The 69,260-nt window shown below is 45.0% G+C and overlaps 7 protein-coding genes across 8 annotated transcripts; 3 read left to right on the top strand and 4 right to left on the bottom strand.

Moving 5' to 3' along the window:
- Positions 1-743: 743 nt before the first annotated feature.
- Positions 744-2,582, bottom strand: LOC120648786 (patatin-like protein 1). The gene is made up of 4 exons (XM_039925446.1): positions 1,953-2,582; positions 1,690-1,868; positions 1,441-1,602; positions 744-1,365 (listed from the first exon to the last, which is right to left on the bottom strand). The coding sequence occupies exons 1-4, from the start codon at positions 2,578-2,580 to the stop codon at positions 781-783; spliced, it is 1,554 nt and encodes a 517-aa protein (XP_039781380.1). The 5' UTR covers positions 2,581-2,582; the 3' UTR covers positions 744-780.
- Positions 2,583-5,961: 3,379 nt separating this feature from the next.
- Positions 5,962-14,828, top strand: LOC120652144 (serine carboxypeptidase-like 51). The gene is made up of 13 exons (XM_039929878.1): positions 5,962-6,287; positions 6,386-6,480; positions 6,577-6,684; positions 6,831-7,071; positions 7,149-7,192; positions 7,270-7,337; positions 7,423-7,528; positions 7,959-8,155; positions 8,228-8,297; positions 10,150-10,200; positions 14,187-14,239; positions 14,338-14,470; positions 14,564-14,828. Exons 1-13 carry the CDS (start codon positions 6,143-6,145, stop codon positions 14,630-14,632), a joined length of 1,380 nt encoding a protein of 459 aa, XP_039785812.1. The 5' UTR covers positions 5,962-6,142; the 3' UTR covers positions 14,633-14,828.
- A 5,550-nt stretch (positions 14,829-20,378) lies between these two features.
- On the top strand, positions 20,379-24,370 carry LOC120652145 (serine carboxypeptidase-like 51). Of its 2 annotated transcripts, XM_039929879.1 has the most exons (13): positions 20,392-20,588; positions 20,691-20,785; positions 20,916-21,023; positions 21,119-21,359; positions 21,444-21,487; positions 21,576-21,643; positions 21,741-21,846; positions 22,362-22,564; positions 22,660-22,729; positions 22,824-22,874; positions 23,640-23,692; positions 23,806-23,938; positions 24,056-24,370. In XM_039929879.1, the coding sequence occupies exons 1-13, from the start codon at positions 20,432-20,434 to the stop codon at positions 24,122-24,124; spliced, it is 1,398 nt and encodes a 465-aa protein (XP_039785813.1). In that variant the 5' UTR covers positions 20,392-20,431; the 3' UTR covers positions 24,125-24,370. The 2 variants fall into 2 exon arrangements, with proteins under 2 accessions (XP_039785814.1, XP_039785813.1); XM_039929880.1 differs by lacking the exons at positions 23,640-23,692; positions 23,806-23,938 and having other exon boundaries at positions 20,379-20,588.
- Positions 24,371-27,074: 2,704 nt separating this feature from the next.
- On the top strand, positions 27,075-30,099 carry LOC120648787 (serine carboxypeptidase-like 51). The gene is made up of 12 exons (XM_039925447.1): positions 27,075-27,408; positions 27,520-27,614; positions 27,739-27,846; positions 27,951-28,235; positions 28,309-28,376; positions 28,470-28,575; positions 28,756-28,958; positions 29,051-29,120; positions 29,267-29,317; positions 29,619-29,671; positions 29,784-29,916; positions 29,993-30,099. The coding sequence occupies exons 1-12, from the start codon at positions 27,252-27,254 to the stop codon at positions 30,059-30,061; spliced, it is 1,398 nt and encodes a 465-aa protein (XP_039781381.1). The 5' UTR covers positions 27,075-27,251; the 3' UTR covers positions 30,062-30,099.
- A 6,387-nt stretch (positions 30,100-36,486) lies between these two features.
- LOC120648110 (organic cation/carnitine transporter 3-like) lies at positions 36,487-38,082 on the bottom strand. The gene has a single exon (XM_039924868.1). The coding sequence runs from the start codon at positions 38,080-38,082 to the stop codon at positions 36,487-36,489; it is 1,596 nt and encodes a 531-aa protein (XP_039780802.1).
- Positions 38,083-41,815: 3,733 nt separating this feature from the next.
- LOC120648788 (organic cation/carnitine transporter 2-like) lies at positions 41,816-43,662 on the bottom strand. The gene has a single exon (XM_039925448.1). The coding sequence runs from the start codon at positions 43,613-43,615 to the stop codon at positions 41,984-41,986; it is 1,632 nt and encodes a 543-aa protein (XP_039781382.1). The 5' UTR covers positions 43,616-43,662; the 3' UTR covers positions 41,816-41,983.
- Positions 43,663-61,537: 17,875 nt separating this feature from the next.
- On the bottom strand, positions 61,538-66,412 carry LOC120652146 (RRP15-like protein). Its single transcript, XM_039929881.1, has 8 exons — positions 65,816-66,412; positions 65,574-65,675; positions 65,394-65,475; positions 65,252-65,271; positions 64,717-64,777; positions 63,517-63,611; positions 61,882-61,974; positions 61,538-61,740 (listed from the first exon to the last, which is right to left on the bottom strand). The coding sequence occupies exons 1-8, from the start codon at positions 66,398-66,400 to the stop codon at positions 61,681-61,683; spliced, it is 1,098 nt and encodes a 365-aa protein (XP_039785815.1). The 5' UTR covers positions 66,401-66,412; the 3' UTR covers positions 61,538-61,680.
- Positions 66,413-69,260: the final 2,848 nt, after the last annotated feature.

The following is a 69,260-nucleotide window of genomic DNA, read 5'->3' on the forward strand; positions in this document are numbered from 1 at the left end:
TGAGGGCAGCATGACGACACAATATACTTAGTAAAATTCGCAAGTCACCCACCTGTCAGTGTCTCGAGCACGGTGTGTATATGTCCACACGTACGTGGTCCACGGTCCAAACACCATGCTCCCCTTTCGAGCGTATGCGTATCATGGCACGATCGACGTGCTGTGCGTTTTTCCCAAATGAAACGCCACTACAAATCGCAAATGTGAGTTCTCAACCGATTCCTTTTTCTTTCTTTTTTGAAAGGCTCAACCGGCCGTTCGACGTAACCAACACATCTAAGATTGTTAACTAACCGTCAGGCTGCTAATTTATACTAAATAAAATAATAAATAGGGTTCTCATGATTACATACATACATGAAATACATCCAGGACGTCGGAGATACAAGATCCATGCCCTTGGCAGGCCCATGAGTTTGGTTTTATTTTTTAGGGGGCCCATGAGTTTGGTGGTGGTGTTTGTTCGTTGGCGGTCCATGAGTGACAGGGCCCATGTGGAAGAGCCCAACTTGGGGAGATACAAGATCGCTGACCTGCGGCCCAAGGGGGTCTCATGCTACTAAGCTTCTGTAAATGAAAGCGTTTAGGCAAAATGCAGAGCAATTCGATGACCATCATCAATAGGAAAACGGTGCACAAAATTCAGTAGAGTTGGAGAACAAAACTGCAATTCGCGGATTATATATAATCCAAAAGAGAGAAATCGAGAAATTAGATACTACTCGTAACAAACTACCCAAAAAGAAAAAAAAAACTGCAGCCAGTATTACAGTGCTAGTACTATGTTTTAACAGGGGAGCAGCATGTGGAGCCGCCGGCGCAGCCGGCGGCGGCACGGCGCGCGAGCCGCGTCCGCCTCTCCTCGGAGAGCTGCCTGGCCAGCCCGGCGAGCGCGTCGGCGTTGCTCCCTTCCCCGGGCACCGGCTCGTTCCTCCCGGTCTCCACGTTGACCCTCGACACCCGCTGCGCCAGCATCCGCTCCCCGATCCCCACGAGCGCCCGCATGTTCTCCGGCGTGGCGGCGTCCACGGTCGCCGCGGCGCCGCGCAGCGAGCTGTCCTGGATGCGGAGGTAGTCGCGGTCGCTGTGGAGCGACTGGAACAGCGCGGCGGCGTGGATGTCCACGAGGTCGGCGCTGGCCGCCATGAAGATGTCGATGATGGGCGCCATGCCCTTGTTGCGGAGCCACCGGACGACGCCCCACCGGGAGCACTGCCGCGCCGTGAAGAGGCCCTCGTCGGACGCCGACCCCGTCCCGATCGACAGCACCAGGAACTTGCGGCAGTCCGCCGGCCTCACCGGGAACAGCTCCTCCCTGTCCTTGCCCAGCATCTTCTTGATGATCTGCGTCATCGCGACCATCGTCTGCGCTCGCATGATTTTAGTTTCGGCGGGACTTTTGTTGGGTTCTAGCTGCATTCGACTATATATATATATTACCGGGTTGTTGGCGGCGACACCGCCGTCGATGAGGTTGTACTCGCGGGCCTTGCCGCCGGCGTCTTGGGTCTGGAAGTAGTGCGCCGGGAGGTAGGTCGGCGCGGCGGACGTGCTGATGCACACGTCGGAGAGCAGCGCGTTCTTCAGCGGCGTGCTCCTGGCCTGCAGATCGATCGACCACGGCGGCTAATGAATCGTGCATATGGACTACATGGAATCGATCGGGGATATATTCGCGATGAATCGTACGTCGTAGGTGGAGAAGATGATGGGCTGGAGCAGCTTGATGTCGAAGGTGGGGATGACGACGTTGGTCAGCGTGTCCGACACCCTCGTCTCCCCGAGCATGCTCCGGATCGTGGTGCGCAGGTACTTGCCTCTGTACCTTGGCTTCCTCAGCGCCGACATCGCCGCCGCGAGGCTGCTCCTACTGCCAACCACCGATCGCCGGTGTCAGCGCCGCCGCATCGATGCTTTGCTCCGTCAAGAATCGAATGGCCGGCCGGCGGCTCACCTCTGAGGGAAGATGCGCGGGCAGTTGTCAAAGTAGAAGCGGTTGATGTCCCTGGCAGCGAAGAGCGGCCGCTTGTCCTCGCCGGGGGTGGTGATCATCGAGGTGATGAGCCCGCCGGTGCTCGTGCCGGCGACGCAGTCGAAGTAGTCCGCTAGCCTGGCCTCCGGCCCGTCCAGCTCCTGCAGCCTGGCCTCCAGGAAGGCGAGGATGGTGCCGGGGATTAGCCCCCGGATGCCGCCGCCGTCGATGGTCAGCACCGTCACCCTCTGCCCCGGCACCACCGGCTCGCCGACCACGCTCCTGGCCATCGCCTTCGTTCTGCAGACGCTGCATGGGCGCCGGGACGAGTAGCTCGCCATTGCTCCACTCTCTGCACTCGGTGGATCGATCAGCTGCTTGCCTACTTGTGGAAGGCCAAGAACTGAAGGGGTCAAGATCCAAGAAGATCGAGCAGTGCTTGCGCGGCGCGGTTCCAGTCGATTTGCTAGCACTGTGATCGGTGAGGAGCTGCTCTTCTCTATATTTAGAGTGACAGACAGCGGCAGGTGCGTACAGTTGCATGGTGCTGACACGTATGGTTCCTGAAGAAACTGAGTCTGCTTCAGCACGGAAACTGGAGTCTGCATGCTACCAATAGATCAAGCACAAACAAGACTGCTATGTTTCCAAAGGCTGAACCTTTTCTAGGACCATGTCGATCACAATTCACAAACCGCATGTCAACCTGGTACCTCAGAAAATAATAATAAATATTCTATGAAAATATACTTCATAGCAAATAATCAGACACGTGGTGATACGTTCTTCCTACTTAAACTGAGTAATATGCTGAAAGTCGATAGCTTTGGCGATTCCAGGCCTCCAGCAGCCCAAAATAAGTGGTAGCCCATTTAGAAAAGGGAACATACCAAGTGCAAACTAAACTATCCGTGAAAACTATACAAACTTCAATCAGGGCCACTGGTTCAACATCCAAGGGGAGGGTACAAGGGGGTGGGAGGGGGGATTTGCAAAAGTGTGATTACATAATCCAAGGGCGAGTGATTAATTATAAAATTTTTCTCTCTCCATGCTCCTTGGATGTTGATCCGGTAGTCCAAATTGAAGTTTGCATAGTTTTCACGAATAGGTTGTTTTACACCTGATATGTTTCCTTTAGAAAAACGAATGTACATTTATATAATACATAGCAAATGTATGTCTTTACATAAAACTAAATTCCGAGGCGAGTCTATTGGTAGTACCTTTATGTTCTACATCCGTTTCAAAATATAATAACTTTTAGATTTAGTCAAAAGTCAAACATCTTCATATTCGACCAGTAATATCTTCAACAATAATTAATTTTAATAGAAAAGATTACATGTTATGATAGTTGGTTTTATTATGAATCAACTAAAATCATTTTTATATTATCAATTTTATGACTTTTTACTGTACATAATCAAATTTTAAAATGTTTGAATTAAAGAGAAGCATAAACATAGCTATATTCTGGAACAGAGGGAGTATATATGTATCCAAACTTAACACATACTCTCTCTATTTCAAATTGTAGATCATTTGACTTTTTAAATCTCAAGTTTGACTACTCATCTTATTCAAAAAATTTGTGTAAACATAGTCAAATTTAAGTCATTCTTGATGAACTTGTATTGATAAAGCTAGCAACAAAAGAAGTGATATTTTGCACAATTTTTTAAATAAGACGAGTGGTCAAATTTAGGATCAAAAAAGTAAAATGACCTATAATTTAGAAGGGATGGAGTACAAAATGTTTTATTTGTAACCAAGGTTTATAAAACTTGAGGGAATAATAATCTAGTTTGAACCCTTAACATTCCGAGTAGCAGCTGGCATAATTAAAAACCAATGCACACAAACTATCAAAGCAATAGCCCTGAAACTGGATGATATATTTTCGTCCAAGGGAACATGTTAGGGCACACAGTTTCCTTTTTCTCAACAAAGCTAGCAGCAGATCCATGCCCAAAAATCATCTGAGGACGAAAAGAAAGCAGATCTATAGGATAGAACTAATGTATGCTGCAACTTAGGGTCTGTTTAGCATGGCTCCAGCTCTGCTTGAAGCAAATTTTCTCAACGAAAGGAGCAAGCAAGCAGCACTGCAGCAGTGCTAGAAAGAAACCGGACGAAAAACCACGCGAAAAATGCCTGGCTTTCTCCGTAGAAAGCTCAGACGATGCAGGTTTCTGGATTGTTTGCGTCTGTATATATTACGTTTTGTAGAAAAAAAATTGTAATGCACATGTGGTCACATGCATGATCCATCGCGCACAAGCGCAAACGAGGCAGGGGCAGGAATAGTCGGTCGCAGAGAGCCAGAGAGAATGGCCGGCGAAAGGAGCAATGCCGCCGTGCCACTGTGCTGTGTTAGTTCAACTATTGATCGCCTCTAATGCAATGTCCCACTCGTTTGGATTAGGACGGACGCACAAATGCGTACGCACGACCACACACGCGCACATCCGAAAGTTCCATCTGCTGTGCAACCACTTTTACACACGCTTACTACTGTTTGTTATGGTGAGTCCACGCGACACTCATTCTAGAAAAAAGTTAAAGAAAATGGAAATGGCATTATATTCTGTGTTTCATCTAGTCAAGCCATTGAAACCATCATTATTTGTTTTGTGTACTTTCAAATTAAATATAAAAAAATGGCACTTGTGTTTATATCTTTAAAAGGTACTTTAACAATAGAGTTCTATTATAATGATTGTAAAGTACCAAAGAAAACTTTCAGGTACTTTTTTCTTGAATTTTTCTTGACCATTGATCTATGAAAAAATAAATTAAATTAGTATTCGATCCCACTCCTTTTGGTACCTGGTCCCATATTTTTGTACCACCAGATACTTTAGTGTAGGTACTTTCAAGTACTTTCTACCTTGACCACTGTATGATTATATCAGATGGACGGCTCTCATTTTTTTCAGTCATTGTAAAAAATCTCTTAACGATACTGTTTTTAGAGCAAGCACATTAATCATCACAAACACATGCTAGAAAATATAGAAATATGTATATTAGTACTCCACAAAGTCTATTAGTGTTTAGAGGCAACCTTGTTAAACTTTTAAAGATGGCATGAAGTAGATAAATAGGTCTATACTGCTGCATTTTTGTTGCCTCTTTAATATTTTTGGAATAAAGCATAATTCGCCAAATTAGGACTGATGAGGTAAATGGCCCTTCATAAAAATAGATGAGGAGTCTGAGCGTCATATGGTTGCTTTTATTATTTCATAGAAAACTTGATAGAATTCTGCTGGACCACATCATTGGGGCCAGGAGACTTATCCATTTGGAAAACTGCCTCCCTGCCTTGTTTCTCTGCGAATTCACGAGGTGAGAAATCTGTTGTCATCCTCTGTCATGTTTGAGATGTCTTGTGCTTGACCAAACTATGTAAAACTGTTACTCTATAGTCTCTAGTGGATCAAATGGTCGCTTGTAATACTTTTGTAATACAACCTTCAATCGACACCCCCCCCCCCCCCCCCCCAACACTCTATCTTCTTGCTGTAATGAATATATGTTGCTCTCTATGCCTGTCGATGGCAACCAAGTGGAAACATTGGGAATGACATCACCACCTCCAGGAGATCTTTAACCTTAGCTCTTGTTTATTTCCTCTTCCATCAATAGATGAACTGATTGTCATGGTCCGAGAGAGCATTGATCTAAACTTTTATTTTTTTATCCAAAAAAAGCATCAGTCAAAAGAGATCAATTTCTTCTTCTCTCTTTTTTTTATTGTGCCCCCATCCTCTCAAAAATTACAGGTGGATCTTACTTTATCCTGCCATTTTTCCATGGCCGTGGCCCGTGCTACATCTAGTATAATTTCCGATTGCCAAACATTAGCAATCAAATCATAGAAACTGTCCCTTCTTATTAACCGGCCCTGGCACGTTCAAATTTTAAAAAGTGGCCGATGGTTACTGTGAGAACTGAGAAGAAGCACCAGTAACAGAGGTGTGTGTGATCTCCGTGGGAATTGCAGGCATCTACCAGGCTAGGACAACGTTTCAGCCTCGGCGAATCCGTGGCCATGGCCAGGGTAAGCAAGGCGCCACGCCACCTGTTTAAACCGCTCTCGGCCTTGCTCTCGGTCACTCACCCACAAACCGGAGGTGCCTCGTCCCCGGCTTGGACTTGGACATGGCGGCCGCGCCATACTACCGGCCGCTTGCTCTGCTCCTCCCGCTCCTGTGCCTCGGCTTGCTCCATGCCGATTCCGCCGCCTCCATCACCGCTGGCACCCCCGACGGCTCGGAGCTCTGGGGCTATGTCGAAGTCCGGCCAAGTGATACCCCTCGCCACGAATTAATCTTTTTCCATTTCTCCTTTAAAGCAGTAATAATATGGGCTTAATGGCATGTCGCCATTGATGAGACGTTGCAGAGGCGCACCTGTTCTGGTGGTACTACAAGAGCCCGCAGAGGACGTCGGCGCCGGGGAAGCCAGGGCCGACCGTCCTCTGGCTGCAGGGCGGCCCGGTACGAACCTGTCTCTCCTCCTCCTCCTCTGTTTCAAGAGAACTTGGCCTGTCACCTCACCTGTGTAAGCTTTGTGATCAACCGTCGTCTTCGCAGAGCGCGTCTGGCATCGGGCTCGGAAACTTCCAGGAGATCGGGCCGCTGGACGTCGACCTGAAGCCGCGCAACTCGACGTGGCTGCAGAAGGCGGACCTCATCTTCCTGGTCAGTCACGGAGAGCGACAGCAGCGACAGCTCTGCTCCTGCTCCTGCTCCTGCTCCCTCCCTCTTCTTCCACGCCGCCATTGCTGTCTCGCGATCGCGATGCTCACGCTCACGCTTTGCCCTCTCCGCCCCCGTGGCCGGCGCAGGACAACCCGGTCGGCACCGGGTACAGCTACGTGGAGAACGACACCCTGTTCGTGACCACCGACTGGCAGCAGGCGGCGGACGCCACCACGCTGCTCAAGGCGATCATCAGGGAGGTGCCCACGCTGCAGGGCAGCCCGCTGTTCCTGGTGGCCGAGTCCTACGGCGGCAAGTACGCCGCCACGCTCGGCGTCGCCGTCGCCAGGGCCGTCCGTGCCGGCGAGCTCAACGTCACGCTCGCAGGTGAGAATCGATGGACGTCGGCGCGCGAGCGGTCGATGTGTGCGCACTGAAATTCTCGTTTGTTTTTTTCCCGGCAGGTGTCGCGCTCGGGGATAACTGGATCTCGCCGGAGGATTTCACGGTGAGAGATCATTCTTTTTCTTGAATCTTTCAGCGCATGAATTGGATGGGAGTCAAAATGAGCTTCGGATGGTGCAGCTCTCCTACACGCAACAGCTCCTGAGCGTGTCGAGGCTGGACGACAATGCCGGCGACGAAGCAAGCAAGTAAGCCGGCTGCTGGGGAACAGTAGGCAAACCACCATTATATTTGCCATTGTTCATCTTCAGCTTACCGATGATTTGATCTCAGGAGGGCGGAGATGGTGAAGAAGCAGATCGCGGCGGGGCAGTGGGTCGCCTCGCAGGAGTCCTGGAACGATCTGCTGGGTTTCATAGCCACCAAGAGCGGCAACGTAGTAAGTGCTCAATGTTGGCTTCCACACTCTTACTCAATGGTTTCTGAGCCTTATTACTCGGGTCTCCTTTGGAACAAAGGAAAAATAATGGAGTTTGAAAATAATGGAGTTTGAATTATCGGAACAAGGATTCAAAATGTTGTTCATGACTTCTTGCAGTTTGTTTCTTCTTATTATATCTGTTATTTTCTCCCTTGCTTGCTCATTCCAAATGATGTTATTGTCACTGTTTCTCTGTGCTTCTAGTTCCATAAGATTCTAGATATTACGGCAATGATCATGCGCTTTTAGTATTTTGCCTCCTAAAAGTCTTCTTTTACTATTCCTATGTTCCGATAATCATGTGTTTTAAAGATGCACTCAGTATTGGCACAGCTTTATGGGTCTCTTTGATCACAGCATAATTTTCTTTTATGTTTTCCTTTGGTAGGACGTGTACAATTTTCTTCTTGACAGTGGCATGGACCCCATGTCGGTGGACTCATCAACGGGCTCATCACTGAGCAACTTACAAGCAAAAAAGTACTCTGCATACCTCAGCAGTCAGGACTCTAGCTCTAACACCATCGATGGAAACATGAATGGGGTCATCAAGCAGAAGCTTAAGATCATCCTCAAGGACTTCAAGTGAGCATCATATCGCTTTCGCATCAGAGTCGCTTTCGTGTGGATGTTATGATGCTAGAATTCTAATTGTAGGTGGGGAGAGCAGTCTGACTCGGTCTACTTTGCGCTGGTCAACGATTTTATGAAGCCAAGAATCGATGACGCAAGCTAGCAAGACACTTTGCATGAATCAAAATGCATCTTCCAAATTGAGAGAGAGTTACTTTTTAGATAAAGGATAAACCGGCCTCTATATACATCTGGTGGTTATATATGAGGAATGTTGAGTACTCTATCCTGTTTGTGATGAGTGAATTGTCAACCGTGCGGTGTGATCGTGCGCTTGGTCTTTGGATTGCAGGTACACGGGCGTTGAGTGTCGATGGGGAGCTGCCGTGGAGGTGCTGTGGCCGATGGACCGTGCGGTGGACGGCGGTGAAGGGCAGCCGGGACCGGAGCTCGGACCGGTCGGCAGCTGTGGCGTCCACTCCTGGATCGAGGGCGCAAGCGGCGACGGAAGGCGGGTTTCTTAGTTTGCGCCACAAAACCAAGGAGGCGGACGGCGGTTGAAGACGCCAAGTCGTGGAGGCACGGGCGTCGGTCTCGGGACTGACGGAGGCGACGGGCGTCGACGGCGTCTAGGGCCTCGCTGCGGGCGAGGAGGTGACGGGCGTCGGGCGGCGTCTATGGCCGTCAGAAGGCCGAGGCGGGAACAGCGTCTAGGGCCACGGCGTGGAGGCGGGAATCTTCCCGCGCGTGAGGTTTTTGCGGTTTTCTCAAAACCGGCCACCTACCCGGGTTTCGCGGACCCTCCAAAACCGCGGACTGGATCTTCATTAAGACGGTGGCATCGCGGAGAAGACTTCGTTTCGAAAAAAAAACCTCGGCCGTCGGATGAGATCGTGTATAGGGGTGCTGCAGGCCAACCGGTCTGACCGGTCTAGCGTACCGGTCTGACCGGTCCCGCGGGTATAAATATCCCTTCACTTGTGTTAGGTTCATAGCGGCTTTTAGAACTTGTCCGTGAATTCTATGTTTCCCCAGGCCGCTGCCCCTGCGTCTCCCTCCCTCTGTTCCTCTCGTTTGAGTTGATTTTGTCCATGGATTGTTGAAACCTTGTAAGGGATTTGATTGGGAAAGGAGACCCTAACCTCCTCGTGCCCTCTGGGCGGTTTGAATCAATCCATCTCCTCGTTTTGTGCTTTGTTTGATGAAATTTCGATTTTATTTTTGGTGCACTTGATTGCGAGGAGTCCATGAGTTCTTTGCTGTGATTCCCATGCCTCTACTTGGTTCTTGAACCCTCTGGAATCACTAGTTCGTTCAAATTCGATTTCTTGGAAACTAGAGAAAACCCCACCCTTTTTTATCTCATCCCGAAATTCTCGTGCTACGGATATCTTTAGGGTGAGATCTCTTGGGGATACACTCTTGGGGTAGGAACGAAGCTATCCTCCAAGTTTCATCCAATTTGGACGTGATTTGCTCTCGATTTATGGTTTGGAACTAAATTTTCGGGGTTTTCTGGACACCACCGGTCAGACCGGTTGGCGAGACCGGTCAGACCGGTCCGTCTGTTTTTGAACTTCGTAACCGGTCAGACCGGTCCTCTATACCGGTCAGACCGGTCTGTGACTGAGCAGATTCGATTTGAGAAGTTCTCTCGCTTTTGCTTCCGCTTTGCAACTCGGGTCTTTTGCTTCGAGATAGCTTGTTCATAGCTATTCTCGCTGACCTAGGTTCGAGGGATTGCGGTGGTTTTGGGACATAGGCCGACGGTTCGAATTTCGAAGAGATTTTGATCGGCTCCCATTCACCCCCCCTCTGGTCGCCGGCTTCGGTCCCACAATATACATCCAAAGCTTACAAGAGTTCTTAGACTCTAAATCTCAAATGAGGATCTCAAACACCAGAAAGAAGAAAACTTAAAATAAGGAAAGAAAATTAGAAGATTAAGCTTCAAATTTCTTCTTATATAGTGTTTGTTTGATAAACTGTGTATTTTTCTACTTCAGATCGATGAGCTGCTGTCTTATGGCATAAATGTGACGGTGTATAATGGCCAGGTCAGCATTACTCTGCCATTTCTACTATCCCCAGCTAATAAGAACTACTTGAGCGCATCATCGATATCTAATTTTCTACCTTCTGTTAGTGCTATTACTACATTGGCATCTATTATATACATATTTGAGTGTTAAAAAAAGTCACCACGTTCGTCGAGAAGATCTAGAAATTCTCACGTTAATCTAAAAAAGAGAAGGATTTACACCGTTAGATTTTATAAAGATCTAATGGTCTAGATTAACCTAGAGAGTCCACGTCCAACAAAAGAAGTAAGAAATTGCTAGGTTAATTAGAAAAGGATCTACCGGTAAAGGGTAGCCTGGAGAGTCCATGGTCTAGAGTAGACTAAAGAGTCCGCGTTTGACAAAAAAGAAGTAAAAATTGCCATATTATTAATATGAAAACAAAACAAATTAATAGATGCCAACAACATAGATCGTTGCATCGACGACCTCCTAATAAATCCATAGGGCTCGGTCACAACAGAGATCAGAAGCCAACAACTTGCGTGCGGCTGCAAAGCAAGCTAACTAGCACCAACAGGCTACATGCACACTTACCTACCTACCACCTCACGAACAATGACTGATTGATTTGTCAAAAGGTACTGTATGATAATACTCCACATCATCAGTAGTAATCACAAGATGGTAATTGCGGCCGGGGCAATTGATAACAACAACCAAGCTCCTTCATTAGCTAATTTGAGTAGGCAGTAATTACTCTACACAAGCACATTCATCATCGTACACACACTCGCAAATCAACACTCTCTTTTGTATACTGTACCCAGTTACTATAGTTTCTTTTTTTCTAATCACGTAAATCTATAATCCAAACTCCAAATATGTCATGTGAATGGTCAAAAGGAATGCATTAATCGAGCTCTACAATCCTGAGGGTACCAATAATCTATTTAATCAATGGATAAAAATTCAACTTTGTCTCTCTTATAAAGTGCCCGCTCAACCTTCTAACAATTTTTTGCATTTAATACCATGATGTTAAAACAAGCAGCCATGTTAGTCAAGAGTGACAAGAGATTAAAACATTAATCTTGAAAAGAAAATAATACACATCGGTGGATTTTAATATAACAATAGTCCGCAGTAACTAAAAGAGTTCATGAATAAATTTAGAAATTAAATTAATAAACTTAGTAGTTTTTTTTTGAGATTACACAGTACAACTTAGACACTCACAACGCATGCACACTCACACCCTATGAACACATGTACGCAAACCCTACCCCTATGAGCGTCTTCGAAGACTGAGCCGGCACCCCTAAGAGCTCATATAAATAATATTAATAAACAAAAAATTAAAGGTTTTTTAGAAGAATAAGGAAATATGAAGTTGTGCTAAGAGCTCATGATGAATGAGGATAATAAATAGATAAATTAAGAATTAAGAAAATAAAAAAAATAGTAGTTTATTTGTATACAATTTGGAAAGAAACATAGCTGAATGTAGAGTCTATGAAAAATACAATTAATAAATAACTAAATTTTTGATTAAAATATTATAAATTGGTATTTGATTTCCAACAATATTGGATAGGGAATTACTTATCTATAACTCTTATTCAATAAAATTTGTCAATAGGTAAATTTGATATTTGAAATATGACTTGAAGCTACCATGCTAATTGAGAAAGAAATAACGTACATAATTGATTTTGTATGATGCTCTAATTATCTAGATTAATCCTAAGAATTCATCTTGAGTATGACCAGTCAATAGCTAAATTCAAAATTACAATAAAAGGAAAGATAGTAGTATTCTAAATAAATTTAGAAGCAAATAGTAAAAAATAAAAAATCCATATCAAATACATGTATTAAATAACAATATTGGAAAGAAACATAGTGAAAAGTTGTATTTCCAAGCAAATTACTTAGATAAAAAATGTGTGTAGAATATAATTAGTCAATAGATAAATAAATAAAAAAAATCTCGATATTCAGATCTATCAACTTAATGCATAAAGTTTAACATAAAAACATCAAGCGACCATGTTAATGTTGAGGGACAAGAAAATATTACATTAATGGTAAACCTAAGCATTTTAGGCCCTGCTCAAGTCCATTGGGTCTTGCTCCACCCATACCTTTGTATGGTCAGGATTAGTCAGAGAAAACCAGACTTGAGAAGTTTAGCATCACGAGAGCATGGCCAACATCATAAGTTAATTATTATTCATATTTAACCAAGAAATAGTGGAAAGCTCAAGCTCAGTCCGAAAGTTACCCATAGGACAGGACTAGGTGCGAAGTTTAGACCCCAAATTAGTCTGGTATTTTATCGGCTTGACTCACAAAATACTCAAGTCTAATCAGTTTAATGAGGAAAAAATATATATTGTTTTTTAAGCATAGATGCAAGTTATAACTGATAAATGTATTATAAGAATATATAAGAATGGAAAATGTGAAAAAGATCAAGTTTGTTGCAGACGTATATGGATTACTGTGACTCAGTTTCTGTATGGAAATTAAAATTCATGATGAATAGAATAGAAGGAACTCTTCATTAGTATGAAAACAAAAGGAAAAATTGATAGGAAACGAGGATCACATGGTATGAGGAGCTAGCATTGAGGAAGGCTTCAACTTATATGATGTCGTCGCCCACATCATTGGCCATCGCTAGAAGAGGCAACACGGATGCCACCTCTAGCTATGGCAAACACATCCCTCAGCAAGGTTTATCTCTTGATGCCATATCACCTACGTAAAAAGTTGAAGATGCAACGCTGCTATGGCTGACAAGGCATGGCTACAAGGCATATGAATAATGCATCCGCCAAAATAAGATTGAACAGAGAAGTCAAATATAACTAGCCAAGCTAGACATAATAATTTGGTTGAGTGAGTCCGGACTGCATTCCCTTGCTGACTATATAGAACCACTAACGTACCCATAGGCCATATCTTCTAACCTTAAAAATAGTTTATGTCATATCTAAAACTCTCTAACATGAATTCATATTACAAGACCAAAAATACAATGCATTCAATAAGCACAGAAGATAAATTTCTATATAAAAATTTTACTAAGAGTTCATCATCCACAACAAATATCTTGAAAAATGTGTGGCACCTTGGTTTGTGCTATTTGAAAATATCTTGAAAAATGTGTGGCACCTTGGTTTGTGCTATTTGAATAAAAGAATGTCAATAAAATAAAAAATCTTTGGACAAATTTATTTTAAAGTAAAAAAGAGTCTGAATGTTAAAAAAAAATAGCTAGCTACCCGCGATATTTGCACGGGCCACCTTGCTAGTTTCTATCTAAAGATCCCTACTCTTTGCAAAATATCACTTCAACATGAATCTGAAGGACAGTATGCTAGTGGTTTAGTGCATGGGTGACGATCGAGATACTGAAAGGTGAAAGCATACGGATGCTGCTTGCTGCATGTCCGACATCAACGCATAGTGCTCTTGATCAAATGTAACATTTAGGTTTAACAACGGCGTCAAGACATGGAAGCACCCTCTAGATAAGCAACCGAGTAGAGTACAAGAATAATTAGCTTTGTTAAACAGTGGGAAAACAGGGATAACGTGACGCCAACTCACATGTTCATGTTCAGAAAATATGCCATCCTTTCCGGACCAAACCAAAAGAATGTGAATCTTGATTGTGAAGTTTAATCGGTGATAGCACATAGTAGGGACAATCACTCCGTGGTCCACGCTAAGAAAATTCCAATATCAGAGTATTCCAGGCAAGGATTTGTGGATGGATAGCCCATCAGGACCCCTTTGCAAGGAAGGATTTAGGGACACGATATCTTCAGGTGGCACAAGGCATTTTCCCAACAACCGCTAGCTCACATGGCTAGTGGCTGTGGTTCGCATGGTCAACTAGTGGGTCATTTTGATGATCCATATATGCAGTGATCGTAGTTGAAATGCTTAGGATTTACTACGGCTATATTTGTAGCAGACCTTGATATATCCTTTTCTCCTATCTGAAGCTCGACGTGATCTGCGCAACCGACGGCGCAGAAGCATGGGTTCAGAAGCTCAAGTAAGTGCTTGTCCAATTCCCACGATTCTAGCATATCCTGGACAATGCACATCTGAATGACTGAATGCTTTCTCCATTTGGCGATGCACTGATTTCAGATGGGATGGTCTGAAGAGCTTTCTGAGCCTACCAAGGCAGCCTCTGTATTGCGGCACCACCAAAGGAATCAAAGCCTTCGTCAGGTCCTACAAGAATTTGCATTTTTACTGGATTCTTGGAGCTGGGCACTATGTAAGTCCAAAGTTCCCCCAATTTCTTCCCATGTGAAGTTCCTGAATTTAGCCTTACATATTTTCTCGTGGGATATCTGTTCTTTGATTGCAGGTGCCGGTTGACCAGCCTTGTATCGCACTGAGCATGATCAGCAGCATAACCCAGTCACCAGCAAGTTAAACTGATTTTAAGTGATGTATGCAGAGAACATGGAGGTTTCAACTACAAGAAGCTAGAACAAGAACATTGCAGCATTCTTGAAATATATTATAGGTCGCATACTTGAAAGGCAATGGAATTGATAATGCCATTCCTTTTTTATTTTTCCATTAAAACAGAGTACCTGTGTGATATGAAAGTGGTGGCGTCATCTGCATATTGTGGAAGCAACAATCCATCGACCACCAAAATGTCATGCAAAGGCTGAGCTTGTTTCTATTTTCTAAATATTTGATTCCTAAAACAATGGATTATCTTTTGTCATGCGTTAGCCAATATTTCAAACTAGCAAGGTGGCCCGCGCTAATAGCACGGGTAGCTAGCTTTTTCATGATAATATTAGGATCCTTTTAATTTTAATTTAAATTTATTTAAAATTAAATATATTCAAATGATTTTGTTTTATTATTTTATTGTCATTGTTTTCTCAAAATAGCCCAGATCACCTTTTTTTATCATGTTGTTTCATTGCACAAAATATGTACATGATAATAGGTAATATCATGTATAGGCATAGTTTAGTTGCATATGCCTTTATTTTGATGGTGCTTCTTCATACTCCTAGCTGATCAGCCTTTATTGGTGTATCTCAATTTGGACAAATTGTTAAATCAAGAGCAAAACATAGAAATTAGGGATTATGTCATAATTAGTGTCCCTTCTTCTAAAATTGTATTTGATCATTTTTCCATTTTTTCTAAACATTTAATTATTATGAATATGAAGTTGATTTTACAGGAGTCATTTATTTATGTCTTTTTCCTCCCGATACCTATCAATATATTGATTTTCTTAACTTTTTTAAAAACTACTGGAGTTATTTTTGTGTATTTGAAATATAGTCTTATTTGATTATTTTAATTATAAACTCGTATGAAATAATTTCACTTAATTCTATTGTCTTCTTTGACTCACTATGGATCTTTAATTTTAGTTGTTTCATACTTTTTATTTCATTTATTGTTTCTATGGTTTAGCCTTTACTTCTAAAACTATTTCACTGATATGTACCAATACCACATGCATCCTCCCGTAGCTTGGAAGCCTCACTACCTTACGATAGCTGATTCACCTATTCTATTTTGTTTCTCTCATTTGTTCGACTGATCTTTCCTCTGTGCTAGAAATTTAGGACACAACGGATCTCCTCGACTCCCCACATTGCACTTTGATGATTTTACGAACACTAATTGACTCCGGCACTTATGCTATGCACTTAAGGTAATCGTTATAGGTGTGTCATCCTGAGATGCTTTTTAGTTTACTCTTGTATCATAAAAAATCAATTTGTTATGACATGGATCCACTAAGATCACATTGCACCTTGATGATTTTACGAACACTAATTTACTCTGGCACTTATATACTACACACTTAAGGTAATTGTTATAGGTGTGTCATCCTGAGATGCTTTTAGTTTACTCTTGTATCATAAAAAATCAATCTGTTATGACATGGATCCACGCTAAGATCAATGGTGGAGATATTTATGATTTCTGACCTATTATTGTTGTAATTTATAAAACCATTATGTGAGTCCATTGGATTCATTTAAGACTTAAGTATTAAGGGGGTGTTTGGATCTCAGAGTTAAACATTAGCTCTATTATTTGGATGCCAAATAAGAGGGCTAAATATAAGCTAATTGATAATCCAATTGCACAGCTTATACTTGGTTGTTAGAGCCCGTTAGTCCTGATTAGGGCTAAATTCCATATTTAGCCCATTAGGGCACCTAGGGATAAAATTTAGTGCTCCTATTTTAAAAAATTGAGTCACCCCTAAATTATTATTATTTTTCATTCCAAGGCTACACCAGATGTTGCTTTTGGAATATCTTAAATTAGACCTACTAACAACTCTATATAATATAACAATATTGATTGGCTTTCATTAATTCTTTTAATCTAAATTTTGCTTATACTTATGCGCGAATTTTTAACTCCCGATATGGAGCTGATGTGGTGGCTTTTCAAACCTCAAGGATTATTCTTTTCGGGCCACCTGCTCCAAAGCCATTCTCTTTGTAGACAGTTAGAGAAGCGCTATTATCCATATTGATGGTGCCAACAATAATGCCACTAAAATTTGATGTCTCAGTTTGAGGTGGCTCTTGAGGTGAGAGATGGAATAGAAACAAACATATAAGACGCGATGATGCATGGCAGCTAGACGATATACCACGCGTTTGGTTTTTGGTGGAGTTATTTTCCCTTCATCCCATTATAATTTCAAATGGACAAAGGATACTATATTATTATTTGGTTAAATTTCATATCGATTTGATTATTTGTCTTTTTCTATCATTAGGCTGACATTATCAGTTGAACGATCATGTGCTGCATGCATTGTTTGAGAAGCGAACATGATTGAATCAAGTTAGTGTTTGAATGGAGGGTACCTTTATTTTTCCCTTTTGTTGTTCTACTTTTGTCCGAAAATATAACGCAAGCTGTCTTGAGTTGAATATATAGCACATGTATCTTTGTGGGTTTCCATATCTATTTTAAATTATGAAATTTTACCTATTTAGTAATGGTATTCTATCTGAACTCTTTGGTTAACTACTAATTTTCTTATTTTTCTAATTCCAAATTTAGTTGTTTACTAATCGTATTTGGCATGGACTCTTTGGTCATGTCCTAATTTTTCTTAATATTTTAATTCCTATATTAGCTATTTGATCTGGGCTCTTGAGTTAGTTTAGATAGTTAGATTTTTATAAAATTTGATGGTGTAAATCCTTCTCTTTTTTCAATTTACGTGAGAATTTCTAGACTCTCTTGCCGAACGTGGTGGTTTCTTTTAACCTACACTATTGGTCCAAGCAGTCGGCATGGCGTGATGGCCTAACAGAGCCACAGTCGGGTAAGAGATGATCCCAAGACGATGATGCTGAACACTTGAACCCATCAAAGTAGCGATTGTGGCTTCTTGTCAGATCAGACTTTTCTCACGTTCTCACGTCCTCTCTTGAGTGTTGGATTTGGTTTCTTTCTTTTTAGATAATGTGATCTTGTTTCAAATATACACACATGTAAACTTTCTTTATTTTAAATCATAATCTTGACCATCGAATTCTTTTTTAATAATGTGACCGGACTTGCACGCACACGAACTTTATTAAATAATCAAAGTTTTATTCTATTTCTATAATCTTGATATTTCAATTATTTTATTATATATTTATTATTTATTACTCGTATATGAAAGGGACTCTTTAGGTTTGTGTATTCATATGGACTCTTGAGTTAGTTTGGACCATTAGATCTTCATAAAATCTAACGGCGTAAATCTTTCTCTTTTTTAGATTAATGTGAGAATTTTTAGACTCTCTCGGCGAACGTGGTGGTTTCTTATAACACTCCCTTATTAATATAATAGATTGGGAGAAAAAATATACATAAAGGTGCATTTGTTACCTTCACACATAAAAAATAATTAAAATTAGTGAGGAAACCAATGGAAATTGCACCCAAGCAAGAATTAATATTAAATAACATGAATTGACCATATTTTCCTATATGACCTTAACTTTGTAAGCTGGTTGGTACATGCGCTCGATATTGTATTAGATCCAGACATCTCAAGTTGGAATGCTAGCATGCACAATTAAATAAAATAATTATAATAAAGTTTTAATAATCACAACTAGTCAGTTCTTCAAAACAAACTTTGATCAAGGTAAAAATCTATCAAAGTGAAATATTGATCCAATGATTCTTGAGCGACATTCAGCTTGCATAATTGATCCATTTAGACTCCCATCATATTAAGACATAGTACACCGAATACCAAGTGTTGTGTAGTCCATTCGTTATTGCAAATGGTGCAATTAAAATTAAAATTTCCTTGCTATCTACTTCTTCTAGCTAGATCAACTTATCTTTAGCGACATTGATAAGGTTTTAGTAAATTAGCCACATAAAATCCTTGATCTAAGAGGAATTTTGCCTTCCAAAAATCAGACCAAATTCAAGTCTTAAAGATGCTAATACTAGAAAAATGTCATTCCTTATTTCTCAGAAACCCATTCAGGACAATCATTTTTTTTTAATCTATGGATGTTAATATCTCTTATCGTTCTTAGTCAAAACCATCTCCTTAGTGCATATGTAAATAGTTATTATATTTGACGTGGTAGTAATAGAAGCATTTTGCTCACCGTGTATACTATGAATTAATTATTCTTGGAATTTATTATAAAAATAAACTTGCCCAAATCAATAACCTTTCTAATTAATGAAAGTCAGTTTTGTTCCGATCTCCTATTATCAGGCTTCTTACCATACGATAGAAATATATGAATATAAGAAAGTCACTCTACAAAAGGGAATTACTTGGAGGAGGGGGTGGGGGGGCTCATAGGCCATCAAAGTGTTTTAATTTCAAGCACAACTTACAACACTAGTTTATGTTCATTTCTCGGACCTTAAACACCCAAACTACCTTTTTCTTTTCTTTTCTTTAATTTACAAATATTGCACCGGGTTATCTTATCTAATATATTTTATTTATCCACATGCTATAGTCTGACCGAAAGAGATGCAACTACATGAATAATATCCCAATAAATTTCTCAGGTACCAATGGGTTATTAAAGTTACAAGGTTACCACTCACAGGAGCACATCTAAGTGTATGAAAATATTCAACAGAAAAATTGATGGATACAGGCTAATGAACTATGTGCACGTAAAATTGAGTTTAAAGAAAGCATGTGCGAAGAAGGACAAAAGAGAAATAACCATTTCGATAATTGTTGGATTATAGACATGACAATGCCACCCACGACTGTTCACATGTTGATTTATCTTTTCTTTGATTCTTCTTGCATAAGCTATCTTTTGTTTAAGCTTAAACTTTATAGCACATGAATAATCTTCTGTAATAGTACTGAGGTAACTTAGAATGCATTGAGGTACTCTGGTCGTGGTCATTTTCTAAGTAGTAGTAGAGGTGGGTATTATAAAAGATTGGATCCGATGACTATCGTTAAAATCTGGAACATAAAAATGTACATGTAAAATTTGTGGTTAAAGAAAACATGCGCATAGAGAAAGAAAAAGAGAAATCACCATTTGGATAATGGTTGGGTCATAGACATGACAATGCCACCCACAACTTTTCCCATGTTGATTTCTCTTTTCGTTGATTCTTCTTGCATAAGTTTTCTTTTTATTTAAGCTTAAACTTTACGGCACTTAAATAATCTTCTGTAATAGTACTGAGGTACTGAGGTAAGTTAGAATGTGCTGAGGTACTTTGGTCAATTTCTAAGCAATAGTAGGCGCGAGTATTATAAAGATTGGATCCCAGGGTTTTGCTACGGTGCTCTACAATCCCGAGGCACGCACTTTTTTTATAAAAAAAACACTTTGCTGATTGCAGCCTCATTGTGAGTGCCAGAGGTAAGAATTCGAGGCCGTTTTGGATTGGGTCATTTTGATCCATGCCACTACAATTTCTTGAAGTTGGATTTCATGTTGAAATCCATGCCATTGAGTGGCATGATTTTGAACGTGACACCCAATTTCACGGAGTTGTGGTGGCACGAATCGAATTTTCCCTTTTGGATTTCATGTCACGGAGGCTTTCGTTCATGCCAGGAAGAGCAAGCCACGGAGGGGATTTTTGCAGGCAAAACTGCGAAGTCTCCGTGGGATAACAAGGTTAACAAGGCGACACGCCAACACCTGTTTAAACCGCAAGCCCGGCCACACAGTGCGACGCGCGCACTCGCTTCGCTTGCCGCATCGACATGGACAGGCCCACCCGCCCGCCCGCTCTGCTTCCCTTGCTCCTCTGCCTCTGCCTCTGCCTCTGCGTCGCCTCGCCCCGCGCCGGCTCCGCCGCGTCGGTCACCGCCGGCACCCCCGACGGGTCGGAGCGGTGGGGGTACGTCGAAGTCCGGCCAAGTAACTAACGCCCCTCGCCGCGGTGCGCCGAATTCCCGTGCATTTTCTAGCTTGGAACTGATGTGACCAGAGACGCCGCCGTCGATGTTGTTGTTGTTGCAGAGGCGCACCTGTTCTGGTGGTACTACAGGAGCCCGCAGAGGACGTCGGCGCCGGGGAAGCCATGGCCGACCGTCCTCTGGCTGCAGGGCGGCCCGGTACGCCGCTTCATGAAATTCAGCTCAAATCCGAGCGACTCTGCTCCACTCTCTGCTTCATTCACTGGACTTGAGCCCGAGCGAGTGAGCTTCGTCACCAACCAAACCATCGTCTTGTTCCTCCTCGCAGGGCGCGTCGGGCGTCGGCCTCGGCAACTTCCTCGAGGTCGGGCCCCTGGACGTCAACCTGAAGCCGCGCAACTCGACATGGCTGCAGAAGGCCGACCTCATCTTCGTGGTCAGTGAGTCTCGGAGAGCGACGGCGACGGCTCGTCGGCTCTGCTCTTCCTCCGCGCAACTCGCTGTCCTGATGTTTACATTGAAATGGCGCAGGACAACCCGGTGGGCGTCGGGTACAGCTACGTGGAGGACGACAGCCTGCTGGTGACCACCGACTGGCAGCAGGCCGCCGACGCCACCGCGCTGCTCAGGGCGCTCGTCAGGGAGGTGCCCACGCTGCAGAGCAGCCCGCTGTTCCTGGTCGCCGAGTCCTACGGCGGCAAGTACGCCGCCACGCTCGGCGCCTCCGTCGCCAGGGCCGTCCGCGCCGGCGAGCTCGGCATCACGCTCGGAGGTCAAGATCCCCGACCCGGTCGACGAACCAATAATCAAGCAGTTCAATTGTGCGACTGAAAATTCTCGTTTCGCTTTCCGACAGGCGTCGCGCTCGGGGATAGCTGGATCTCGCCGGAGGATTTCACGGTAAGAAAACCTACCATTTCCTGAACCTGAACCTTTTCAGCACGCAAGAGAATGGAAGGTTCGTTCAACTGAGCCTTGGATTCCGCAGCTCGCGTACACGCCGCTGCTCCTCAGCGTGTCGAGGCTGGACGACAACGCCGGCGACGAGGCGAAAAGGTAAGCGGCGGATCGCCTAGCCAACACACACACACCGTTCCTCTTTTTCCAAGCACATTTCACACGCGTGCCCAACTCAAACTGTGATCTTCCTCAGGAAGGCGGAGGCCGTGAGGCGGCAGATCGCGGCGGGGCAGTTGGCGCCGGCGCAGGGCTCTTGGGGCGACCTGCTAGATTTCATCAGCACCAAGAGTGGCAACGTTGTAAGTGCTGACCGTTGACCATCATTCTCACACATTTAGGCCTCGTTTGGCGCAGCTTCGTCCCGAGAAGCTTCAGCTCCGCGCTACAGTCATGCTGCACTGTGAAGCACTGTGCAGCACTGTAGCGCTAAGCTGCACCGAAAGGCGGCGTGCTACAGTCCACAGGATGGGAGGAGAAGCTAACGAAGCCGGAAAACGTAGCACTGCTACAGTACTGCTATAGTGTTGCGCGGTGAGAGAAGCTGCTGCAACCTAAGCTGTGCCAAACGAGTCTTTACTGGCTCGTGTTATGCTGAACCCTGAAGATCCCGCAGATCACGCTCACACTTAAACTAAACAGTGGTAGTAGCACTGCTGAAGTCAAGTGTAGTAACTGTGCAAGTAGATTGGTCAGTTTGGCCATTCTTTCTAAGACACGACTGGTTGTTGCATGCAACTTAATAAGTAGTCTAGCTTGTACTTTACACTAGAGTTTCTCTCTTCTTTTTCCTTTTTTTCTTCCTTTTTTTCCGCAGGATATGTACAACTTCCTTCTGGACAGCGGCATGGACCCGGTGTCCGCGGACACACCGACGGGCTCGTCGGCGACGGCGAGCAGCGTGCAGGCGCTGAGGTATGCGGCGTACCTCGGCGGCGAGGACTCAGACTCCAACACCATCGACGGCATCATGAACGGGGTGGTCAAGGAGAAGCTCAAGATCGTCCCCAAGGACCTCAAGTGAGCGTCGCTTTCGCGCCACAAGAGCATCGGTCACTCACTCTCTTGCGTTATCTTTCCATGTTAGTGTCGTGATGCTGCAAATCCAACTGCAGGTGGGTGGAGATCTCCCAGGATGTCTATAACGCGCTGGTCAACGATTTCATGAAGCCAAGAATCGATGAGGCGAGCTACAGCACGGCTCTACGTATATAAAAAAAATTGAAGGGATAAAGGAGTTTAATCTGATTGATTCTCTGTTTTTTTTTCTTTTTGGCAGATTGACGAGCTGCTGTCTTATGGAGTCAATGTGACAGTGTACAATGGCCAGGTCAGTAATTCTGTGCACTTTTACTGTACCCACAAAATTAAAATTACCAGTTTCAGATCAATAGGTATACTCTCTAGTCTGTAGGATAAAAGGTTAGTGGCTTAGTGCTGTAGTGACGACCGAGACTGAAAACGAATCTTGGACGTCAGCTCGTAGCGCACGTTGCTTAGGCTAATTGCGGCATAGTGGCTAGTGTTGGGTCTAGATCAGATGGAGCATCCAGGTTTGCCCATACAACCTGGAGGCTGGAGCACTGGAGGAACCCTGGGTAAGCAACCCAGTAGAGTATAAGAATAAAGCCATGGTTAGTCAGTGGGAGAGCAGGATAGCGTGACGCCGACACGCGTGTTCTTGTTCAGAAAAGACGGCATCCTTTCTGGGCCAAACTAAGAAAATGGGAGGCTTGGATGTGAAGCAAATCAGAGATGGCACATAGGGACAACCACTCCCTGGCCCATGCCAAGAAAAATCCAAGAGAAGAGTGTTCCATGCATGGATTTGTTCGATGGATCACCCATCAGAGCCCCTTTTCCCAGGAAGCTGTGAGTGACACGAAATGTCCAGGCGGCACAAGGCATTTTCCCAACAACCGCCAGCTCACAGGGCTCATGGTTCACATGGTCAACTAATTGGAGACTGACACTCTTCTTAACCAAACATTTGGATCATCCATTTCATATACTATTCCAAATTGAAATGTTTAGGGTTAAATAAGTTTGAGATTTTTAATACTCAACTTGATACACATCTTTTCCATATCTGAAGCTCGACGTGATCTGCTCGACCAACGGCGCAGAAGCCTGGGTTGAGAAGCTCAAGTGAGTGTGTTGCTGACCATTCCCCCCATCACATTCTACTATTCTAGCAGGGTTAAGAAACTTCTCAGAATGTCTGGATGTTTTCTCTAATTGGGGGAATGGACTGATTTCAGATGGGATGGTCTGAAGAGCTTCCTGAGCCTGCCAAGGGAATCTCTGTACTGTGGCCAGAGCAAAGGAACCAAGGCTTTTGTCAGATCCTACAAGAACCTGCACTTTTACTGGATTCTTGGAGCTGGGCACTTTGTAAGGCCGAGACCCAATGGTGCATCTTGCCTAGGATCTGCTTCCCATGTGAAGCTCTTAAATTGGGATGCCCCAGAGCTGATTTGTTTTCTTGTGTAATCTACTTTTTGATTGCAGGTGCCTGCCGACCAGCCGTGTATCGCGCTGAGCATGATCAGCAGCATAACCCAATCTCCAGCCAGCTAGGGATTCTGTGTCATATGCAAAGATCAAAAGGAGGCTTTAACTTCAAGCAGTTAGGACAAGGACATTGCAGCATTCTTGAAGTACAGTAAAGGTTGCTTACTTGAAAGGCAATGTAATTGATGATACTTGTGCTTTTCTTCTTATGCTTTTCATTCAGGGAAAAAAGGGACATTGATGTGATATAAAAAGGCCTCATATTTGATTCCCAAAAGAAAGGGGGGAAATGCAACAGTTTATGATTTCTAATGTCTGTTGCCCACCTAATTTGCTCTATATAAAAAGAAGATGGCCGTACAAACAGTTACAGAGTGACCGACCCTAAATTAGCACAGGCACTATATAAACCAATAAAAACAACAGGAGTGTTTAAGCAAATTATGACAGGACTCTACTAGACCACTACTGACAGGTTTCCTTACCTCAAGTTAAATAGCTCCTTGCTTCCAAAAGCCCATCAGGGACGAAAGCTTTGCGAAACCGGAGATCCTGGTCATTGTAGGGTGCAAGTGCAATTGAGGTCGTCGCAACAGCAGCATTATTGTTGTTGGTGCTGTAACAAGTACGAAAAGCTGCAAGTGCAGGATCAGGGAGCACGGGGAGTGTAGAGCCATTCCCCACCGTCTGCAGCTTGATGGTTAGGTTGCTACTCCATTCCAAATTACAGATTATTTGATTCTTTTGACTTCAAATTTGATCACTCGTCTTATTCAAAAATTTAAAAATCATTTCATTTTTTGGCTTGTTTTATCAATACAAGTTCCTCAAGATTGACTTAAAGTTAATTATGTTTACACAAATTTTTTAAATAAAATGAGTGACCAAGCTTGGTGTAAAAAAGTCAAATGGCCTATAATTTAAAAAGTCAAGTGACTGCAACAGCACGTGCAGTCACTGCAGTTGAACAGGGGCAGTCATCGTTGTTGGATGAGGATCGATGGCTGGAATTTGTCACCTTTCTTTTCGCAACCGTGCCTGAGTACGTTTTTCATTAAGAGGAAAGTAACACGAACAATACAAGAAGTTCCTAAAGCAGGAACCGACCCAAAAAGAAACTCGACGCGATTACACCGGCATCAAGTCACGACCTGCGACCGTTACAGAGATTGGGGACACAGGTTCTAAATGTCTATACCCTGCGAGCGACCAATCAGAAATCTCATCAAAAATTCGGTCTACAGCTTTATCTATTGTGCGGACTCGACGGTCAAAAGTTCTATCATTACACTCCTTCCAAAGCTGTCAACATATGAGGACGATCAAAGAATCAAAACCATGTCTATTGGGCTTGGGAACATGTTTCCGTGCCTCAGTCCACCAAGAAGCAAGATGATCCATATGCAAGTTCTGTGTCACCGATTCCCACCTGGCTTTCCGCAAGACATTGAACCAGACCTCCCTTGAAAAAGGGCAGGCGATCAACAGATGGTCGATCGTTTCGGGAGACTTATCGCAGAGCACACAAGTATCATCATCTTGGAGACCATGCTTCTTCCGACGAGCTGCAGTCCAGCAACGTTCGTGCGGCACAAGTCAGATAAAAAATTTACACTTGGGGAATCTGTCACCTGGAAAGTCTGAAATTTCCAGGCACAAAGTGCGCCTGAAAAGTAACCGCCTCGGTTAATGACAGACATTAACCGAGGCGGTTAGAAAACATGCCCACCTCCGAGGCAATTTTAAAGTGCCTCGATAAATGAAATTTTGTACTAGTGGATAAACCCATACTTCTGACTGTTTCTTGTTGAACAAGTAGCCTTTTCTCCGATAAGTGAATTACTTAACCAAAATAGGAACAACTAACGTTGATGTGCCTACAACTAGTGCTCCTCCTCTAAGAGCACTAGTCTATCAACCAGTGCTCCTGCACGGGCTAGTTAGAGATATTTAATAATTATCTATCTGAAGCTCTCTTTAACCAATTAAATATTCTAACTCAGTACAGTAAAGATACATATTTACCATTATGTAATTGTAAAAAAAATGTGATAGGTTTAGCTTTTTTGCGGGTAGTGATAGGTTTAGTTACTAACAATTTTTCTAACTTTGCATCACGCCTCCATATATGTTTGATATGTATTTAATTGAACACTTTGTTTGAGCTATGTGAACAACATGAAAATTGGTTTTCTTATCTCTTCTCTTATGCATAAATATATAGTGACATACACGTTACAGTTAGTATTTATATAAATAATATATCAATAATAATAGAAATAGTAATTTAAAATTTATATTGATGCACTTTAGATGTTATTATAATAATATAATTTTGATTCATATTTGGGGTTTATTTTAAGTTTTATTATGACATAATTGGATAATGTATTTGAAATTTAGGGGGTTATTTGATATTATTTTATAATGGCATAAGTGGGTAATTTATATGAAGATTAGGGGATTACTTTAGATTATTTTTTAATGGCAGAGGTGGGTAATTTAGACACATATTTAGGGGGTTACTTTAGTCTATTTTCATAATGGCAAAGGTGGGTAATTTATTAAAAAAACATAACAGATCCAATGGCTATTATAATTAGAGTTACCGAATTGATGGCCGGATGTTTCTGATTTTTGTGAGAATTTGTATGATTTCTCTATTTTTTAGACTGTCCACCTAGGATCCTAGGTGACTTCATCTGGAGGCTTCAAAAGAAACATCCAATTAGTAATAGTAAGATGGTGGCGCAAGTCTTGATGGTGGCGGGTCCCACTATCTGAGCCAATAGCAGCGGATGCATGTCCTCTTTGCCAGCTTGAGTGGGTGCATCGCCAGACGGTGGCCTCCTTCTCTCTTTTTGTCCACGTAGACTCTCAGCTGGTTCTCCGCCGTCCATAATACTTGCTTGCTCTAAAGGATGTCCATCGCACAGCCACAGCGTAACCATCATCTCCTGCCCTCATCGCTTTTGCTGTACCAGCGATGTGTCATATGCCATCCGTTTGCCTGCATGCAGATCAGGTCAAGAACGCCGCCTGAAAACGAAACGCAGGCGCCAACCAGCACCTGGCGTTTCTGCCTCGGCACGTCCGTCTGGTGACAAGGCGCCCGCGCCCCACCTATTTAAACCACGGGCGGCCGCAGTGATTCTCACTCACCGGTCAGTCACAGATCGCAGCCGCCGTCGACATGGGCAGTCCCTGCTCTCTGCTCGCTCTGCTCCCCGTCCTCCTCTGCATCAGCAGCCTCATCAGCTCCGTCGGCTCCGATTCCACCGAACCGGTCACCGTCACCGCCGGCACCCCCGACGGGTCGGAGCTGTGGGGCTACGTCCAAGTCCGGCCAAGTCATACCCCTCGTCACTCACATATCAAATTAAACCTTTCTCCATTTCTCCTCTGATGAAGCCATAATATGAGGTTGATAATGACATGTCGCCGGTGATCCGTCGTTGCAGAGGCTCATCTGTTCTGGTGGTACTACAAGAGCCCGCAGAGGACGTCGGCGCCGGGGAAGCCATGGCCGACCGTCCTCTGGCTGCAGGGTGGCCCGGTACGCTCACCGAAATTCAGCTCAAATCTGAGCTCCTCTGCTCTGCTCTCTCTGCTTTTACTGGGCTTGAGCCTGAGCGAGTGAGCTTCGTCACTCACTAGCGTCTTGTTCCTCCTCCTCGCAGGGCGCGTCGGGGGTCGGGTTCGGCAACTTCCAGGAGATCGGGCCGCTGGACGTCAACCTGCAGCCGCGCAACTCGACATGGCTGCAGAAGGCCGACCTCATCTTCGTGGTCAGTGAGTCTCGGAGAGCGACGGCGACGGCTCGTCGGCTCTGCTTTCCTCCCTCTTCCTCGGCGCAATTCGCTGTCCTGATGTTTACATTGAAATGGCGCAGGACAACCCGGTGGGCGTCGGGTACAGCTACGTGGAGGACGAGAGCCTGCTGGTGACCACCGACTGGCAGCAGGCGGCGGACGCCACCACGCTGCTCAAGGCTCTCGTCTGGGAGGTGCCCACGCTGCGGAGCAGCCCGCTGTTCCTGGTCGCCGAGTCCTACGGCGGCAAGTACGCCGCCACGCTCGGCGCCTCCGTCGCCAGGGCCGTCCGTGCCGGCGAGCTCAACCTCACGCTCGGAGGTGTCGCGCTCGGGGATAGCTGGATCTCGCCGGAGGATTTCACGGTGAGAAACCATTCTTTTTCTTGAATCTCTGTACTCTTGACTGACCAATGCGAATGCGTTTTGGATGGTGCAGCTGTCGTACACGCCGCTGCTCCTGAGCGTGTCGAGGCTGGACGACAACGCCGGCGGCGAAGCAAACAGGTAAGCGGACGAGCAAGCTGCTGAGCTCTACATCCCTCTTCGTTTCGTTCCCAGCCACGTTCACACGCGCACGAGAACTGTATGCAATCTCAGGAGGGCGGAGACGGTGAAGGAGCAGATCGCGGCGGGCAATTTCACCGCGGCCGAGGGCTCGTGGAACGGCCTGCTGCAGTTCATCGGCACAGCCAGCGGCCACGTCGTAAGTGCTGCTGGCAGTTGACTACTGCGTACTCTTGACATCTGTTAGGTCATGCCATGCTCAAGAGCCTGCAGATCATGCTTGGACGACAGTGTCACCATCACCACAACAGGCAGAGCTTGATGAACCTTCTTGATCACAAGAGAGTTTTCCTTCTCACTCGCTCTCTCTCTTTTTCAGGACATGTACAATTTTCTTGATGGCAGCTTGGACGACTCCGCGTCGGCGAACGCGCCGACGGGCTCGTCGCCAAGCACCGTGCAGGCCATGACGAGGTACTCGAGGCACCTCAGTGGCAAGGCTTCCGACGACTCCAACACCATCAGCGGCATCATGAACGGAGTCATCAAGGAGAAGCTCGAGATCATCCCCAAGGACCTCGTGTATGTCAGCCTCGCGCCACGATAATCACTCTGCTGCATTACGTTTCTTCACCAATGTTCTAAATTGTGAGATGTCTGAATACTAAATGCAGGTGGGAGGAGCTCAACCAGGCCGTTTATAACGCGCTGGTCAATGATATAATGAAGCCAAGAATTGATGAGGTGAGCGAGCTAGCTAACATTGTTTTTTGTTTTTTTTTTGCGAGGAAGCTAGCTAACATTGTTCTACATGAATGAGCACGTTTTTAAATTTTGAAAAAGTTTCAGAAACTTGCAGATGAAGATTGACTTTGAGTTTTCTGTTACAGATTGATGAGCTACTCTCTTATGGTGTCAATGTTACTGTGTACAATGGCCAGGTCAGTTCTGCTCTACCTTCGGATCTCCCATTCTTGAATTCTCCAACCTTCTTGGCAGAACATGCATGTTAACATAAATAAATTTATATTCATATGGTTAAATATTACTCCCTCCGTTCCAAATTATAAGTCATTCCAAGAATCTTGGAGAGTCAAAGTTTTTCAAATTTGATCAAACTTTAAAGTGTCCTGAATCAAAGATTGGGTACGGTGATCCTTCCGTAATATTCATAGTTAAAGTGCTCCGAATTTAAATTTCTATCTTTAGTACTGAACTTGATTTATATTTCTCAATCCAAAGCTCGACATAATTTGCTCGACCATCGGAGCAGAAGCATGGGTTCAGAAGCTCAAGTAAGTTGCAGGTCTTTTTTTCCTGCATACTGTAGGTAATCAATAACAGTAGTCAGAATGTATAATAATTGACTGACTCTAAATGACTAATTTGGGGATTCATTAATCTCAGATGGGACGGGATCAAGACCTTCCTGAGCCTGCCGAGGCAGTCTCTGTACTGTGGCCCCAGCAAAGGCACCAAGGGTTTTGTCAGGTCATACAAGAACCTGCAGTTCTACTGGATTCTTGGAGCTGGCCACTACGTAAGTCCAAATTACCTCAATTGCCACATGTGAAGCTCCAAAAATCTGATATGTTAATCTACTCTTTTGCTTGTAGGTACCTGTCGACCAGCCTTGTCTCGCGCTAAGCATGATCGGCAACATTGCCCAGTCTCCAGCAAGTTAGAATATATATTATTTGTGGTATGTAGGGGGGGGGGGGGGGAGCTAAAACGTATGTGGACCGAAATAGTTAAAATTATTACTACGCGGGATGTATTGAAGATTTGAAGTAACAAATGAGTTTAATTTTCTGGAGGAGGACCAGACATGGGTCCAGTTCAATTCAAGAGTATTCAGTTGAATACCAATTATTCTTGGTAAAAAAATTTCTTATATACAGTAGCCTGTACATATGGTTAAAAAACTAAAAAGAGCGCATAACAGGCCTTCCAAATTCGCCTTGAAGCCCAAAAATCACAGTAATCCACCTCCTCCTCCAACGGTCCACACTGACACACCTGGACAACTGGCCCAAAAATCATAGTAGCCCACCTTCTCCTCCAACGGCCCACACGGTCACACCTGGCCCAAATCCTCCGCGGTTTTTTTATTTTTATATTTTATATTTTCGTTTTTTACAAAAATATATGTTCGTGTTCGAAATTTACATAAATATACACCGGCCGCCCCGCTGTCGGGCGGCCGGGACCTGGCCGCCCGGCAGCCGGGCGGCAGGGGCTTATCTGCAAAAAAAAGTCGACAAAAAATTGTGCCGAGGTCCCTGGAGGACCGGCCGCCCGGCAGAGGAGCGGCGGGCCCTGGCCGCCCGCCTGCGGAGCGACCGCCCCCCCAACCCTATATAAGGTGTTGGCTGCCCCTCACCCCCACATTTGCCTCACTAAAAATCCAGAAAAAAAGAAAAGAGAGGGAGGGAGAGAGAGGAGGGGTGAGGAAGAGGCAAAGCGGCGAAGCCCTGCCGGATTTTCAAGCCGGCGACTGTAGTTAACTAAAATTTTCTATATTTTATAAATAGATTATGTTGTAATTATTTTTTTGAAACAGTAGATTAGCAATCAGTTCAATTATTGTTAGGAGTGATTAGTGGTACATTTAGGTGAAGTTACTTATAATGATTAGCGTTGATATAGTACATTTAGTGTTAGATTTAGTATTAGAAAATACTAGAAAATTATTAGAGAAGTATTAGAAAATCAAAAAAATTGCAAGATAATATTAGAAAATTGTAGAAAATGTTAGAAAATTGTAAAAAAATATAGAAAATGTTAGAAAATTGTAGAGAATGTTAGAAAATTATAGAAAATGTAAGAAAATTATAGAAACTATTTTGTTGAAACAGTAGATTAGCAATCAGTTTAATTATTATTAGGACTGATTAGTGGTACATTTAGGTGTAGTTACTTGTAGTGATTAGCGTTGATATAGTACATCAGCAATCTAATTAATTAATCTTAAAAATTATAAGATAATATTAGAAAATTTATAAAATATTATAAATTATTATAAATCATTAGAAAATCTTAGAAATTATTTAGGAAATATAAGGAACTATTAGAAATATTTAGATGTGTGTGATTGTATTGTATTGTTTTGATCTTACGTGGTAGGTATGGCCGGGGTTACTCCTGCGTTGTTGGACCCAACAATAGACTCGGGTCACCAGTACTTCCTTGCGAAGGTTCAGCACCAAGAACTAAACGTGCTGCGTCCACGTCCACCTGCAGAGTTGGTTCCTGTAGACCCACGATGGGTGCCCAGGTGTTATGTCGTCTATTTTCTGTTTTTATCCATTATACATTTTGTTATATAATGTATTAACATTTGTGCATTGTATGATGCAGGCTGAGCGAGGCAGGTCTTCTCACTGTGGCTCGTCTTGCTGAGAGTGCTTTGGTGAAGCTAGACAGGTCTCTACTTTCAGCTCTCGTTGACAGATGGAGACCTGAGACACACACGTTCCACCTCCCTTGTGGGGAGATGGCACCGACCCTGCAGGACGTTGCGATGCTGCTTGGTCTTTCTATCACCGGAGATGCTGTCGGGCCCCGCGTGGTACCTTCTACGTGGTTGGAGGATCTTGATGAACGCTTTGCAGGTGTTGCCACCACGATTGATTCTGAAGATTTCAATGAGCACCCACAGTCGAAAGGTCCTTCCAAGTCATGGCTCCTACAGTTTCAGGTACAATTTCGTACAAAACGATGTGTTGATGTATTTTATGGCTTTGAAATACCTCATGTGTTTCTTATTCTCAATGTTCGTACTTCATTGCAGACGGATCTGTTGGCAGCCGATGCTAATGAGTACAGCATGACTAGATCACTCGAGGCATACCTGCTGTGGTTGTTTGGGTACATCATGTTCAAAAACTCACACGGCCACTTTGTGGATAGGGTGCTTCTGCCCTACGCACAGGAGATCGCTGATGCAGATGAGGATGTCATACCCTTATATAGTTGGGGTTCAGCGGTTCTTGCATGCACATATCGTGGACTCTGCAAGGCATCACGGCAGAATGATAGGAATGTTGTCCTAACGGGGTGCCCAATTCTGCTACAGCTTTAGTCTTACGAGAGGATTGCTACAAGCCGGATATGTACGGTGACACAGAGGACGACGGACCCACCATGGGGACTCTCTAGTACTTTCGACAAGTATGGACCCGATAAAAATTTATATTCTATGCATACTATGGTCATACATTGTTCCCTCAATACCTTTATTATGGACACATAATTTTTATTTTTGCAGAAAACATGGGCACATGTACAAACCCGGCGGTCATATCCTGAGTTTGTTGCCGAATTTGATTGATTGACCCCAGAAGACATTGTGTAATGCAGTTTTTAGTTCTTAATTCTTACCGTTATATTTGATGTGTGGTTCACAGTATTCTAGTCTCCTGAAAAGTTCCGAAAATATTAAAGGCAAGTTCGAAGATTCACTAGATTGCTTGTGCGTGCGTGGCACCTCAGCGCCGTGATTTGTGGCGCCAAGACGTGTTATCTCGGCGCCACATATTACGGCGCTGACCCCCAGGGTCTATTTCTGCAAAAAATTACAAAAAAGGCACATATGTGAAATTCTTTCGCGAAAAGGGCTAAATTGCAAAAATTACGGCCGGTCGCCCCGCTGCCGGGAGACCGGCCCCTAGGGACCTGCGCGCAATTTTCTCCGCGAATTTTTTTCAGAGCGGGGCGACCAAGGTATATTCCTGTAAATTTCCAAATCGAAAATATATTTTTGTAAAAAACAAAAATAATAAATAATAAAATAATAAAACCACCACCTCCTCCTCCAAGAGCTTTTTTCATTTTTATATTTAAAAAAAACAAAATTTCAAAATATATGCCGAATAGGGAAATTTTCAAAAATGGGTGCCTGTAATGGGCGACAGGGTGCCTGTCGCTCTTTAAAAAATGGGCGATAGGACCTAAATACAAAAAAAATTACATTTAGGTCCTGTCGCTAGGGCGTATTAAACAGTGAACTTGTAAAATCGATATAAATTCGAAGAAAAATAAAAAAAATACAAACTCAACTGTTCTGGATTCTATGAAACAAGATCTACACCTTTTGTTACATAAAGTTTTTTATTTGATCAATGTATCTTGCTCTATTTTAAATACCATTTTAATGCACTTTTATTTAAATCTCAAGATCCATCCTTTGGATGCATGTCATCTTTGGCCGGAGTGTTGCATATGGTGAGCATAGGCTTGTAAAAAATTGGTAGGCCCAGAAAGCATTTCTAAAATAACTTTTTAAATTAGATCTTGCAATATGTCTAGTTTAAATGAGTTATTTATCCATGCTGCTATACTGAGTATTAGAAGCCATAACTTTTACAGTATCATTATTTTATTTCTTAAGAGCTATAAAAAAGTTTGGTAAATTTTAGATAAGCACAACTAGACCAAATGAATTATTTCAGATTTTTCTCGGTACAAGAACTATTTTTATTGATTTAGATACATTGATCAAATGAAAAACTTTATGTAACAAAAGTTGTAGATATTATTTCATAGAATCCAGAACAGTTGATTTTGTATTTTTCCAATTTTTTACGATTTTATATCGATTTTACAAGTTCACTGTTTAATGCGCCCTTGGCGCCAGGACCTAAATGTAAATTTTTTTACATTTAGGTCCTGTCGCCCACTGGATGGGCGACAGGCAACCTGTCGCCCATTAGGGGGGCGACAGGCACACATTTTTGAAAATTTCCCTATTCGACATATATTTTTGAAATTTTGTTTTTTTAATATATAAATGAAAAAAAGCCTCCTCCAATGGCCTTCACGGTCACACCTGGCCCACTGGCCCAATTGGCCAATGTGTAGAAGCCTTGAAAGTGATCGGGTGCTCTAGCCTAAGAGGGGGAGGGGGTGAATTAAGCACTAATAAAAACTTAGACCTATGGCTCCAACTAGTTTGCACAAAACTTAAACTAAAACAAGTTATCTAGATGTGCAACTAGGTTGTTCTAGTGTGAAACCCCTATTCCAAAAGAGTTTAGCAACCTATAGCCTTTCCTATCAAGAAACTATTCTATAAAAGTAAAGGCACACAAGTTGCTAGTATGAAATACGGAAGCTTAATGAGCGGGATAGGAGATAGCAAACTCTTGACGCGGGTGTTTATCCCGTGGTTCGGTTAGCCACAAAGGCACACCTACATCCATGTTGTTATAGCACTCACTAAGAGTATTGCTACTCGGCCACCAAGTCTCTTCCGTGAACACAATCACGATCACCTTGGCCCCGGGTTCCACTAAGGAGCTTCTCCACAACGGATGGGGGTCTCCACGTCCCCCGCACAAAGTGTCGTCGCCGCTCCACACCAAGTCGGAGGGTCGATGACGTTGCCAGCGAGCTTCAAAGCTCCAAGGTGCCGGCGCACCAAACTCTTGTTTTGGTTCACTAGAGAACCACAGCACAAAGGTTCAAGGCCTTGCAATCACACTCACTATGAGCTAACATTTATACAACACTCTCAAAGTGTGCTAAGGGCTAAGGATATGATCTTGATGCTTTTGTATGGCTTGGAGGTGTTCTTGTGTGTGTGTGGGATGTCCAGCAACTCCAGCAATCTTCAAATGGCCGGGGTGAGGCATATATATAGGCCACCAAGTCTTGTAGCCGTTGCTCCAACGGTCAGCAGAAAATCTACGTATCACCGGAAGAACCGATGCCTCTGGTAGGGGTAGCATCGGTTCATCCGGTCACTCTAAGACACGAAATAGCCGTTGAGCTTCTGACTGCTGCTACAGTGACCACCGGTTGAACCGATGCTTGCCCGTCGGTTAAACTGGTCACTCACAGCCTTCTTCTCTTCTGCTGACGTAAATGCACCGACGCAATACTCCGATGCACCGTCGGTTGAACCGGTGCTGAAGAAACTTCTCCTGGGCACTTGACATCGTCTCTGGTACACAGCATGCCCAATGCACCGATGCCCTTTCTTGGACCGTCGGTTCAACCGGTGCCTATAGGCTGATTTGGCTTCGATTTCCTCCTGCACCAAACATCATAGCGTCGGTTCTTCCGACAAGCAGCGGAACCCCCGTAGGGGCAGCCCTTCGGGCCTTGCTACGCCTATCTTCTCTTTCTCTTTGTCATCTCTTGAACCTAAAACCCTGAGAATGGTCATCTTAACAATCATATTAGTCCAAGTGTTGTGTTGTCATTCGATCACCAAAATCACTCGAAATGACATAAATGGTGCCATATTCGTTTCAAGCCTGACCAAGCCAAAGCCCACATGACACAGCATAGCTCTTGCGGCCTCTGTGGTGCACAAGATTCATGCAAGCACTCATTGACCGAGTGTAACGAGTAGTTTGTGCGCGCCTTGGCGCAACCTTATGGTTATTTTAGTAATGTGGTGATAATATCATTTGCTCTACAAAGTCATATCTTTATATATAAAAGGTGAAAAAAAATTCTAAGAAAACATGGGTAGTAAAAGGCCATCCATGAAGTGAACAAATAAAGTTCATAGTACTATGCAGGTCTATTATATTACTCGTAGCAACACACGAACATTATACTAGTAATAATAAATAGATAGATGTTCCAAATATATTATTGTGTGCAAAAAAGATGTGCATTTTACAAAATTGTATTGGTCAAAAATATTATTAGCATCTCCAGCAATGGCCCTAAAATCAAATCTTGTACTTCTTGAGTGAGGGCTCCCTCTATTTTTTGAGGGCTACTTTTCTTTTTTTTTTTACCTCAACTTTAGCAGTAGCCTCTAAATTTCACCTTCTTCTTTTAGTTTAAAGGTTGGGATCCATTTGTTAGTGGGCAGGGGATCCCTAGAGACCCTCCAGATTAGTAAGTGGAGAAAGAGATTTGGAAGCCTTCCCAAAATGAGAGCTCTAGAGAGTCTGCTGGAGTGCGTTTTTTCTATTCCACTCTCCGAATATAAGATGGGAGTTTATTTAGAGGGTCTACTCGAGAGGTGCTCCCCGTACAAGCATACAAGAACATGTGGGCCGGGTATACTTATATACTAGTGCACCGACTTTATGGAAATTCCAAGTTTCCAACTACAATAAATTATTGTGCTGTCAAACATGCGTAACTACACGAGGTCCCTATCAGTATGCTTGGCAATGGGGGTTGTGCTGGTGCAAGACGCCTCGTTGCGCTCCTCCTCCATGGTGTCCGACATGGTCTTCCCCCTCGTCTCCGGCAAGCAGGCCGCGAAGACACCGGCGCCGCCGATGGCGAACCCGAACACGCCGAACGACCAGAAGCGCCTCTCGCGGCCGAGCGCGACGAGCACGGGCGCCGCCACTCCGCCCAGGACCATCGCCTGCCGCACCAGCCCCACCGCCGAGTTGCGCACGCACGTCGGGAACAGCTCGATGGCGTAGATCAGGATGAGGTCGTACGCCGTGCACGTCGCGAAGAAGGACGCGAGCTCGGCGGCCATCCGCGCCGCCCCCGCGCCCCGCGGGATGGCGGCGCACGCGAGGCTGCACGTCCCCGCCGACGCGGCGAGCGCCACCACGGAGGCGCGCCGGCCGGCCCTGGCGATGAGCAGCCACGAGAGCACAGCCGAGGGCACCTCGGCCAGCGCGTTGTAGATGGTGCTCAGGTAGAGGTTGGGGCCCAGGCTGCCGACGGTGAGCGGCATGCCGAAGTAGACCATGCCCACGCCGAAGCCGGCGACCATGATCGCCGCAAGCCTCCGGATCGCCCATGGCCGCCCCGATATCATCCGCAGCGTGGCGAACACGCCCCCACCGCTCGCCCCGGTCTCGTCGCTCATCGAGCACGCGTCCAGCTTAGAGAAGCTCGTCGTGTCGGCGCTGCTGCCATTGCGCGAGGCGATCTGCCGCAGCGTCTCGACGGCCTCCTGCGTCCGGCCGCGCACCAGCAGCCACCGCGGCGACTCCTGAGCTAGGAAGTAGAGCAGAGCAGCGTAGCAGAGACAAGGCGCGGACGTCCACAAGTACATGCTCCGCCAGGACGCCTCCCGCAGCGCGAAGGCCAGCGCCGGGAGGGACAGGAACCCGACGAAGTAGCAGAAGAACGCCGCCACGCTCACCGTGTCGCGCCACCGCCTCCCGACGAGCTCCGTGGAGAGGACCAGCGTGCACGTGCCCACGACGGACCGGGCGAACCCGGAAACGAACCGCAGGGCGGCGTACGCCCAGATGTTGGGCGCGAAGGCGGTGAGCACGCCGGCGGCGGACATGGACACCAGGGACACGACGAGCATCTTCTTGCGGCCGAGGAGCGAGTCCGCGAGCGTCGTGAGCAGGAAGCCGCGGGCGAGGCAGCCGGCGAAGAACGACGACGCCGGGAGGGAGACGAGCGCCGGGCCGGCGCACTGGAGGGCCCACTCCGACACCACCGACGTCCTGGCCGGGCGATCCCACTCCCAGGTGCCGCCCGGGAGCGCGCACGGCGCGGCGGCGGCCGCTGCGCCTGGCGTGCACGAGGAGTTGCTGCCGGCGCAGTGCCACCGCGGCTCGGCGTCCGTGAACACCGAGATGAACACCTGCTGTGCGTCGAAGGCCCAGGCGAAGGCGACGAAGACGGCCTTGAGCAGCTGCACGGCGCCGGTGTCCCCGATGGACGCCTCGATCAAGTCGTCGATGGAAGGTGGCTTCGCCGGCTTGTCCTTGCGGCTTGTCAGGAGAGGGGCGGTGTCCGTGTTGTCCCCCATGGTCATTGACACGGTTGTGGGTGCGCGTGCTGGTTGAGTTCGTTGGCCTTTGTTCTTGTCTGCTCGAAGGTTGCAAGTATAAAGATCATGCTAGAAAGCAAATCTGAAAAGCTTACAGGCAGAAGGCAAATAAAGCTTATACGCGTATGATTAGGAAGGAATTTGGAGAAAAATTCTCTGTTCATATGCACATGCACTAGGTATTTGCAAATAGTATGTCACGATTTTTTTTTGGTGTGTGTGTGTGTATGTGTGTGGTTGAGGTTGTTGTTGGCGTTGATTCTGAATCCCATGCGCATCTGAACTTGATCGCTAACAGATACCGTCTCCTTTTTTATGAGCATGGCATACCCATGCGACGTATACAATTACAAGTGGGTCTCTCTTTATATTGGGTTTCTATATAGTTATAAACTATAGTCAGCGGTAGTACACCTCTCGGTAATTAATAATAATAGAAGGGCGATATGTTCTCGCGATTTGATTAGGACCCTTGGAATGATTGTAGTGTTCTGCCTGCTGACCATGTAATCGCTGCTACGGAAACCATTTTAACGGATGGTACATTAGGGCATTTCTAGTACTACCCGTTCTAAAATATAACAACTTTTAGAGGTCAAAATTAAACATTTTCATCTTTGACTAATAATATTTTTAGAAATAGTTAATTTAGAATAAAAAACATATTATAATAGTTGATTTCAATTTGTATCAATAATATCATTTTATTTTTTTCCGGGTAATAATATCATTTTCATGTTGCCGATCTTGATTATTTTCCTACTATCCATAGTCAAAGTTTAAAATGTTTGACTTCAAAAAAAATCTAAAATATAATATTTTAAGATAGAGGGAGTAGTGTTTTGTGAATTACCAGTAGTCAGTGACCGTGAAAACTACTGATTTTTTTTGAGAGGGAGTGAAAACTACTGGTGGCTAATTTAATCATTTTTCCACCGCTTCATTATGGGCTAAGCCTAGTTTGTTTCGGCCTAAAAAAGGAGCCTAGTCTGTTTTGGGCTTGGCCCATGTCAAGCACGTTCTTTTGTCTGGCCAAATTTGACACGTTACATTTTTTTCTATTTGGCCCAATTATTTCCCAAACCTAATTAGACCTGGCCAATTTTGTCATAAAATCCACGAAAAAATCGCGGGCTATTGAAAATAGCGTTTGGCCTTTCCTGGCCACTATTGGCGCTATAGCGCCGCTATGGCCGCGCTATAGCGGCAGCGCTATTTGTTTACAAGTGACAGGAAAAAATAAAAATCTATGATAAATTGATAATATAATAACAACCAACATAATCCATGAGTTTCCAACATAATAACAACCAACATAATCAATGATAAGTTGATACTTGATAACATAAGTCATAAAAGCAATAAAAGCTAGATAAGTTCATAGTTTCACACACACAAACAGCAAACATTAAACACTAAACAGCCATAAAGGCAATGAAGTAACGGGCCGCGCATGCTATTTTTGGCTTGGTAGCAATAGCGAAAAAATAGCGGCGCTATTCGCGTTTAGCGGCCCAACAGCGCCAATACACCAATAGCGCGAAAATTAGCAATAGTGTTGCGGCACTTGCTTCGCCCCGTTGTAGCGCGAAAATAGCGTGCTATTTTTTCGTGGCATAAAATAATACATATCTAAAAATTTCTCCAAACGTCAGACAAAATAGCCATGTACTCCCTCCGTTTCAAATTATAGTTCGTTTGATTTTTTTTTACCCAAAGTTTGACCACTCGTTTTATTCAAAAATTGGTGCAAAATATCACTTTTTTTGTTTTTTTAGGGTAAACCGCGAGCTTTATTGATTAGGAAGACAAAGTACAATCAAGATCAACTTGTTTGCAATACAACTAGGCACTTGCCTTAGCCACACAGTTGAATGCATATTTCTCCTGGCTAGTTGTGCTAAAAAATACGCCGCAGAATTTCGCTCACGATTTACCTGTACTATCTCCACCTCTTGCAGAAGTTGCATAAGATCCTTTCCTTCTTTAACATGAAAAGCAATCTCGTACCTGTCCTTGGATGAACTGAAGGCATGAACCACCCGGGAGCAATCAGACTCTATAATTACGGGCATTTGTATCCATTGAGAAGCTAGACATATGCCCTCTATACAGGCACGAACTTCAGCATCAATGGGGGATGAGCAGTGGAACAGGACGCGCCAAACTGAGAAGCAAACACTCCCAGAGTGATCTCTAGCTAAAATGCCAATACCTGCCTCTCCGGTTTGTTCAACAAACGCACCATCAACATTTATTTTTGCCCAGCCCATTCTTGGTGGTAGCCATGTATGGAGTTTAGTCTTCCCCGTAATAGTTTTGCTACGATGTATGTTATTTTCACTAGTCTCACAGGTCGGCCTTTTACCTTTTGTGTCATGTACATTGTTTTGTTGAACTTCCACCAGAGTTGCCTGATAGCTCAAAAGGAAGTGGACAAAATTTTCTATGGATATTGGGCCCGATGAACAATGTTATTACGAACTGACCAAGCTCTCCAGAATAGGAGTCTGACTAAATCACGTTGTTCAGATGACACATGATATCACTTTTTTGTTGTGGCTTGCTTTATCAATACAAGGTCTTCAAGAAATGACTTATTTTGACAATATTTGTACAAATTTTTAAAATAAGACAAGTGGTCAAATTTTGGGGTCAAAAAAGTCAAATGAACTACAATTTGTAACAAAGGTAGTAGTAAATATTGTAGGCATTTAGGCATCCTCATCAGAGAACTCCATGTCTCCTGAGGAAGGAGGAAACAAGGATTGCTCTCCATGTTGTGGACAACACAAACATCCATTGGATGGAACGGTAGCAGCTATGCCCAACTCGTCCCGTGTACCGGTGGGGAGGCGTTCCACAAATTAAGCAGAAGCACGTAGATTTTAATTGCTTGCTCCATGTTTCATGTAGATCTCTTGGCTCTGGTTCCATAAGTACAGATAAGCATCCATTTCCAACAAAGCTCGCAATATGTTGGGAAGTCAGCAGGAATATTAGTGTCCTCGAAGATGGTACAATTAGCGATTTTATTTTTTTTTGAACGAAACAATTAGCGATTTTAATTGCGTCTAAAACTGCTGGGGCTTTTATTTGTTCCACTTTCAGAACAAATGTGTACCACTCTACCATCAAGAATCCAAGTGTGTTAATACCATTCTATCATCATAATATTATCACCAAATGTACTTTATCATACTACCAGGGGCAGGGCTATGTTACAAGTTGTGGGTGCGGACGCACCCACAAAAAAATCAAATCACCTTTAAACTTTGATCATATTTAATTTGCTTGAAAATCAAGCATATTTTCTAGTCCTATGAAGTGCCCCACCTCTCAAAATTTCCGTCTACCTCCGCACCTGCATACTACTATCATTCTTCTTTTTCTCCTTTCTTTTAAACGATACCATTCTTTTTTCCTTCCACCACTACTACGCTTTCTCCTTGAGAGAGAGTTTGGATCCAGGTATACATACAACATTGTTATTTGTTCATGTTATCTTTCAAGTACGACCTTTGCTCTATTTCATATACATAATGCTCTACATGCACTTATTCTCATGTTTCTTTTCTATTTCAATAAAGTATTTTTTGAATTGGGAAATTGTCCAATACAATAAATTAGTTAATTAATTTGAAAATAACAAATTTATTGACTCATCATATAGAACATGCAATATTGCAGAAAAACAAGGTGTAATGTAACATAGCTATAGCAACAGCCCAAAACAAGCACTCGTTACAAAGATGATACGTACGGTATACAGTATGATGTGTCATCTGTCGGGCAATGTACACGCTACATGAGCGATAGGTACAATGCTTGCTTCATCACAAACAAAAATACCATTAATTACCTGAACTTAATTACGTACTTACACGAGGTGACTATCATCACTGTTCTTATCAACGGCGGCTGATGAGCCGGCGGCCTGCTTGCGCTCCTCCTCCTCCATGGTATCGGACAGGCTCCTCCCTCTCGTCTCCGGCAGGCAGGCAGCGAAGAGCCCGGAGCACCCGATGGCGAGGCCGAACACGCCGAACGACCAGAAGCTCCGCTCGCGGCCGAGCGCGACGAGCACGGGCGCCACCACGCCGCCCAGCACCATCGCCTGCCGCACCAGCCCCAGCGCCGAGTTGCGCAGGGACGTCGGGAACAGCTCGATGGCGTAGATCAGGATGACGTTGTACGCCGTGCTCGTCGCGGAGAAGGACAGCAGCTCGGCGGCCAGCCGCGCCGGCTCCGCGCCCCGCGGGATGGCGACGCACGCGAGGCTGCACGCCCCCGCCGCCGCGGCGAGCGCCGCGAGCGCGCCGCGCCGGTTCGCCCTGGCGATCACGAACCACGAGAGCACGGCCGACGGCAGCTCGGACGCCGCGTTGTACGCGACGCTCAGGTAGAGGTCGGGCCCCAGGCTGCCGACGCTGAGCGGCATGCCGAAGTAGACGACGCCCACGCCGAAGCCGGCCGCCATGATCGCGGCCAGCCGCTGGATCGCCCACCGGCGCTCCAGAATCGCCTGCAGCGTGACGAACACGCCGCCAGCTCTGGTCCCGGAGTCCTCATACATGGCGAGTGCGCATGCGTTCTGCAGCATGGACAAGCTGCTGCTGCTGCCGGCGGTCGCGCCGCCGCCGCCTCCGTTGCGCGAGGCGATCTGCCGCAGCGTCTCGACGGCCTCCTGCGTCCGGCCGCGCACCAGCAGCCACCGCGGCGACTCCTGGGCGAGGAAGTAGAGCAGAACGGCGTAGAGGAGGCAAGGCAGGGACGTCCAGAAGTAGACGCTCCGCCACGAGACCTCGCGGAGCGCGTAGGCCACCGCCGGGAGGGACAGGAAGCCGAGGGTGAAGCAGGAGAAGGCCACGAAGCTCACCGCGTTGCGCCACCGCTTCCCGACGAGCTCGGTGGAGAGGACCAGCGCGCACGTGCCCACCATCGACCTGGCGAACCCGGAGGCGAACCGCAGCGCGGCGTACGCCCAGACGTTGGGCGCGAGGGCGGTGAGCGCGCCGGCGACGGACATGGACGCCAGGGCCGCGACGAGCATCTTCTTGCGCCCGAGGAGCGAGTCCGCGAGCATCGTGAGCAGGAAGCCGCCGGCCAGGCAGCCGGCGAAGAACGCCGACGACGGCAGGGAGACGAGCGCCGGGCCGGCGCAGTTGAGGCCCCACTCGGAGACCACCGACGCCCCGGCCGGCCGGTCCCACGCCCACGTGCCGGGCGGGAGCGCGCACGGCGAGGCGGCGGCGGCAGGCCGCGAGCAGGACGATGAGTCGCCGCCGGCGACGACGCAGTGCCACCGCGGCTCGGCCTCCGTGAACACGGAGATGAAGAGCAGCTGGCCGTCGAAGGCCCTGGCGAACACCACCAGGAAAGCCTTGAGCAGCTGCATGGCGCCGGTGCCGCCGATGCACGTCTCGATGATGTCATCGATAGACGGCACCTCCGCCGGCTTGGCCTTGTGGCTGGTCAGGAGGGGGGCGGTGGGCGTGTCGTCGTCGGCCATGGACACTAACTGTCGTCTTTGTTCTTGGCTCCTCTTCGATCGGTTTGCAACTTGCGAGTCCAAGACCATCAGACCATGCCGGAAGCCGTATTTATGCTGCAGGGGGCTAGCTGCTACTGCGCTGAGTTCTGGTGCTTCGCAAGTGTAAAACGCCTAGTATGAGCAGATTCCTACTAGGCTACTACAAACAAAAAGCTTATACTCACACGCATCTCTGCCTTACAAAATCAACCATTCTGTATTCCGCAAGGCATATCTGTTAGAAGAATGCGTTTAAACTACCAAAAATCTAAATTTGAGGTAAAGAAACATAAAACAATGCTATTGGTATGCATTTCGGATCTAATAGCAGATAGACTAAAAAGAGGTCAGAAAACTTATTGTCGTCTCTCATGCAGGCTTCACAACAGGCAACGGCTCAGAGATACAGTTCATCCTCCTATTTAAGTTGGCTTGCACCAACTCAAACTAGCAATATATGACTATTGGATGCCATGCACTCTAGCTTTGAAATTTTTGAAATGAACATCTTCATGGACTTATTTTCAAGCAATATCTGCATTATCATCGGAAATATCGATCCGGTAAATTAGCTGCATTCTAGTAGTAGTATACTAGCTCCCTCCGTCCTAAAAAAAACAAATCATTCTAGAAATACTAGAATAAATTAACAAGAACATAAAATGACCATTTTTGCTCCTATTTATTACCTTTATTTAGTTTAAATTGTTTTTTGCATGCACATGCAATTTCTAAATAGGGTAAGATAACTTATTTTTTAGACAAAATTTGAATCCTAGAGTGATTTGTTTTTTAGGACGGAGGGAGTAGCTTTAGTCGCAACCATTCTGTCATGAATTTCTGTCCACAAGTGGCGCTGATACATGGGGCAGTCGTCCGAGCTCGATTTCTGACATGCTTATTTTGAAGAAAATAAAATATGAACAGAACGTAGAAACACGGCTTAAAAAAATGAACCACTGCGTAGCCGTGCAACACATGCGACAATAAAAGTCAATGCCTCTATTTCACTTTGTAGTAGATTATAGGTACTTTGCACCATTCGGTAATTATAACATATTGTATGCCAAAAGATGTGGGGGCCGTTGAGATGTTCTTATGATTCTATTAGGATTATCCTGGAAAAGTTGAAATGCTAACGGCGTATGTGTTTGACAGTTTGAAATGAATATAGATATGCTCATCATCACTTCCTGCATGCATACATATGTGGTCTGTACAGTAACACATACCATGTATGTATAACCAAGAGCAGTTTCTATATTAACAATAACTAGGCGTATAGCCCGCGCATTTGCGCGACTAGTATTGAAAATTAAAAAATTTGCATGTCGTTGTATCTTTACTTAAAGATTATACTATTTTTTTTACCATACATCATCCTGTTTATTATCGTAAATTATGTTTTATTGTTGATTAAAACAATTCAACTATAATCTACCTATATTAACAATTTGATTTGTTGAGCATTAATAATATTATGCAGATAATTATTCGTATTTTTATTTCATTTTGATTGATTGTTGTTAGCTTTAGTTTTTATTAATAGTATATATTTGTAACTGATACATAGTTAAATGATATTTTATATTTAATTTTTTTAATGACATTGGTGGGTGATTTTTAATTAGGCATAAGGATATTTTAGGCTAATTTTTATCGTAATGGCAGTGGTGGGTAATTTTTATTTTTCTCCGATTAACATGGGAATTTCTAGGTCTTAAGAGCGAACGTGGAGGCTCCGTTTGTTGGTCAAATAATAAGATAATAGATAGATGACATCACATATTTCTCCTACACACTCACTGCCGCTGCAGATTGACGGGCCAAATAAAAGGTATGGAGAATGTACGCCCGCCCGCCGGCGCAAATTAAACGCGCGCACACACCTTTCTTGCCTTTCCCCCATCTCCGCGCAACGGTTGGAGCACGAGCTCGTACGCATGGCGTGAGCGGTCGAGGACGTACGGCGATGCATGATCCGATCGAGCGGCCGCCGACAGTAGTGGGCGGCCCGGCCGAGAGCGGCACGGCACGAAAGTTTTCAGGCGATGGGTGTGACGACGCCGGCCGCTTCCTCGTTCCGGACTAGGGTGGTCGGTGGCCACGATGGGCTTGTTGCATTGGCTCTGAAACAAGGAACAACCCTGAAACAATCTAACGTTTTCTGCAGCTTCCACCTTCCGTGGACCGTGACAGTCGGCACGAATTATATTGGTGCCAAAAGCTGCTGCATGCTATATATACTGGGACAATGATTGACTTGTTGATACTATGATTTATCATATATACCCCATCAGGCTGACCCAAATTTTACTTAATTTTAAGCCAAATAATGTCCCACCCAACTCTGCCTTTTGCTCTTACCTACTAATTCAGACCGACGCTGCCTACTAACTTTTTCCACTCAAGCCTCTTACCTCTCCTCGGCACTCGATCGCACATCACCCACCTGGCGCTTGGCTGCTTGCTAGCAAGAGGCGGGTTCCATTGAGTTTAGTGGCATTCAGTTAAATACCTATTATTTTAATCAAAATTTTGTATATTTAATGTATTCTATTTATGTGATTCGAAAAAATAAGAATGATACAACAACCCAGACTACTAAAAACATGTATCTCTCTTTTAGCCCCAAAATACCTCAGCAATCCAACTCCCTCCCCGACTGCCGGCACATCTACCCTCAAACGGTCCAAAATCTCAAATCAGCCCGGTTTGCCCCAGCCCAATCCCTCTCCCACTCTCCGTCTCTCCCAGCCTAGCACTGAATATAGACTTATTACAAATCTGATTTTATAAGTCGTGACTTAATCACAAGACGAATCTATTAAACCTAATCAGTTCATAATTTAACCACTAATTGCTACAGTAACTATCCACTAGTTGTGCATTAATTATACTCAAGGTTTTAAAAAACGCTAGACGCTAGGTGAACGCTAGCCTACGGTTTAGAGTTTTTTGTGATTAAACGTAGATTAAACGTCTTTTGTGATTAAACGACGCTGTGATTAAACGCAACGCTAGGCCAAAGTTTAGAGTTTAATCAAGATTAAATGTAGTTTTAAAATGTTTTTTAAAACAGGGATTATACTTAATAGATTCATCTAGAGCTCTAATTGCAACTTATTTAATTAGTTTTATATTAAATTGGCATCCAAACATTCGAATTGACATCTGAACATGTGATGTAACAGCTACTTAAAAAATCAAACCAGGCCTTATATTGTCGATACTCAATTATATGTTATTAATGTGTACTCAGGACTATTAAAAACAATTTTACACCATTTAAAATTTACGCACGTTTCGTTGTGGTGTTTCAGCAAACTGCCGGCGGAGTCGTACGTACTGTGTGCAAAAGCTATTAGACAAACCAGCCTGAGACAAACTACACTACTATAGTCTACTACAGGCGGATGGATGAGCCGCGTGTCTAGGAATAATGCAGTTACTCGTGTCGAAAAGGTGGCAAATATAATGGCACCGGTCGAGACGTGCGTGCGCACATGGATCAACTGTTCAACGTTCTGGCGTCACAGGATGGATCGGTGCATGATTATTGTATCCGATCCCAAACCTATTTCACAGCGAGGTTAATAATACAGCTGACTGTTTGCTATAAAAATCTTTGCAGCTTATTTTTTATTTTACTCGTATAATAGTTAATTTTTCATTATTAATATATGGCTTACTTGTTTCTCTCACATAGTTTCTTAATTCTGATATCGAAGCCGAGTGCAAACTTACGTCTATTTTTTCTCTCTCCTCTTACACCTCATTCAGTCTTTTTATAATCTATTATAATATTTACTCATTTAATCTTCTTATAGTCTATTATAATATTTACTCTAATAGCTAGTTGTATTTAAGCTGCACTGAGCGACACAGTAGAAAATAACCCACATGATGCAGCAGAGCCAATGGGTACTGTACGGTAGATCTTGACGCATGGTCTAGCCTCTAGCGCCTAGGTAGGCCGCCGATACTTAAACCCGACGTCGACATGCCCATACCTGGCTGACATCTCCGCCACCTCAATCTGCATGCCCCGGCCGAGACCGGCTCCGGCGCTGGTCACCGCACTGATCAGGCAGGGTTATAGATGGCCAAATGGGCCGTGTCATATGGGCAACACAGAAAATAGCAAAAAAAACACGACACGAACACGGCACGGTATGATAGGTTTAGTGTTAGTGCCAACACGGCACGAACGTAGTGTAGTGCGTGGGCCGAAACCTCGACACGCAGTGTCGGCACGACACGACACGGATAATGGGCCAGCACGGGTCTAGCACGGTACCAGTGTACTAGCTGTTATATAGTAGCCATTTGGCCTACTGATCGAGAGCCCGTTAGTGGCCTAGCGGCCCACTAAAAGCGCACCACGGTGGCCAACTACAAAAACCCGATTCTAACCTCACAAACCCTAACCATCTTCTCTCCCGTCACCCAGCCTCCTCTCCGCCTCTCTCACCTATGGCGCCGCCCTCCCCCACCTCCACCCGCGCGCAGCACGGCTTGCTCTTCCTGCGCCGCTCGGTGCTCGCCGTCGCCGTCGCGGGCCGCCGTCTCCCTGCGCCGCTCGCCGCCACCGATAGCGCGGCCCGCCGCCTGCCATCGCCGCCGCAGGCCACGGCCTCCCCGCACCGCTCGGCGTCGCCGCAGCGCCGCCGCGGGCCGCGGCCTCCCCGTGCCGTCTGTCACACCCTGAATTTTTTGAATTTCAGGATGTGATTAAAATTAAAAATAAAAGAACAATTTTCTCAACATTTATTTTTCTTCACAGAGGATTTAGTGTAAAAGAAAATAAATATTGGTTGTTTTTCAAATTAAATGATGTTCTTCTTCTGGTGATGCATTCATGTCACATGCATAGTATTGTTGAGTGTAAAAACCTTTCAAAACGTGTTCTATCATCAAAAGTTCTTCCCGGGAATTTTCCGGATTTTTCTGGATTCTTTTCCCATTTTCCCTAGAGCAAACTCTAATTTTTAGAGGCTCTTCAAAATCTTCTCATGAGCTCCAAATATTTTATTTGAGTTCGTTAGGTCCCAATATATTTCAAGGATTTTTCCTAGAATTTTCGGGCCATTTGGAATATTTTTCGGACTTTAAATACAAATTCTAGATTTTTCTAGAATTATTTTAATTTCGAAAATAATTAATTCCGAATTTTAAATGGGCTAAGTCTATCAAAAGTACATAAATCTCTAATGGACCTCAAGGGACCATTCGGCGGTTTTTTCTTTTTTATATTTAAAAAAAATTAAAATTTCAAAAGTATATGTCGGTTTTGGAAAATTTCAAAAATATATCCCGGTCGCCCTATGGGGGGCGACAGGGCTCAAATGTAATTTTTTTTCTTCAAATTTGCAACGAAGTCCCTGGAGAAAAAAAAAAAGGGGGGCCTGTCGCCCGTTGGGGGGGCGACAGGCCCCTGTCGCCCACCCCAGGGGCGACAGGCCCCTGTCGCCCGTTGGGGGGGGCGACAGGGTCCTGTGTCCCACCAAAGTCTATTGAATTTCATAAAATTCCTCCAGCGTCCGAAGATTTATTGTGATATATTTGCAGAAGGATTTGGAAATCGAGTTCGAATTATCATGAAATTTACGGAAGGTGTCGGATGTCAATTTTGGTGGGCGATGCGGCCTCTAAAGGATGACACTAGAGAAACTACTTTTCATGTGATTTCGAACTATAAACTTTTTTGTCAGCGCGGATGTCTGGTAGATGCAGATTTCACAAACCTATAATGATTAGAAACTAAAAACGAGATCTCGAAGCAATTCGGATGATTTCGATTATCATTTATTTGTACTTATTAGTTACTTCTACCAATAGAGCTTAGAAGTTCGAAGTAATAATTTCTTGGTTGATTTTATCCTTAACCATTTCTTTTTTTTTGACACGAGGAACTCAACATGAATCCACTAATTGCTGCTGCTTCCGTTATTGCTTAAACCCTGGCCACCATTCGCCGTCATTCCCTTTGTCATTTGAGACTAAAAATTCAGAAAAAAAGAGAGGGGTGACGAGAAGTAATAATGTGAACCACCAAATTTTACATCATAATACAACGATAATGAAACACACATCACACATGCAGTGGCATGTCAGAACCCGTTGCAAACTACGGTAAACAGATTCCGGACTAACCTAACATGCCTTAGGTAATTTAAAAAAAACAGAATAAACACAATGATGCAGCATGTCACTAGCACTAGGGTAGTCCTAGTAGCCGTACCCCCACGTAGCAAACTGTGTTGAGACTTCTCCGCAGTATCCACCCATTGCAGGTGGTGCAGGCGGTGGTGCCGGAGGCGCATGGCCCTTCTTCTTGTGACAAGGGCAGTTGCAGTAAGGAATAGTGCATGGTTCATCCTGTGAACCGGCTGCATTGCTGGTATCATCAACTTCGTCGTCTTTGTTAGCCTCGCTCACTTCCTCATAATGGTTCACCTTACATTCCAGATCAAAGATCTTTATCTGGAGGTACTCGATGAACTCCTGAACAGAATCAATTGGTGCAGGATCTACCCACCTAGTAAAACCACAGTTTTCTGGAGCATCGGAAGACTGCAAAACAAATTCCAGGTAAGGTGTCTCATTGAAGATAAAGAAATGAAACAACCAAGTATTACCCATGCGTGTGGACATTTAAAGAAACGCCGACCGCCATCCATCCCGTCGGTGCACATCTGCACTAAGCAGTCCTCACCATGTCTGCATTTTGGCCACGGTTCTCTACGGTTATCGTATTGTCGAAGAGGAGTTTCATTGGTAAATTCACTCTTGTGCTGTGGCGGAAACTCAAACACTGGTTCCGGAAAGGAATCAGGTCCAAGAGGCCCCTCCCATATTATGGGGTCTCCCTTTCTTCCCCCTTTTCCTTTCCCAAAACCATAGTAATTCTTTCCGCTAGACCCACCTCCAGACATTGGGTATACAATAAGCTTTGGTGTTTGAGTGGTGCTGGGAGTTCACAAACTGGTGAGTATTTATAGGCGCACAAAGGTCTGATAACCGGAGTGTGGAGTGTAAATGAACATGAAAAGCCTATAGTATTCTCACGCTCCACAGCGCTCACTCGTACCACTTTAAACACGGACACGACCTCTCGTTGCTCTTGATTTGTACCCTCGCACGCTCAACACCGCTCACTCCTCCCACTTTAAACAACGACACGACGTCTCACTGCTCATGACTTCAGCACTTGCACGCTCTACAGCGCTCACTCGTGATTATTGCACTGCCCCGACATATCCCATCGCCCGGAACACTGCAGGGCACCGGCCTAATCGTCATAATTTCACTACTCGATGCATCTCTGTGCATGCAGACTCACAGCACTGCATTACTGCCGCTCGGTCGATCGCGCCTAGATGCCGCCTTCCCCACTACACGCCACAGACCTTCGCTGTAGAATGACAGGTCCGTCGTCCTCGCCAGAGAGAATGCTTTGAAGGTGAGCTGGTGTGGTTGCCGTGTTGTCACATCTTTTTGAAATGTTGGAAGAGCACTGCTATTAGGTTGTCGTCTTTTGTCACGTATGTCTAGGCAAATAATGCGACATTTGGGAAACCTGTGATCGCCGTGCTGAGCTTTTTAGCAGCAGACCCTGATGTATTTCTTAGTTCTTAATTCTTATCGTTATATTAATGTGTGTTTTTTAGTATTCTAGTGACATGAAAAGCTCCGAAAATATTAAGAAAAAGTTCAAAGATTTCATAGACTCCCGGCTACAACTGCAAATTAATGGTAAAGGCTACAACACACAGAGTTAAGCTCTTAACTTAAAACATAAACAACTAATTGCAGTGGCATGTGCACGCGACAAGATAATTTCTTGTTGCATCTAAACCTACCATGCCTTATGGAATGTAAAATGCCGGAATTACATGGTACTACTCTACTGAGTGCACCTAGGATATTTGCCCTTCCTAATTGCTTCGGGCCCGGCTTCCTTCGCACGGCGTGCCCTCTCTCGCTTTCTCTCCCTGTCAGCTTCACGTTCGGCCGCCGCCTTACGATCCACCTCCTCCATCCTCTTGCGGATCTCTTCTTGCTCTTTGTTGCGCTTCTCCTCTTGCTGTTCCTCGTGCTTCATTCGACGCCAACGTTCTGCAGCCCATCTTGCTTTTTGTTCCACAATGTCCTTTGCCTGCTGCGACTGCACAGTGTCGAACCACTGCATAAAATCACAAAGAGGCGGAGGAGACTCTGTCCAACACAAGTTAGAATCATAACTCAATGTTAGGTCATATAGAAAAATAGCGTATGTTGTCCTGCTACCTTGGCCCGGTCTTTGCCATATCGCTTAGGTGGATCATATTCGTAGTTCTCACACATAAAGAACCTCATGCCGTAGTCATCTCCTAAAACCTCAGATTGCATGAACTTGCATAACGAACCGCAGAAGCACATTGGCACATCAATTTCTTTGGGTACGGTGGCTTTACACTTGCTCCACGGAATGTAGGTTGATCCTGACAAAGACATTGGCGCTATAGTGTGGTGCGCCAAATAACAAACAATAATTTAAGCAATGCACATATCGGATACCAAATCGATGCGTGAAAATATAGGTACTGTTATAATTCTATTGTCTTATACTGCAATATTAATAAGGTACTACTATTCTAATATATAATTATTTTATTTGAAAAAGTCTGTAATAGTACTCAAATTGTAATACTAAACCAGTGTTCTAAAGCACCAAATCTAATTCAGCTAATCTGCTAATTAAATTAAATTGTTATACAATATCAACGAATTTATACGAAAGTTACCGGTAGATCACAAGTGCGGAATTCGGCAGAGCTTCGCCGCTTCCCTTCTTCTCACCCCTCTCTTTTTTCTGGATTTTTTTGGATTTTTTGAGGTCAAATGAGAGGAGGGAATGAGGGGAGGGAATGAGGGGGCCTTATATGGGAGGCTGACCCGGTCGCCCGTGGGGGGGGCGACAGGCCCCCCTGTCGCCCGCAGGAGGGGCGACCGGCCCCCCTGGCGGGCCCACTGGCCTGTCGCCCCCTCTTTTTTTTCTCTCCAGGGACTTCGTTGCAAATTTGAAGAAAAAAAAATACATTTGAGCCCTGTCGCCCCCCATAGGGCGACCGGGGTATATTTTTGAAATTTTCCAAAACCGACATATATTTTTTAAATTTTAATTTTTTTAAATATAAAAAAGAAAAAACCGCGGACCATTCGTGTGTTCTCTAATGGGCTAAAGGCATGTAAAACCCATTAGTATGGGAGGGAGGTTTAGTACCACATTGCTAGTTGATGTGGGATGGTGAGACTTTTCTCCCTATATATTAAACCAACCTCTCATGGCAACTCCACAAAAAATATAGACTACCCATAGGGAGGCTACTTGTTTGGGAATCCCTAAAATAATCTTTTCCTCAGAATCCCACCATCCTCCGCATCCGTGCATCCCCGGTGAAATCCGACACCACTCTAGTGCTCAGCTCGTCGTCCTCTTCGTCGTGGTGTCTTCCTTCTCGCGAGTCGTCGCCATTTCACCGTCGACCCCGTGCCTTCTCCTCGACAAGTTCACTGCCCCAGAAGTTTCGCAAGGTAGCAAGGGAGCTCTCCAACCTTTTTTCCCCTCCCCTTCTCGCTCCTGCGCGCGCACCCGCGCCCGCGGGCTCTGCTCCGCCGCCGCTCGCCACAGAGCTGCCTCGCCGCCGCCGATCCGCCGTGTAGATGCTGCAATCGCGTTCCTGGCGTCGCGCGCTACCTCCCCGTGCAAAACCCGCGTTGAACCGAGCCGGAATCGCGTTATCGTGAAACGCCGACGAGCCCCCGCCGCGGTCTGCTCGCCGCCGGCGCCCACGCTGCCGCTCCGTTCGCCGCCGGCGACTCCCAGCGCCGCCCGCACCGCCTGAGCCGACCCGAGCCGCCAGCTGCAAGCTGTGCGAGACGAGCCGAGCCGCCCGCCTGCCTATCCGCCGTCGGATCGTGATCCGATGGATCAAATCAGATCTTACCCGAGTCAAACAAGCTAGGTGCCGGTCAACCAAGGAAGTTTTTCAAAAGAGCCCCTATCTTTTCTGGATATCAACCCGCGATCCACACATGTTCAAAAGTATTTACATGGAAGCCCTTTATTTTCTGGTTAAGCCCCTGCTTTTTCCTAAAATCTAACCCGCCGCCCAGGACCTCTAGTTTTGCTTTCTAGCCCCTATAGTTTAGGTTTAATCTTGTTTTAGTCCCTGGTTTCTTTAGAGCTAGCCCCTGAAAGTTTAGATCTATCGCAAACAAGTCCTTAGAACCTTGTTTTAGCCATATCTTTCACGTTTCAACTCCGTTTTCAGCGATTCTTGCGCTCACGTGATTCTTGTGATGTGTGCAATAGCTTTATAACCTTTTTATCCTCTGTGAGCACACTTTGTTGTGTCTTTCGAATCTTTTCTGTTAGTCCTTAACCTTTTAGTTAATCGCGACTAGATCCCTGAAGCACCGTTTAGTCTATAGAATCGCCGTTTTAGTTCCGTTTTCCGCATTTTTTGCGCTCTCGTAACCATAGTAGCGAGCTCTATCCTTTAGTATGCTATTTTAAAGCCTTTCTTTTGTTTTGGTGCATTGTTCTTAGATGTATCTTCTTGTTTACTTTGTATGTTTGCTCGTTGATTGCTCCGAGTAGAAGGATCTATGTTTGAAGATTGAAGACCAAGTTTTTCATGCGAGCAAGAGCTGAAGAGCAGTAAGAGTAGCTTTTCATTGGAGAAAGGCAAGTGACCCTAACCATATTTATATCTATGCTTTATTTACAAGAGTACTATGATTTAATTGGAACATGGAGAACCACCCAAGAAAACCGTACAACCACAATACTATATGGCTCTGGTCTTAGCTGATTAATTAGAAACTCTAGCTTGTGACAACCTTACCGAATAGGGCAAGAGGGGATGCATCGATGGGGTATAGCTCGGTCCTCTTGGGGCAATTGGTATTGTTTAATGGTCCTTTGGCAAGGTACCACCTCATTAGGACAGTGTTATGACCACTTTGACTGGAAACCTTAGCGGATTGTCATGGGTTAGGGAAACTTTGTAAAGGCCTCGTAGCGTCCCTATGCAATCACACCTCGGAAGTGTGATACTGTGCCTAGCTAGCACATTGCGTGGTTGGGTTCAAAGTTCTTCGGAACTTTTACGCGAATTGTGGTGAAAGTGTACAACCTCTGCAGAGTTAAAACTAACCGGTTAGCCGTGCTCATGGTCAAGAGCGGCTTGGACCCTCACATGATTAATAAACTTAAAGATGGATTTAAATCACTTTCTGGTTATTTCTTGTGGCCTTGCTGAGTACCAACCATAAGTGTACTCACCCTTGCTTACTGCTGCTCAGAAGGAAAAGTTGCTGTGAGAAGTCTTTTGAAGATGATGTTGAGTTCTAGGCGTACGCAACCCCCAGTCGATTGCTTGTGAAGTTTGGAGCCTTCGTTTCCAGGATAAGCTGTATAACTCTGATAGTCTTTTAATTGTTTTATTTTCTCTTTTATGTGATACTGTTACTGATTATTCACTTATGATGTCTCTATATGTTTGAAATTTGATCCTGGCATACATATAGTTATGCATTCGGTTTTGTCCTTAAAACCGGGTGTGACACAGTCTGTGAAACCCTAGGTGTCTGCACAGTAGAATTGTATTGATTTTATGCATCATATGTTTATTTTTCTTGAAAAAGGATCTTATTGTAAAAATAAAAGGTTATTTGTGTAAATATGATTTTATGCAAGGTCCTTTCTATAATTTAATTTGAGTAGGGAGAGCAAATATTGCTTTTGTGGAGGGTTTATTTGTAAAATTCAGTGTAATCATTGCTTGGCAGAAAATTTTGCTTTTTAGTTTGAAATTAAACTGAATTTGCATTGGAAAAGACAAAAGTCCAGTAAATTCAAAATTCTTCCTTTGTTTTCAAAATAACTCTTTAACCTTATGTCAAATCAATTTTTGCAAGACATCAAAGTTGTAGATCTTGAAAAATTGAACAACTTTCATGTTGGTCACTTTTTCATTTTAGCCCTAGTTTAAAAGTTATTGTTGTTTTACAGTAGGGTCCCTGGAATTTTCTGAAATTGCATAAAGGGCCATCTTTCATCTCCCACCTCTCTCCCTCTCTGCTTCGCCGCCGCCGGCACAATCAGCGCCGCGCACCACTCAGGGCCGGCCCCGGCCACCTCCTTCTCTCCGTGGCACCCACGCGTCGCGCCCTAGCCCTTCACCGCTCATTTCCCCTCGCGCTGGAGCCCTGTCCCCGTGCCACGCACCCCCACGCCATCGCCGGCCGGCCACCACCGCCCCTTTCCTGCTCCTCTCGCCCAAACCGCTCACTCCCCTCTCCACCGAGCCCAAACGCTCACCCTCACTTCCATCTACACGCTCGAGCCCAAGCACTGAGCCATCCCCTCCTCCCTCGCCTAGAACATCGCCGCTGCCCACCATTGTCGCCGCCATAGCTCGACCCCGCCGTGGAGCCCCACCCTCCGGCCTCTCTCTGCCCCAACTAAGCCCGGGAACGGCACCCCCACCTCCCCACGAAGCTCCTGAGATAGGCCGCCCCTTCCTCCCGTCGCCGGAGCGCCGCCACGGCGAGGCAGAGCCGCCGCCGGCCGCCCTACTCCGTCGAGCCGCCGCCTCCGAGCTCCTCCTCGCGCCCCAAGACCACCCACGGGTGCGCCTCGACTTCCTCCTCCATTTCCCCCACCGGCCCCTCGCCGCCGGCGAGCGAGCTCGCCGGGAACTCGGCCGCCGCCACTCCTCTGTTTTGAAGACCGGCCAGGGACCCCATTTGAAAAGAAAAGAAAGTTCCAGGGGCTTTTGTGCTAGATCAAGGGGCTATTTTGTAAAACTAGTTTAAGTTTTCTTTATTTCTTGTTGTGAACTTTGAAAATACCTACAAATTCGTAGAAAAATTAGAAAAATACAAATCCATATGTTTTGGAATAATTGTTACAAGAACTACAAGTTTTGTTACATGCAGATCTTTATTTTTGGTCTGTATTTTAATCCAAGAAAAAGAATAGAATAAATAGACTTTATTTGTTCCATGTGTTCTACTTAGTAACTGTATGTAGATTTTAGCTAGGTTGTGTCTTGCAGTGTTGTTAGCATCTGGTAAAAATTTGAAACCTTTTTGACATCATTAGCTAGGTCAAAGTTTTAAGATTCCTAAATCTACTAGTTTTGCTAATTTATTTGTACTGGCAGAAATAATCAAGTTCTGTGTGTGAAACTTTTTTCATGATCACATGTTACTACAACCTTGCTGTTACCCAAGTTTGGGAAATTTTAGAGCTATTTTGGTCGTGTGTTCATGTCTGTAAAATTTAGTATCCAGAATCTCTATAGAACTTTCTGTATTAATTAGTTTTTACCATATGTGGTTTATTTTTATCTCATTTATTACTTCAGTTTTATGCCTAGATAAATTCTGAAAAATTTATGAGATGTTCATAATCATGTGAAGCCTGTTCTGAAAAATTTTGAGCTTCATAAGTGTTGTAGTTTGTTCTGTAGAATTTGATCTTGCTCTAGGTGTAGTCTGAATAACTGTTTTATTCTGATTAATTGGTGGCATGAAATGGAATGAATTTTACAAGGTAGAGTGCTCTCTGTATTTACTATTTGAATTAATTTTACTGAAGTTAGATACTGTTTGTGTACTAAGTTACTCATTTATTTGCAAATCATGTTTGACATGTTATACAAACTATTTGAAACTTACTTTGTAAGTTTAATCAAATTGTCTTGTGATGTTAACCATGTTGTTTTGTGTAGTAATCGTTGTTAAATAACTACCCTATAAACGCTTGTCCATATGAATATTTGTTTGCTAAATGTTGGACTGCAACTTTATTGTGAAGTGTGTGTTTATAATATTGTTTCTTGCATCACATATAGATACGACTTTTTTAGCGGACGGGACGTACGAGTTGATCCCGGAGTCCGAAGAAGGTGATCCAGAAGCCCAGGTGAACGCCGCTATATTGACTGAAGCCCCGTACCAAAGTCCCGAAGAGCCCAAGGCTAACCTAGCTAGCGACTACCGAGAAGGCAAGCCCCGGACATAACCCATATTTCAAATTATTACAACTTATCATTATTACGTACTTGTGCATTTACAGTTCTTATGATTTGAATTGAAACCCTAGATGCATGATCCTAGGAACCTATGTACTGAACACTAGACCTGAGTTCGAATAATTGCTAAGCTTATTGGACCGGTAAAAGTCGAGTGATTGCCTGTCACTCGCGAGCTCTATAGGAATTGCTTGTTTACTTTCTGCTAGCAATATAAGGACGACGGACGGGGTCGTGTTCGATATCATGACCTTGTGTGAGACCCCGTCTGTGTTGATGAACTTGCTAAGGTTGCGGTGTGTGGTAGCAGTGGTTAAGTTTTTGAACGTACTAGCCACATGCCGTAAATATGGTACGCGGTAAGCCTAGTAGTCGATTGGACCGGGAAGTGGATATACCTTTCACTCTCTCTTAGAGATAGGTTTTTATTTATGTTTATGTTGCGCAACACCGCGGCTACAGGGACGAGGTTGGTGCCCTGTAGTCGGGGAGAGTGACCCTATCCACAAGCCGGAAAGAAAGGTCAACAGTTGTTTGGGAACGACCCGACGGTGTTCCAAACGTGTGTGTTAGGTCTGCCTGGCCAGGTTAACAAATTTCGATTCGAATCGTCCGCTTCTCACGGTTTGGAACTGCTTGATCCCTTTGCCACACAGAGTAATAAGAGCAACATTACTATGATCAATCTTGATGTTTGACTAAAGTTCTACCATGGTTGGATAGGATTAGTTGCTTACATAGAATGGTTAATCAACTAGAATATGGAAAGCTAAAATGTGAAGTAAGGACCTACTCTTTATTGCTTTTCAGCAAAAGGAAAACCAGAGCCTCACAGAACCCTGCATAGTCTAGTTAGGTGGGCTATGTATACCCGTTGACGGTTAAGTCTTGCTGAGTATTAGAATACTCAGACTTGCTGTTGAAACCTTTTTCAGGTATGAGTTTTGAGGACCAGATCGCTAGTCTGTCTTGGCTCTGCTCTTTGCCTCCTGGCTGGTCCGTAGAATGGGATCCGTCTTCGACCAGCAATGACCCCAATGAGTGATACCTTGCTTGGACTAGCTTGGTATGTTTTTGCGACGTGTTATAGCCGTCATGTTTTCTTTCCGCTGCTTAAACTCTGAACATGAAACTTACGTCTTGTATAATGCTTTAATAAGTTTGGGTCTGTAATAAGTACTTTGAAACTTGTTGTAAAATATGTATGGTTGTAATATCTCTGGACTCGCCTTCGTGCGGGGTATGCTTGTTCGATCCGAGAACTGATGGTTGTATCGGGACGTTACCCGACAGACCAAGAATTGTTCCATTTGAAGTGCGTTTGAGCCGGTGTTACATTTATGGTGATTGCCAGCGCACTTGAGCCGGGGTAATTCAAGTGGTTCTGCCACACCGTCAAGCCCGGGTCGGCACAAGCATGCCAGGCCGCTGTGCCCATCGTGCCGGTACGGCACGACCACACGCGCGTCGTGCCGTGCCTGGGCCGCGGCGGCGGCACGACGTGCGGGCACGGCACGACACGATTAGCCAACCGTGCCTCGGCATGCCGTGCTCAATCGTGGCGAGCCGTGTTCGTGCCGTGTCGTGCCGTGCGGCACGTTTGGACATCTATAGGCAGGGCTGGCTCACCCGAGCCGTCGCCATCCCCGGCCGGCCGGCTCCCCGCCATGGACGTATCGGGAATACGAAATGGCATAAGAAATCAATGCAAGAGCCAGCCGGGGACACAGGGGCATGCACCATCGCGCGGTGGATGCGGATCTGATGAAATTGATCTGTCGCATGCCATGATTGTACTGTACTACTGCTATTAGCTACGAGTACAGTACACTATATACAGTAATGCTATCTTAGTAGGGCTCAGGGTACACGTCGTGCTCGTGCTTAGCTTTTGTACGTGCACCTCACGTACGCTTGCCAATCTCATCTCATGGCCACGAGCATCTACAATGTCTCGGCCCGCCAGCCGGACACGACGGCAGCACCGGCACACGCGGGATCACACGTTCGCGCCTCGGACACGTGCCACGGGCTAAACCAGCCACCACTCCTTTTTCTTTCTTTTCCCGCGGGAAAAAACAAGCCCGGACTCCTCATCTCAACAACTAACCCAATCTTCAACAGAAAAGGGAGTGTGTACAATGTGTTTTGGGCTTCACAATACCAAGGGGTTTTTTTAGACCAAAGGAATACCAAGGGGTTTAATCTGAAACTCAAGTCAATAATGGATAGGGCACTGCATACATTACTTGAAATTTCATGTCAAGTAACAGTACGAATGATACTGTACATACAGCCACAAGAACGATACTGTGCTAATTAACTATATACATTATGTCTTCACCTAACTCAGCCTTTTGCTCTTTATCTAATTCAGCCTGACGCGCAGCATAGCTTTTTCCACTGAAGCTTCAATTCTTCCCCTGCTCTTCTCGGCACATCAGGTGATTGGCTGCCCGTCACCTGCACGTACTCCTGCACTTCCTCGGCGGACACGGGCCAAACACGGAAACACCATCCATTTTACACTAACCTCCATGTGCACCGTGCATGAGGTGGTTGTTGCACAGCCCGTACTCTTGGTAGATCTCCTGCACCACTTGCTATTGTCTAATGTTCTCTTTTTTCAAAAATAATATATAATGTTTAAAAGCTAAGAACATTACAGCTGACTATCGAGCGTTTCTTATTTCAAATCTATATGCATTCAAACTGCAACAGACTAATTAAACAACATTAGACTTCAATTGCAGCTCTAGCCCTCGCTATCATCTTCTTTCCTACCTTCTCTCAGGATCAATGCCACTAGCGCGATGAATTGAACTCTTAATTCAACGACAAAAAAGCCTATGTTTAGGTTATTTGGATCACACAACACTATGACATCGCTGCAAGGAATTCAGCCATCAGTACAATGCAGCAACGAGATTTTTAGGAAGGAGTTTGCTTGTAACGACCCGGCCTGGGATAACGGCTAAGATCTACTCTACACGTTGAGTAAATCACACCTGCTAAATAACTCTCTTGCGCTTTCGTTCTCGCTTCGCGCAAAAAATTCGAACCGGATTTATTAACTTCCCAGAGACCGGCTATTTAAACAGGTTCGGCTCCCTCTCTACTTTCAGTTTGGGACGAAGGAGCTGAGCTCCGCGGTGCTACAGTAGCCCAGTCGGCCGTGACATTGCTCGTGTTATGCACAGCGCAAAGGCATATCTCCACGGAATTGGATCATGGCTACAGAGCTTTTTGCAACAGTTGACCTTTTTTTGGTTCGGTTTTTTTCAATTTTCCAGTACTTGGTTACTCCTTTCTTTAAAGCATATATAAAAATATACAGTAGGGGGAGTCCTCTCATGATTTCCTCAAAAAAAATACTGCAGTAATGATTTTCTCCTGCCTTACTACTTTTCCGAACACCCCCAGCCTTACAATTTACAAAGGCGACACAACAGCAGGCTACCTGGTGACTGTTGAAAACAACCACCCATCCCAAGCCTCCAGGCTAATGCATCTATAAGATATACTTTATATTTTAGTGCCAAAACAATGCAAGAAACATATCAGGCGCAAACCAACCACTCCGTGCAAACTATAGAAACTTCAATCTGGACTGTTAGATCAACATCCAAGGGGAGGGACGCAGAGAGGTGGGAGGGGGATTTACAAAAGTGTGATTACCCAATCCAAGGGCGGATCCAGATTGTAAAATTACCCAATCTCCTATACCCCTTGGATGTTGATCCAATGACTCAGATTGAAGTTTCCATAGTTTGCACGGAGAGGTTGGTTTGCACCTGATACATTCCCATAAAAAAAACCCGCACAAATGAGAGGATGTGAATTTGATAATTTGAATATCCAGAACACAGCTCATCTCGCTTTACAAACAACGAGAACGGAATAGCAACAGAATCAATCTCTAATATGACTTCGAGTAAACAGATTCTATTCCTATTCCTCATCCGACGAATCGCCTAAGGGAACCTCTGCCTGTGTCTCCGCAGCAGAATCCTACTCATGATACAAAAGAAATCAGTTAGATCAACAAGGCCAAGTCAGTGGACATACTTAACTATTAGTGTTGCACGGATGCCAAATGAAAAAATAAGTGCAAATAAATAACGAGATGCATATAAATAACGAGGGCATCACCTTCATTTTGTCCCAGTCCTTTAATTTAGAACCAAGCATGTATGTGTCTCGCAGGGGTGCCCATGCTGGCTCATCTTCGTCTTTGCCAGTACGCTAGAAAAAGCAGATCAATTATGAGAAATTCCAAGCCACATCAAGATCCAGGCATTAAGATTCGCTTAAAACCAACCATTGCAATAGAAGGCTACGAGTAACTAAATATCATGTGTCTTTGATTTGTGAAGGCAAAATTTCGCCTGATGTCTAATAGTTCTTGTTTAGATTAAGAAAACCCTAGGGTGCTAGTTTTCCAATTCCTGTCCAGCCGTGTCATTCTTGCCATGTGCCATGTCAACTGTTAGATTATGATTTTTAATAGCAAACCATTTCAAAAAAAAAAAACCTACCTACGGTTTCTTAGAACCATAAATAATCTGCTCGCTGAAAGTTAGTGAAATCTATTCTGAGGTTAAACCATGTGCATTACAATATGGGCTTTTGTAAAGTACAGTCATTAGCAAAATCTGAGGTTGAACCATATGTGCTTGACCATCTGAGCTTTGGTGAAGTGCAGTCATCTGAAATGCCCTAGACTGGCTGTGGGCAGTGTCTGCCTATGGTGGCTAGGCAGCAGCCTAGCACAAAGGGAACATTATGCATGTTAACTACTTAACTTTGTTAGATAGAGATAAGGGATCACAGAAAGCAGGTGGTGCTTGTCATGGTGTTCATGGTTACTGCTGCTAAAGTGGTTCCTCCTACAATGTGATCATGGTTGCCAGATCTAGTCAGCCGTACTATCCAGTTTGCCGGTTTAGGCAAAAGCGCAACAGGTGAGCCACACCCAGCATAAATCACAACTTTTTCAAAACTTGATCAAGGGTGGTTACCCTTATTGCAAGGAACTTGCCCAAACAATGGACTAGCAGGTTAGCTAGCTAGAAAAAATCCAGCTTATTAACTATGAGTTAAATCATAAATGGCTGATATACCTTAAAGAGAGGTTGTAGCTAGTAGGTACAAATCATGCTACTCAAAATCTCCTGATCTCCTTATGCCACATGGCAAAACCCCTCATCTCAACAACCCAATCTTCAACAGAAAAGGAAGTGTACAATGTGTTTTGGGCTTCACAAACCAAGGGCTTTGAAACTCAACTGGATAATGGATAGTGCCTACGGATATTACTTGAAATTTCATGTCAAGTAACAGTATGAAATATTTTCCCACGCATCAACCCATACTGCCATACATGTAACTACAGAAAGCAGTGATGGGTTCCCAGTAATAAAACACCATGTGAATTTTTTTACTTCTGCAGTCATTCTGTTTGGTAAATTTTAGATAATGTATCAAATTGAGCTGCAATACTGAGCAAACAAAAGTGCAGCGGATATCCCCATGAGTTGCACTAACTTTGACTTTAAGATCTGAGTTTATACTATCATAAAAAACATTTAAAGTTTTAAACTAGGGAAGTGATTTTTTAAGTAAAGAGAACATCGCAGAATGCTCACTTCCAAGGGATATATGCATGTCCAACAGTTACGACACTTGCTAATGATGGCATGTGGGTCATCTGACAAGGCATCGGGACATCCATGGCATATTTTGAGAATACAAGGAGCCACCCAAGAAATAATTAGCAGTTGGTACCTTAGAGAAATTTGAAGGTGCCTGGCTCTTTTTATCTTGATGTGATGGCATCTCCAGTTCCGTGAGGAAGGTGTTTTTCCTTTCCTTTGCTAAAACTGCCAGGATTATCAGGATTTTTTTCAGAATATTTGGAAATCATAATAGAGTGGGGTGTATCTCAAAATGAAATATAGAGTGGTAGGTGTCTCTCAAAATGAAGTGTATAAAAATAACCATAATACACACATCATAAATTTAATATAATATGATTTTGCGCTGCAATGGAAGGAAAGCAGATGCTGATATTGCTTGTGCCTCTTAATTTGTATGTTCTTGAGCTATCAAACAAATGTGCATCTGCTTACAAAAATAGAATCATAAATCTAGAGATCATATTCAGTGGACCCTCAATTGTTGTGATTTTTATATGTCTAGCTAACAAAATCCTACACTGCTCAAGATTGTGACCGCCACATGAGACCTAATCAGATAAGGGCTTACACAAATGGGCACCAGCTCACTCTTTAATAACTCAAAACCACGGAAGACATGACCCATATGTAATTTGGATACATAGAGCAAATAACTTGACTAGTCTAGTGATTGTACCATCAATTAATATGGCTTGACATATTCCTGGTGATCAGTTTGGTAAGATGTCTAACCAGAATGTAGAGAAAAAAAATGCAACAGTCCAGGCACCATTATTATCAAGGTTCTAAAAAACGCTAGACGCTAGGCGAACGCTTGCCTATGGTTTAGAGTTTTTTGTGATTAAACGTAGATTGAACATGATTAAACGTGTGTTGTGATTAAACGACACTGTGATTAAACGCAACGCTTGGCCACCGTTCAGCGTTTAATCAAGATTAAACGACGTTTAAAAACGTTTTTTAGAACACTGATTATTATACTAGCCATACATGATGTTCTAGTAAACAAAGTCACCCTCAAGTAAGTGTTTGGGCAGGAACTTAGCATGTTGGACATTAGTATGTATTAATTAATATAAAATCAAAACAAACTAATTAGAATATCCATAATATACAAAAAGAACTAAAAGCCTATAAGAAGGTAAGAAATATGCTAGCTAATGCATAATTCTGTACATGGTACACAAAAACATATTTTTAGCAGATGTAGAACAACAATGAACAAAATAATTCACAAACAACAGAGGAACAATGGCTGCAGCATACTAGCATGAAGGTGAAAATACACCTTTGGCATCTTTAGTTCTTGATGGGTTCAAGTCTTTCCGAGGTTTCTGTGCCTTGGTCACCTGGAAAGAAAAGGCAATGCCAACAACTATCAGCCAATCAGTACAAAAAATATTCTCATAAATATAAATTGTTTTCCACTATCATTTTTAGTACATAAGTGAAGACACTTTTGGACATTAGACAAAACAACTGTATCTGTTGAACAAACACGGAGTGGTCATAAAACGTTGTGCTTCAGAAAGGAATAGAGTGTTATCTGTCCTGAGTTACCTAAACACCCAAATCAATTAAGGAAGCAAGAATGCAAATTGAGGTGGAGTAAATCATTTAGAAAAAAAATATAGGATTCTCTGTCCTAAGACCTAGAATATTACCCACTTTCATATAATTGATTGATGAAACACCCAAAACAATTGACGAAGCAAAGAATGGACTTGAGGTGGAGTAATTGGCAGCTCAACTCGTTTAAGTTTAGAAAAGTAACTTGCCAAGCTACATGTACTTTGAGATTGAGATAAGATTGGTGTGCTTACCGCATTGAACAGCCTGACAACTGAGTCCTCAGCAGCCGGAAAATTCATGGGGAAAAAGGACAAGTGAGCAACAGAGTGATTTTTTGTGAAATTTATAGCGGGAGATAGGCAAAACAACATGGTATTGAAAACAGCGCATTACCCCCCTTTGTAGCAACCTTGACGAGTTCCTTCTCTTTGCTGTCTAAGTGGTCTTTAGGAATGACATGGCCCTTCTCTGCTGCCTTTTTCACCCACCAAAGCAGAGCAAATTAAATGGCTTAAAGTAAATACATTTCAATGAGAGTGCACAGCCAATGTGCAAGGGAGGTGAGAGCCATACCACTCGCTTCTCCTTTCTAGCCTCCCTTTTGGGCTTGTGCTCTCCTGCTTCTTCGGCCAACTTGGCGGCGACCAATTTCTTGTGCGCTGACAGAATTGGACCCTAGGCAGAGAGGGAAACGCGTCAGCAGAGTCTTAACATATTCTTCTCTTTCATTTTTGTTGCTCGCTCATATGCATCAGTCACTAAAGGAAGAAATCAAAAATATATGTTTAAGGAAGGAAGGAATGGTGGGGAATTACCAGGGGGTCGTCAGGGAGCTTCTTGTTCATGATCTTGAGGAAAGCGACGCGGAACGCCCTGCAGCCCTGCTCGAACCTGGTGACGGCAGAGGTGGAGACCCCCTCTTCCTCATCGTCCTCCTCCTGGTCGGAGTGGGAGAGGGCCTCCTCGCCGTCGTCACCGCCGTCGTCGTCGTCGTCACGGCGGCGGCGGCGTGGACTCCGCGGGTGCTCCTGCTCCTGCTCCTCTTCCTCGTCATCGTCGGAGTTGTAGTCGCGGGCGCGCTTCCGGAGCAGCTTGAGGAACTTGGCGCTGGGCTTGTTGCGTTGGCGGTGGACGGAGTCGTCCTGCTCGGAGCGCGCGAGCTTCTTCTTCTTCGCCTTGTTCTTGCTGCCCTTGCCCTTGGGCCGCGCCTTGAGCTTGCCGGGGTTCGGGGGGGCGGCTGACGGGGGTGCCGACACAGCCTGTGGAGCGGCGGCCATGGATGGAGCCACTAGGGTTTTAGAGCTTGGGGTGCGGCAGCGGAGCGGCGGCGGCGGCGATGCCTTTCTCTCCTCCCGCTGGTTTTTCTTCAGTCGGATGGCCAGGCTGGGCCTCACGGGCATGCCAGAGGCCTATAAGAGGCCCAGCCCAGTAACCTGCAAACGGATAGAACCCCCTCAAAAACAGATCGCGGTCACGGGCCATGTAACTCAAAAAAAAAATGTAAACAGCACATGCACAAAAGAGATGAATTCCCTTTAATTTTAAGAGAAAGAAAACAATTTTTTGAGGGGTAAAAACAATTTTAATTAAAGGATAAAAGAAATATTCTTCCGCTAAGGTTTAACCTACGCGCACAGAATAAAAAAGACACGTTACAAAGCCCCACCTACCATGTCATGTAGTTTTTTTTTTGTTCCAACATGTAATTCTGGAAATGCCATGTATCTTCTCTTTTTCATGAGGTAACCAAGCATGCCACGTTCGTTTGGGTGGGGGAGGCAACCAAACTGTCGGTGCCCTGACCCGGCGGTCCGGACCCAACCAGTGATGATACTGCGTGTTCCTCGTCCCAGATGTTGATACAAGAGGCAATACAATAACACACGGGTTTATTCTGGTTCCGGCCGTGGGGTCGTACGTCCAGCAAAGGGGTGTGCGAGGGCACTATACTATCTTGCACCGGGGGTGCCTGCAGTAGGGGGTACAGGCGAGGCAAGAGAGGGAGGGAAGCTCCCAAGTCTCTGCTAGAGAAGGAGTTGATTGAGGCGAGTGCTAATATCGGGGTTTAGAGGAGCGTGTGTGCTCTGCCAGCAGTGCGAAGTGTTGTGTCCTACCGAATGGGCCGACCCCACTAAGGGAACGCCCGCCTCCTCCTTTTATAGACACAAAGAGGGACGGTGTACATGCACAGGGGGTCATGAAAGTCGTCGTCTTTTCCTCGAATCGTGGGGTGCAGTGGTCGAGCACTGTGGGAAGTACACTGTGGGGTATGGCACCGGGCGTGGCTGTCGTCCTGGGCATCGCCTTTGGTCTTGCGGAGATCACGCCGGCGTCCTGCGCGGCTCCAGCAGGCGGCGTGGCGGCGTTCCGAAGGTCCTGCAAGCCAGGGTCTTGTCCTGGTCAAGGCCGGAGTCGCTTCCGAGAGTCGTGCCCATGCCGTTCGGGGGTTCCGCGGAAGGGAAAGTACGAAAGAGGCACGGAGAGTTGACAGCATAGTAGCTGGAGCAGTGCCGAGCACGTTTTGCACTGCGTCGCAGGTTCCCACAGTGTCGTCACAGCGTCCGGAATGGTAGAGCAGTGACCGGAGTTGACGGACAAGACTCCGGTCACAGCCACTGTGGGGGATGGCGGCCTGGCACCGTCAGACCCAGGCGCTGTGGAGAAGTGGTTGGCATTAATGCCTCCCCACGGCGGGCGGGTGAGTGGAAGGACTGTTTGTCCTTTCTGTCGAGGGGTGGCTTTGCCCGGCATCAGAAGAGCACGCCTCAACCACTCGCACTTAATACGGGTGGGTGAGGGAGCTTCCAGCGGAAGGCTTGTGCCCGCGCCCGCATCCGCGTGACACGTGGCGGCTCCGGACCCCTCCCGAGCAGCTAGCTGAGCCGAGAGCTCACGGGGGTCCGGATAGGCACGTGGAGGTCCCGGACCCATCTGCGGAGGTCCGGGTCCATGGCCATAGGTGCTGAGCATTTCCACCTCTGGGACTCGTGGTGACACCGGACCCGTCCCCGAGCGAGAAGCGGGTCCGGGACCGTTGGTCCGGTGAGATGGAGTCGGACCCCAGGAGTCCGGCTAATCAGCTCCTTAGGGCGTAACGATCCGCTTTCTCGAGGGTAGGCTCGCTACCCTCGAGCGAGGCGGAGGCGCGGGGCGCGGTCGAGGGCTTCAGCGGAGAGCCCTCGAGCGAGGCGGAGATCACCCCGCGGGTTCGAGGGGGTGCGGACGAGACGCACTGCGTACGCGGGCCGCGTGCTGGGCTTCTTTGAGTCCTTTCCTTTATTCCAGATTAGAAGGGGGCTGCAGGCCTTCGTGGGCCTGGTTGTCCAGCATGCGTTCATTTTTAGGGCGATTTTAGTCCCCTGATTAGGGTGCCCCTAATCATGGTACCCGACACAAACATGCCACCTTTTTTAAAAATATATATATATACATATATAGTACCATGTTATTATTGCATTATAATCTATCTATCTATATAACTAATCCTCGTGCATTTCCTTGCACCAGGAGGTGGCAACAATTCTAGAGCATTTGACCCCATAGGTGGGACCTGTGGACATGGGTCCCACATGTGGGCCCCACTGTGGGCCCCGTAGGACCTGACAATGTGGGTCCCACAAGTGGGCCCCACCATGGGCCCTGTAGGACCCGACAATGTGGGGCCCACGGAACCAATTATATGTGGGGTCTACTATAGTTTTTCAAATAAAAAAACCTCTGAACTCTAATAAAATCAACCCGCACTTTACCTACGTCGCTCCACATAAAACCCTATGAGCTTTGGTGAAATCAATTTGCACTCCACGAACAACAAATCTACAGAAAACACCCCAAGACTTCTGCAAAACCAACCCGCTTAATGTATATTGGTGACGGGTTAAATCACCTCACACATTTACACACTGCATATACCACAATATTGACACGTATGATGACTGCAACATACAAGATTTCTCGCTACGGACGCATGGACGATCTGGGGACGTAAATTTGATGAAAACCCCGTGGTTCTTCGGTGAAATCAACCTGCAGTCCATGGATGGAAATTTTACAAAAAAAAGAGCCCTGAATTTCTATTTCTATCTATATATGTTAAAGACCCACCCTTCCTCGCCACCTAATTGGTCCACATCAGCTAAAATAATTTGGCCCACAAGATGCGCATCCCACGGCTCTCCTTCCCACCGCCGCTGCCTCAACCCTGCCTCCTCCTCCTCCACGCCGCCGTCTCGTCCTCCCCTCTCCTCCTCTCCACCGCCA

The sequence above is a fragment of the Panicum virgatum genome, chromosome 9K (assembly GCF_016808335.1).
Source record: "Panicum virgatum strain AP13 chromosome 9K, P.virgatum_v5, whole genome shotgun sequence".
Classification (NCBI taxonomy): domain Eukaryota; kingdom Viridiplantae; phylum Streptophyta; class Magnoliopsida; order Poales; family Poaceae; genus Panicum; species Panicum virgatum.

Excerpts from the sequence above, each read along its gene's own strand:
- LOC120652144 (XM_039929878.1), top strand. The coding sequence starts at position 6,143 with ATGGCGGCCGCGCCATACTACCGGCCGCTTGCTCTGCTCCTCCCGCTC. Across the intron at positions 8,156-8,227 it reads ATCATCCTCAAGGACTTCAA|GTGGGGAGAGCAGTCTGACT; the intron begins GTGAGCATCATA and ends TTCTAATTGTAG. Across the intron at positions 8,298-10,149 it reads TGAAGCCAAGAATCGATGAC|ATCGATGAGCTGCTGTCTTA; the intron begins GCAAGCTAGCAA and ends TTTCTACTTCAG.
- LOC120652146 (XM_039929881.1), bottom strand. The coding sequence starts at position 66,400 with ATGCCCGTGAGGCCCAGCCTGGCCATCCGACTGAAGAAAAACCAGCGG. Across the intron at positions 65,476-65,573 it reads CTAGAAAGGAGAAGCGAGTG|GCAGCAGAGAAGGGCCATGT; the intron begins GTATGGCTCTCA and ends TGGGTGAAAAAG. Across the intron at positions 61,741-61,881 it reads AGGACTGGGACAAAATGAAG|GATTCTGCTGCGGAGACACA; the intron begins GTGATGCCCTCG and ends TATCATGAGTAG.
- LOC120648788 (XM_039925448.1), bottom strand. The coding sequence starts at position 43,615 with ATGGCCGACGACGACACGCCCACCGCCCCCCTCCTGACCAGCCACAAG.
- LOC120652145 (XM_039929879.1), top strand. The coding sequence starts at position 20,432 with ATGGACAGGCCCACCCGCCCGCCCGCTCTGCTTCCCTTGCTCCTCTGC. Across the intron at positions 21,488-21,575 it reads TCTCGCCGGAGGATTTCACG|CTCGCGTACACGCCGCTGCT; the intron begins GTAAGAAAACCT and ends TGGATTCCGCAG. Across the intron at positions 21,644-21,740 it reads GCCGGCGACGAGGCGAAAAG|GAAGGCGGAGGCCGTGAGGC; the intron begins GTAAGCGGCGGA and ends GATCTTCCTCAG.
- LOC120648787 (XM_039925447.1), top strand. The coding sequence starts at position 27,252 with ATGGGCAGTCCCTGCTCTCTGCTCGCTCTGCTCCCCGTCCTCCTCTGC. Across the intron at positions 28,576-28,755 it reads GCACAGCCAGCGGCCACGTC|GACATGTACAATTTTCTTGA; the intron begins GTAAGTGCTGCT and ends TCTCTTTTTCAG. Across the intron at positions 29,121-29,266 it reads TGAAGCCAAGAATTGATGAG|ATTGATGAGCTACTCTCTTA; the intron begins GTGAGCGAGCTA and ends TTTCTGTTACAG.
- LOC120648110 (XM_039924868.1), bottom strand. The coding sequence starts at position 38,082 with ATGGGGGACAACACGGACACCGCCCCTCTCCTGACAAGCCGCAAGGAC.
- LOC120648786 (XM_039925446.1), bottom strand. The coding sequence starts at position 2,580 with ATGCAGACTCCAGTTTCCGTGCTGAAGCAGACTCAGTTTCTTCAGGAA. Across the intron at positions 1,603-1,689 it reads TCATCTTCTCCACCTACGAC|GCCAGGAGCACGCCGCTGAA; the intron begins GTACGATTCATC and ends ATCGATCTGCAG. Across the intron at positions 1,366-1,440 it reads GTGTCGCCGCCAACAACCCG|ACGATGGTCGCGATGACGCA; the intron begins GTAATATATATA and ends ATGCGAGCGCAG.